Here is a 72,089-nt window from a genome sequence, read left to right as displayed (position 1 = left end):
GAGTGCAAAGCACTTTAATGCGTTTTGCACGCTCGTGAGAAAAATCTGCATGTTTGGTACCTAGATCCCAACCCTGACTTCTTCACAGAAGTTCGGATTTGGGATTGGTGTTGTGTAGATTTTATTATTTTCCCTTATAACATGGTTATAAGGGAAAATAATAGCATTTTTAATACAGTTCTTTAGTAAAATGTCCATTGAGGGATTAAAAATAAACAAATTTAACTCACCCCATCCACTTGCTCGTGTAGCGGACCTCCTCTTCTTTCTACTTTCTTCAGGACCTGGCTGAAGGACCTTTGATGACGTCAGAGCGCTCATCATATGGTCCATCACATGGTCCATCAGACTCTCAATGTCCAAAGACACAAGACTTAAACCCTCCTGAAAATGGAAATCTCCCAGAGCCAGGAGGAAGTCATTCATGTCACGTAACTAGGCAGGAGCACTACTCAGTAGTGGTCTCAATAACCAATCCACATACTTGGATAGTGGTTCAGTTACCAAGCCAATCCCCACCACAATAGGGCAGCCAGAGGGTTGGCTCAGCAACTTATGAATTTTTGGCACAAAAATACCAAGATGGCTTTGTGGGATACAAAGGTACAAGTTTTTCAAGCATATGAACGATCAAAAAAATCTAATATCACATATTTATGCAACAAAATCCTAAGACTGTGTTGGATATCAGACACGGGGTCGGTATGAAGCATCTCGTACGTTTGACCCCCCCTTCCCCCCAACTGTCTCAGGCATTCCATGACATAGTATTCGCTACTCATCAGCACCACATTTCCTCCCTTGTCTGCCGTTTTCACCACCACATCCTTTTTGGAACAAATCCACTCTAAACCAGCTTTTTCTTCAGTACTTACGTTATCTCTGACAGTTTATTAGACTAAAGAGGATCAACAGTATCGAGGAAGGCTATCAGATACAGGCCCTGGAATTGAAAAAACATCTCCTTGATAGGGGTTATCCTGAAAAGGTTCTCTTAACTGCTATGAAAAAAAGTTGATAACTTCTCTCAACGCGAATTGTTAAAAGGGAAAAGAAGTAGAAATAAAAAGAATGGAAAAACCAATTAGAAAAGATTCACATTTTCATTCAAGTATAGCCCCATGGCAGATAGCATATGGAAAGCAATACAAAATAAGGCTACTTTCACACTAGCGTTCGGGGCTCCGCTTGTGCGTTCCGTTTAAAGGTTCTCACAAGCGGCCCCGAACGGATCCGTACAGCCCCAATGCATTCTGAGTGGATAAGGATCCGCTCAGAATGCATCAGTATGGCACCGCTTGGCCTCCGTTCCGCTCAGCAGGCGGACACCCGAACGCAGCTTGCAGCGTTTTGGTGTCCGCCTGGTCGTGCGGAGCCAAACGGATCCGTCCAAACTTTCAATGGAAGTCAATGGGGACGGATCCGTTTGTCCTGGCTCCGCTTTGACACGGATCCATTAGAAACCGTTCACGTCTCTGCGCATGCCCAGTAACTTCCTGTCCCTCCCCCTCATCGTCGGCCATTTGGGATTTTCAACTTGGTGAGACTGGTAAGTATATGAAGTTTTGTCTGTTTGTCTATCTTTCTATTTTTGCTATCTATCTATTTCTAGGGTGGGGGGGTGCTGGCACTTGGGAAGGGGTGTGTGTGTCTGGAACAGTGGGGGCCGCTGGCACTGGTGGTGGGGGCTGCTTTTATGGGGGGCATCTGGCACTGGGGGGGGGCTGCTGGCACTGCGGGGGGGTTTGGCTGGAACTGGGGGGGGGCTGCTGGCACAGTGATGATGTTTGTGGCTGAAACTGTGGTTGCTGCTGGCACTGCGGGTGTGTTTGTGGCTGGAACTGTGCGGTGCTTCTGGCACTGCAGGGGTTTTTGTGGCTGGAACTGTGCGGTGCTTCTGGCACAGCAGGGGTTTTTGTGGCTGGAACTGTGCGGTGCTTCTGGAACTGCAGGTTTTTTTTGTGGCTGGACCTGTGCGGTGCTTCTGGCACTGCAGGGGTTTTCGTGGCTGGAACTGTGCGGTGCTTCTGGCACTGCAGGGGTTTTTGTGGCTGGAACTGTGCGGTGCTTCTGGCACTGCAGGGGTTTTTGTGGCTGGAACTGTGGGGGCTGCTGGCATTGGGGGGGCTGAGGGCACTGTGGGAAGGTTGTTTGGAACTGGGGGCCTGATGTCATTGTGGGGGGGCTGCTGGAACTATGCGGGGCTGCTGTCTCTGGGGGTGTTTATGGCACATGGGGGGGGGGGATTATGGCTCCTGTCGGATTAATTTTTTTAATCATTTTAGTAATAGGGTCGTTCCCAAAAAAATAAAACAAATTGAAAGAGACATCTGCGGTGGGCAAGCACAGATCTATTTTTTAAAAAGTAAGTATTAAAAAATAAATAAATGGTGATATATGAGGAAATAGTGCTCTACAAGTTCCTTTAACGTTATCTGCAATTTGTCTGGTATTCTGTTGTGTACAGATCTCATCAAAGAAGACAACCGTAGACTGGAAAAACCCACCCAGAAGGCGACGTCGTATTCAGTGGCAGGTAAGTATAAAATCAACACTTGGAGTTTTTACTGGTTGTTTCGTTGCATTAATCAGTATGTGCTCTTATTATAGATTTCGTCTTCATCATCTGCGGAGGGCTCTCCGGAAGTGGTCGGCATACCTGCCGCATCACCAGCGTCCAGGGGAGGTGGACCAAGCCCGGACCGGGGCTGTCAAGAAGTAAGTACACACATATATATATACATATATATAAATATAAGTAGATGAAGAAACGGACAGCACTCCAAGTAAAAATCAGTGATCTTTTATTCACCCATGTGGGTAGCAGCAACGTTTCGGCTCATGCAAGAGCCTTTTTCAAGCAATGAACACACTCAAACTGGGGTATAAATAGCCCAACCCCTGTGATGTCACAATATGGTCAATTATCAAACATTTTACAATAAAGTGCAAAAAGTGCTTATAATCACAGTCAAGTTATAAATATAACGGTGTATCGTATACCAATAAATCAATAGTAGATAAGAATGCATTATAAAGTAAATGCATTGTAGCATAAAAGTGCATATTGACATAACAATATAATGATCAATTAATAAAAACCAGGTGCCTAAGTGGTAAAAAAGACATGATGCTGTCAAGGGAAGGAGGAGCGAAGACATACCAGGAGCTGTTATCAATATCGCACATGTCAGGTATCACCATGTCCGGCGTTCCGATGACCGTAACGCGCAGGCGCCGAGTCACATCGCGCCTGCGCATACATAATGCGCCGAGTCGCATCGCGTACATAGTGCGGCTCACTCAGATGACATCACCGGAACCTGCACACAAGTCACATCCGGCGTTCGGCTCACTGCAGTGCGCAAGCGCCGAGTCGCATAATGTCCACGATACGGCTCAGTCAAATAATGTCACCGGATCATGTATCCATGTCCAATGAAGCTCTTACGGCCATCTTGGAAAAGGCACATAAGCCTCCCCATAGATAGAGCAAATGGGGCAAATACTGCACCGCATCCTTATCCCAATGTAATATAATGCCCCCACATATATAGAAAAGGGGCAATTATAAAGAACCATTAAAGGACCAAAGTAAATATACATACACATAAATAATAACAACTGTTATGTGTGCGCTCAACCAAGTAATAGACCGGATGGCGCAACACGGAAAAATTGCCGTGTACCTATTAGTGTCACCATGAGGGAAAAGGGGAGAGAATGCAACCAAAGGCGCAATACATCTCACAAAAAGGCCAATAGGGGCCATGACCAAAGTGAGACACTATGGACATGCCACTAAAGGTCAACAATTCCCACAGGGGGGCGAGACATCTTCAATCTAGGACATCAAACAGTTGGCATAATGTATTAAGTATAAAGATCTTTACCAAGAAAGAGCCATCATACATATTTAATAAGGGCATTTAACTAAATATAAAGTACAACAGGTACGCTCCACTTCTCCAACCCGCAGCATCATTCTTATCTGTGAAAATAAAAATAAAAATAAAAATGAAAAAATTAGAACTCGGCTTAATGGTGTTCATAGTCCTCCATATAACACCAAGAGAACAACATATATCGCACATAAGACATTAAGGGGCAAACTGCTCATCTAAACAAATAACCCCGGATTATAATCCACATTGAGCCCATAGGGTCTCAAACTGTTAAGAGTGTGGATCCAAAAAAGCTCCCTTTTTCTCAAAGTCATCACCCTGTTGCCCCCACGTCTTGGCATGGGTATGTGATCAATGGCCCAACACTTGAGGTCTTTTTCAGAGTGTTGAAGCTCTGTGAAATGTTTGGCAACAGGGAGGTCCTTTCTTTTCTTGCGTATGGACAATCTATGATTGTTCAACCGCGTTTTGAGGTCGGTAGACGTCTCACCCACGTATATTAATTTGCACGGACAAATCAAAACATAAACCACATAGTTCGAATTGCATGTGAGGTGGAATCGAATTGGATATGAAACTCCAGTGGTAGGATGAGTAAAGTTACTACCCCTATCCATATACCTGCAATCAACACAACATAGACAAGGAAAACTGCCTTTACCATGTGTAGTAAAGGAAGTTTGAACAGACTTGGATCTAGGTCCAATATCTGCTTTAACCAATTGGTCACGCAGATTTCTGGACCTACGAAAAGAAAAGAGGGGAGGAGCCCTGAACTCTACGATCTCACTGTGGCAACCACCCAAAATCCCCCAATGACGCTTAATAATCTGGTTGATGGCATCGCTTTGCTCCGTGTACTTGGAGATGAAGGGGATCCGACCAGTGGACTTTTTGGACACCCCCCTCTCCAAAGTACTGCTTCTATCCAAATTGCGGACCTTTTGTTTATGGAAATCAAGAAGCTGGATAGGATAACCCCTTTTTTGAAATTTATTGGCCATGTTGTCCAAAGCCAAGTCAACCTGTTCAGATTCAGATACTATGCGCTTAACCCTAAGGAACTGGGAGAAGGGCAAATATTTGAGCATACTACGTGGATGACCACTATTAAATATAAGTATATATAGTACAGTCTTCTTTTTATTTTTTATTTTTTTAGCAATCTGCACCTAGAGCCACCAGCGAGGATCCCTTAGTCGCCTCCAGAGTCCGCGGGAATGAGCGTGGCGGTCCTAGACGTGTAAGTCTTGAATTAAGTGGTTTTAATTTGCATTTTGTATTAGGATTTACATAAAATTTTGTATTTCCTTTTTTTCAGGGTTCCGTCGGCTCCACCAGGGAAGATGAGGAGTTTGGGGTTCCGACCATCGATAACCTGCTCCTCATCCAACTGGTGGAGGCGCATCCAGCATTATGGGACCACTCCGACCGCCACCACGCTGATTATTGTCGTACCCAGCGGCTCTGGAGGGACATCTGTGCTGAAATTTTTTCGAGACCTGGGGGGATCTAAATGCGGCGGCTCAGGAGAAATATGGTAAGTAAAACAATATGTATTTTAATACATTAAAATATTGTTTTTTCCTTTCATCATGCTGATTTTAGTTTACATAGTTTTTTTCTATAGTCAAACTGGTTACAACGCGTTGGCGATCTATCCGGGACCGGTTCAGGAGGGATTATAACAAGGAGGTTCAGGCCCCGAGTGGCTCCGGAGGAACCTCAGGGACCACCTACATCCATACGGCGGCCATGGGGTTCCTACGAAAGGCAATGGCACCAAGAAGGTAAATATTTTTAACAACTGTTAAAAAAATAAATGGTAAAGGGGTTGTCTGAGACAGTGGAGCGTTTGGCTCCGCTGTTTTGGCCAGCCCCCTACAGTCAGATGGACAACTGTTCTCTCCGTCTGTGTGTAAGGGGCTGTCTGAGACAGTGGAGCGTTTGGCTCCCCTTTTTTGGCCAGCCCCCTACAGTCAGATGGACAACTGTTCTCTCCGTCTGAGTGTAAGGGGCTGTCTGAGACAGTGGAGCGTTTGGCTCCGCTGTTTTGGCCAGCCCCCTACAGTCAGATGGACAACTGTTCTCTCCGTCTGAGTTTAAGGGGCTGTCTGAGACAGCGGACCATTTGGCTCCCCTGTTTTGGCCAGCCCCCTACAGTCAGATGGACAACTGTTCTCTCTGTCTGAGTGTAAGGGGCTGTCTGAGACAGCGGAGCTTTTGGCTCCCCTGTTTTGGCCAGCCCCCTACAGTCAGATGGACAACTGTTCTCTCCGTCTGAGTGTAAGGGGCTGTCTGAGACAGTGGAGCGTTTGGCTCCCCTGTTTTGGCCAGCCCCCTACAGTCAGATGGACAACTGTTCCCTCCGTCTGAGTGTAAGGGGCTGTCTGAGACAGCGGACCATTTGGCTCCGCTGTTTTGGCCAGCCCCCTACAGTCAGATGGACAACTGTTCTCTCCGTCTGAGTGTAAGGGGCTGTCTGAGACAGCGGAGCATTTGGCTCCCCTGTTTTGGCCAGCCCCCTACAGTCAGATGGACAACTGTTCTCTCCGTCTGAGTGTAAGGGGCTGTATGAGACAGCGGAGCGTTTGGCTCCCCTTTTTTGGCCAGCCCCCTACAGTCAGATGGTCAACTGTTCTCTCGTCTGAGTGTAAGGGGCTGTCTGAGACAGTGGAGCGTTTGGCTCCCCTGTTTTGGCCAGTCCCCTACAGTCAGATGGACAACTGTTCTCTCTGTCTGAGTGTAAGGGTCTGTCTGAGACAGTGGAGCGTTTGGCTCCCCTGTTTTGGCCAGTCCCCTACAGTCAGATGGACAACTGTTCTCTCCGTCTGAGTGTAAGGGGCTGTATGAGACAGCGGAGCGTTTGGCTCCCCTGTTTTGGCCAGCCCCCTACAGTCAGATGGTCAACTGTTCTCTCGTCTGAGTGTAAGGGGCTGTCTGAGACAGTGGAGCGTTTGGCTCCCCTGTTTTGGCCAGTCCCCTACAGTTAGATGGACAACTGTTCTCTCCGTCTGAGTTTAAGGGGCTGTCTGAGACAGCGGAGCATTTGGCTCCCCTGTTTTGACCAGCCCCCTATGGTATACGGTAGACATTGCATAGAACATGGATGTTTTATTTAAAGAACAATTCATAACTTTCCTTATTTTTTTCCAACAGAAGTGCCAGCAGCACTCGGGAGCCTGACCAACCTCCTGAGGCGGAACTGGAACAGATCGCCAGCGCCAGCCGTCCTGTCCCTCATGTATCGGCTCAGGATAATCCGGGTCCCCTACCGGGTCCCTCCGCTCAACAGAGGCTCTTAGGTTTTCATCAAAATTTGAGAGCCCTGGTGAGCGGGCAGAGATCTGGTAGGCCAAATCAAGCTGATTATGCGAACCTTGTAGAGGTCGTTTCCGACGCTCTAGAAGGTTTTGCCCAACATCAGATGGAGTTTGGTGCTGACTTGATTTGCCGCAGGAAGGGGGCGGAGTCGGCGTTTCAACACAGCCCAAACTACCATTATGGGCTAAGCCTTATCAGTTTGATGGACTCAATGACGCCCGAGCAGTTGCATGAGTTTAAGATCATGCTAGAGAACGGGTCATGGGTAATCATGCACCGCCCCCAACCCCCCCCCCCACCCCACACCTATCCCCCATCCCACACCTATCCCCCATCCCACAACAGTGGCCAGTGCCGCCAACCTTTCCCTTCCCACCCCCCCGAGCATGTGTTTCCTTCTGCTTCTTTTTCTTCTCCTGCCCAGTATTTTCCTCCTACTTCTTTTCAAACTCTCTCCACCTCTACACATGCTCGGGTCCCCTCCTCCTCAGACCCTTCCTTTCTCCACACCCCACAATTACGCCCTGCATCCTTTCCTGTGGCCCATAGTTTCACCTCAGTGGATCGCCAGGACAGGGGACTACCATTGCCAGCCCCAGTTCATTGAGTCCACGACAGTCCACCTCCCCTCACAGTTATGAACAGTTATGAGAAAAAAAATTATGTTTATATTTATTTTATTTATTTTCTGTATTAAAAAAAAAAAAAAAAATTATACTTTACTGCACTGTGGCTGTGTTTTTATTGTCCTGTACAGGATAACCTTGGCACTACAGCTGTGTTGAAATTAAAACTACCCTAGTCTCACTACTGTGCGTTTATTATAACACTATTATATAGTTTTTATATCAAAACAGCATTAGTGCCAATGTCGTAAGATCCATTAAAACATGACCATTAATAATGAGCTATATTTTGGCTCTTTATTGATCGTAGACCCTATGATTGGCGCATGAACAAGTAAATGCTTGTTCATTGTTCAATCTTGTGCCCTTTCATATAAGTCCTTGTGGGAGTCACGGTCCATCAGCATCATCAGGAAATCATTAATACATTTTGATTTTAACGTTTAATGATTTCCCGATGACGCTAATATAACTAGTGTGATTACCACAAGGGACACGCAAGGGACATACAGTTTTTAAAGGGGTATGCACATAGACAATGGGGATATTTCACTTGAATATGCCCCCATTGTCTGATAGGTGTGGGTAACATTGGTAGGACCCACCCCTATATCGAGAACGGAGCGGGGAGCACTGTTGCTGTAGGACAAGAAATTTCCCATGGTATGTCCACCACCAAGCGCTAATCCCTGCCTCCCCCATAGAAATGAATGGAGGGCGTCAGCGCAGTGCGACCTCATCTACTTTCTTGGCTTCGTTCTCAATATATGTGAGGGTACCAGCCGTGGGACCCGCACCTATAAGACAATATAGGCATATCTTAAAGTGGTATGCCCCCATTGTATGAGATGAGAAAACCCCTTTTGCACACGACTGTATGCCCCAAGAGACATGCGGGCCATATGTCCCGTAGTGGCATTGATCGTGCGCCTGAGAGTACACAGCATAATAGTGTACAATGATTCTGTGCAAGTTGAGCTGCCCGCGGGGATATAGTCTTGCCCTAATAGATCATATGTGTGCGGGACAATAGCCCAGTTTGCGGCACAACATGGTCAGCATCAATGACGATCAATGACGATCAGGGACATATGGCCCGCTAACGAACACTATACATCTTTAAGTGCATGTAGTCATGTACAAGAGTCCGAAAGGTGTGGTCAAAGTCGGACCAGCTTTGAACTTCAACAAGATAGCCCTAGAGAAATATAGGAGCATTACAACCCTATAGATCTGAATACATGAAGATGGAACCTAGAAATGCTTTTCATTTCAAAACGGCAAAACGGAAACTGTGACAAACGGATCTGTAATACAAACGGATCCGTACAAACGGATCCATCTGAATGGCTTCCGTTTGGCTCCGTTTAGTCAGTTTATTGACGGATCCGTTTGAAATGCCCTTCAAACGGATCCGTGAAACGCAAGTGGGAGAGTAGCCTAACTGGTATATCTTAAAAAGTGATAGTGGCATACCAGACGTTGTTGAGAATAAACCACTAATTACGTTTAAGAGCCATACCATCAGGGATAGATTATTGAGGAGCCGTCATATAGAATGTAGGAATAAGAACTGGCTTCAGGATAGGAGGCCCAAAGGTAATTGTTCAACTTCAATGATTACAGTGGTGAGTGCCGTCTGCTTTACTTCTATACTAGTGATGAGCGGGAGGTGCCATATTCGATTTTGCGATATTTCCCGAATATTCGATTGAATATTCGTGTTATATTCATCGAAATCGAATATTCGTAATTATTCCAATTACCGCGAATAATATGCGATTTAATTAATCGCGTATTGCGATTTTTTTCTTTTGATAGTACAAGGCAACGTTATGAATTGACTATGGCTAGGCTAATATGTGTATTTTACTAATATTCTAAATATTGCTCTAACTTCGTCTTTTAGAATATTCTTAATATTCTAAAAGACGAGGTTACAGCAATAGTACAAATTTTCGTAAAATACACATATAGATTGTAATTTAGCTAATATAGTGCTATAATCCTACAATCTATATGTGCATTTTACGAATATTCTTAATATTGCTCTAACTTCGTCTTTTAGACTATTCTTAATATTGCTCTAACGTCGTCTTTTAGAATATTCGTTATATTGCTCTAACTTCGTCTTTTAGAATATTCTTAATATTCTAAAAGATGAGGTTACAGCAATAGTACAAATTTTCGTAAAATACACATATAGATTGTAATTTAGCTAATATAGTGCTATAATCCTACAATCTATATGTGCATTTTACGAATATTCTTAATATTGCTCTAACTTCGTCTTTTAGACTATTCGTAATATTGCTCTAACTTCGTCTTTTAGAATATTTGTTATATTGCTCTAACTTAGTCTTTTAGAACATTACGAATATTTTTGAGTTAGAAAAGTTAGAGCAATATTAAGAATATACGTAAAAAGTTGAAATCGCAATTCGATTATTATAACTTGAATTAATCGAATTGCGATTTCAACTTAGCACTGCTATATTCCATAATATTAGGCTAGAATTAACGAATATGGAATATAGCAGTGTTAAGTTGCAATCGCAATTCGATTATTATAACTTGAATTCATCGAATTGCGATTTCAATTTAGCACTGCTATATTCCATATTTGACTACAATTAACGAATCAATATAGCAGTAAAATGAAATCGCAATTCGATTATTATAACCTGAATGAATCGAGTTGCGATTTCAACTTATACAGTCTACCATGTTTGGTTTGTTATCGCGATAATACGTCTTTTAAATAATCGTGTATGTGCGTCCGTATGTGCGTGCCTGTCTTTGGATCGCAAGGGGAGTGGAGAGAGACAGAGATAAGTTTATTCGAAAATGGCAAAGAGAAATTTCAAATCAAGAAGAGCGGGAAGCTTTGATCACTGTAAGTAATTCTACCGAAAAAAGTATGTCACTGTTAAAGGGGCGGTCACTATTTAAGTCACTGTTAAAGTGGCGGCCACAGTTTAAGTCACTGTTAAAGGGGCGGTCACTATTCAAGTCACTCAAAGGGGTGGCCACAGTTCTAGTCACTGTTAAAGTGGCGGTCACTATTCAAGTCACTATTAAAAGTGCGGCCACAGTTCTAGTCACTTTTTAAGGGGCGGTCACTATTCAAGTCACTGTTAAAGGGGCAGCCACAGTTCTAGTCACTTTTAAAGAGGCGGTCACTATTCAAGTCACTATTAAAGGGGTGGCCACAGTTCTAGTCACTTTTAAAAGGGCGGTCACTATTCAAGTCACTCTTAAAGGGGCAGCCACAGTTCTAGTCACTGTTAAAGGGGCGGTCACTATTCAAGTCACTCTTAAAGGGGCGGCCACAGTTCTAGTCACTGTTAAAGGGGCGGTCACTATTCAAGTCACTGTTAAAATGGCGGCCACAGTTTAAGTCACTGTTAAAAGGGCAGTCACTATTCAAGTCACTCTTAAAGGGGCGGCCACAGTTCTAGTCACTCTTAAAGGGGCGGTCACTATTCAAGTCACGGTTAAAGTGGAGGCCACAGTTTAAGTCACTGTTAAAGGGGCGGTCACTATTCAAGTCACTCTTAAATGGGCAGCAACAGTTCTAGTCACTGTTAAAGGGGAGGCCACTGTCAAAGTCACTGTTAAAGGGGCGGCCGCTGTGGAGTTTAGTTCTTATATTTGCCTTGAATATAAATGTTTTTGTTTTTTTTACTTTCATATAGTTCCATAGGGAGCTATATAAATATCTACTCTTTTACCGTTTTGATATTACATTATATTTCTGATGGTTGACATGACTATAATTACTAATAATGGTATTTTACAACTTTGGGACTACATCCTTTCATTGTTATCTTGCAGACTATGTTGGAGAAGGGGTACGATGACCTAAAATGACGTTTTGAGAAGCAGGCCATAGTACGGAAAGAAGCACGCCGGCTGTGGCACCTGCATGGAAAAATTCACTCCAAAAATGCCATGCTAAAAAAATGTTCAGTTATGCAAGTAAGTATTTCTATCCCTTTACAACTGATTACTTAGTTCAGTGGTGTTGAACCGATGGGACGGGTGCTAGAGGCAGCACTCAGAGCCCTCTCAGGCTGTTACAGCAAAATGATAATTGTGTGGAAGACAGACTATACTGGTATTCAGGTACAATGGGAACGTTAGAAATTTGCAATAAATAATTTAGTTGGGTTTCTCTTCTGCCTTAGTTAGGTATTTTTTTTTTGCTTTCCTTGTTTATCTTGTTATTTTGAAAAAAATTGTTCATTACAGGGGTGCCTAAGCGCTCGAATAAGAAGAAGGTGGTGGAAGAGAAGGCGATGACGGAGGATGAGGAGCAGGAAGAGGAGCAGGCAGGACCATCAGGGCATCAGGCCCATAGCCCACCTGAGGCAGTTGAGGTCCAGGAGGATGAGGAGGAGGAGGAGGAGGAGGAGGAAGAAGACGAGGTGGTGACCATCTTCCGCCAGGAGGGTAAATATATTCTGTTGATGTTTTAATTTAAAAATGTCCCCACACACATACAGGTGTCAGTTTAGTCTTCACCACAGGCAGATTTTATTCAAGAAAAGAATTATAAACAAGTTCAAGTTTAACCTCTAATTGTTATTCAGACTTCAGATATTGCATAACCTAAAGTCCCACACTTTGCGTTCGCTCCAAGCAGTGTAATAAAAATATTAGTATATCACAAATCTTTAGGGTCTGCCAGAGACCATCCTCATTTCTCTGCAGGTTCAGTTTTCACATCTCCTGTCCACACTTGAAAAGAACAGCATTTTTAATCCAAACTTTATTAAAAAGGCTTGATGGAGTACGGGAGTGACCTGTGCCACTATATCTGTCTGGGCACTCAGTCCAAAAACACGGACCCTAATTAATTCCACGTAAAGTTTTTTTTACAGCTAGCTGATGTTACTGGTGTACCGATTTCCGTAAAGTATCTGAATGAGGCATACTGCTTAATATTGGATGTAACGAGCATCCAAAATATAAAAATTTTCTTAGACTAAAAAATAAAGTACACAAAACCATATTAATATTTCTCTAAAAAATGGTGTAAAAACTATGAAACTGTCAACAAAGAACGTACAACACACAACAGTAATATAAAACATTAACACTATAAAGTAATTAATCTACATCAAAAGCATTAACTTAACTACTAAGTCCATAACCCTAAAGTCTAAAGAACTATTATTAATCCTAACTAAACCAATATATAATGGATTAACATAGTAACATAGTATAAAAGGCCGAAAAAAGACATATGTCCATCCAGTTCGGCCTGTTAACCTGCAGGTTGATCCAGAGAAAGGCAAAAAAAAAACCTGTGAGGTAGAAGCCAATTATAACCACTTAAGGGGAATAAAAAACTATTTCCCAACTCCAATCAGGCAATCAGAATAACTCCCTGGATTAACGACCCCTCTCTAGTAGCTATAGCCTGTAATATTATTACGCTCCAGAAATACATCCAGGCCCCTCTTGAATTCCTTTATTGTACTCACCATCACCACCTCCTCCGGCAGAGTTCCATAGTCTCACTGCTCTTACCGCAAATAATCCTCTTCTATGTTTGTGTACAAACCTTCTTTCCTCCAGACGCAGAGGATGTCCCCTCGTCACAGTCACAGTCCTGGGGATAAATAGATGATGGGAGAGATCTTTGTACTGACCCCTGATATATTTATACATAGTAATTAGATCTCCCCTCAGTCGTCTTTTTTCTAAAGTGAATAACCATAATTTTGATAATCTTTCAGGGTACTGTAGTTGCCCCATTCCAGTTATTACTTTACTTGCCCTCCTCTGGACCCTCTCCAGCCTATGCTATGTCTGCCTTGTTCACAGGAGCCCAGAACTGTACACAGTACTCCATGTGTGGTCTGACTAGTGATTTGTAAAGTGGTAGGGCCATGTTCTCATCACGGGCATTTATGCCCCTTTTGATGCAACCCATTATCTTATTGGCTTTGGCAGCAGCTGCCCAACACTGGTTTTTGCAGCTTAGTTTGCTGTTTATTAAAATTCCTAGATCCTTTTCCATGTTGGTGTTACCCAGTGTTTTACCATTTAGTATGTACGGGTGACTTGCATTATTCCTTCTCATGTGCATAACCTTACATTTGTCAGTGGCAAACCTCATCTGCCACTTATCTGCCCAAGCCTCCAGTCTATCCAGATCCCTCTGTAGTAGTATACTGTCCTCTGTAGTGTATATATATATATATACGTATGTATGTAGTGTATATATATATACACTGTATATATATATACAGTATATATATATATATATATATATATACAGTATACTGTCCTCTTCAATGTTAATTACTTTGCAGTTTAGTGTCATCTGCGAAAATTGATACTTTACTATGCAAGCCTTCTACAAGATCATTAATAAATATATTGAAGAGAATAGGGCCCAATACTGACCCCTGAGGTACCCCACTAGTGACAGTGACCCAATCTGAGTGTGTACCGTTAACAACCACCCTGTGTTTTCTATCTCTGAGCCAGTTACTTACCCACATACAGACATTTTCTCCCAGTCCGAGCATTCTCATTTTATATACTAACCGTTTATGTGGTACAGTGTCAAATGCTTTGGAGAAGTCCAGATATACGACATCCATTGATTCACTGCTGTCAAGTCTAGAACTTACCTCCTCATAGAAACTGATGAAATTAGTTTGGCATGACCATTCCTCACGAAGCCATGCTGATATGTCGTTATTTGCTTTATTTCCGTTGAGATGCTCTAACATAGCATCTCAGAAAACCTTCAAACAGTTTACCCACAACAGATGTTAAACTTACCAGGCCTATAGTTTCCGGGGTCTGTTTTTGCACCCTTTTTGAATATTGGCACCACATTTGCCATGCGCCAATCCTGTGGGACATTCCCTGTCAGTATAGAGTCTGCAAATATCAGAAATAAGGGTCTGGCTCAACACTACTTAATTCCTTTAGGATACGGGGGTGTATGCCATCCGGTCCTGGCGAATGTCTATTTTAATCTTTTTAAGTCGCTGATGTACTTCTTCCTGGGTCAGACAGGGCTTCATCTGCTTTATACACCAAACATTGATTGTCTTTTAAAGTAGATTTAAAATTTATATTTTCTTTACTTTTACAGCAATAAACAACTCAATTAAAGAAGTAAAAAATGTGCAGCAGGAGCAGTGCGACCGGATGAAAAAGTTGAGGGCACAGCTGCTGAAAAGGGTGAGGGATGAGCTGACCCTAGCAGAGGAGGCCAACAAAAAGACCATGGCTGGACTGCTCCAAAAGCTCCAAGAAATTAAAAAATTGCCTTCATTTTTTTTTTCATTAGTTTTTTGGGGCTTCTGTTATTCATATTCTTAATATTTTTTTATTTAAAGATTGTTTTATAAAACTTTATTGTTCTATAAAATTTGTTGTGTTTTGTTTTATTGTAACCAATGGGGTTACAGTACGGACAATTTAGTCTGGGCCAAAGTAATAATTCATTATCATTACATACAGCAGCCGCCGTTACATGGAAACAGGGTAATAGACATGGCGCCGCTTATGGTCGGAGCCCCGAACGCTAGTGTGAAAGTAGCTTTACCGTGTACCTAATGCTGTTTGTTCTGCTGTCTGTCCTCCTGACCCTGGAATAAAGGGGCCTTATAACAAATGTCTAAAATTGCACCGTAACATTACATAAAAATAAAAAACAACACACGTTATCAAACTGTAAAAAATGTATTTATTAAAACAAAAATAATAAAGAAAGCCTCTATGGCAACTTTTTCAGCTCCGATACTATTTTGTCCAGTTTTCGAAGCTGGTGGAGGTTTATTTCCTCCATTTGCTGCAGCTTCAGATTAAAACGGTGTTAAATTTTTTTTTTGCTCCGCTACATTTTTTATAAATTCTTGTTTGATGGCCTCCAATTCTCTTATAGCCATGTTCACAACTGGAAAAAATAAATAAAATTAGGGTTACTTATAAGACAAATAGTGCATTTTATTTTATTTTAATATAACACTAGTTTATGTTGTCCCCTCATTGTTACCACTTTTAACCACTTCACGACCGGCCATTAAGCGTAGGCCTCAGCGAAACTAGACTTGATGCAGAGGGACAATCTATTATGGATACGGACCAACAAAGACCCTGCCCCCAGGCATAATCGTTTATGAACCGGGGTGCAAATGCAACTCAGCTAAACAGGCAGCCATGTTAACTAAGGGCTGCTATTTGTCAGATTCATTACACATGTGCATTACAGCTCCGGAGATGCAGGGTGTTGTGGGGATCTTGGAATGCTTGTGAATATGTTATGTATATCAAATTATAGTAATGTGTGCACATATTTACCCTCCCGGTGGGGGATGTAGACCACCTCTTCCTCCTCTTCTGGAGCTGGGGGGGGCGGAATCAGGTAGCTGGGAAGGTCCGGCCTCCTCCTCAGTGGCCTCTGTCTTGGCAACATCTTGGGGGGAAGTGGCCTCTACATTTGCCCTCTCCTCCTCCATGGGCGCCTCCACATTTTCTCCCTGCTCCTCGTTCACCTTTTTTTTTTTTTTTTGTGGTGGTGGACCGAGGGAAGGGGTTGACCTGTAATAATGACACTAAACCATAAGCAAGGTAAAGATCAAGAAATTCCTACATGGTGGAATCTGCATGAGATTATGAATTATACCAATAGTGGATTTACCTTTTTAAAAAAATAAAATATAAAAATAGTCTAAGTTACAAGGTAGGATGAGGTACCATGGGATTTATTAGGAAGGTGCCCTATAGGGTATTGTGACTGGGTATTGAATGCTTAGGTAAAGCAAACAGTTCGGAAATTAGATGAGGGGTTATTGGATGGTGTTATGTTGGGTATATAATTTTTTGTGGCTGCCAGGGTTATACTGTCTGCTAAGCCGCATTTTGAAGATCTGTTGATTTAGTTGTCATGGTAACTTTATAATTAGAAGGAGGCTTAAAGTCTCCCCTTTAAGTGTCACTTTGACGGTGACCGCCCCTTTAACAGTGACTTTGATGGTGACCGGCCCTAATACACAGTGACGCCCCTTTAACTGTGAACTCCACAGCTCCCGTCATTTGGCAGTTAGGATTTAAGTGAAACGCTGGCACGCTTGTATTGGATAATACAGGTCGTTTTTGGGGAATCTCATGTACGTCATAGAGAGCCGAGACCCTGCAAGATTTATTTCCAGGTAGCATGGGATGTGTATACCAAGTTTCGTTTAAATCGATGGTTGCGTTTTATAGTTTTTGCGGAACATATATATATGTATATATATATATATATATATATATATATATATATAGAAATGAAATAACGAGGCAGCACTTCCAGCTTTTGGTGTACGGGTGAAGACCCCAAACTTTAATCCAAGCGACGTTTCGGCCTGCTCAATGAGGCCTTTATCAAGCTACATAACAGTGCAAATAACTGGGTATATATACCCACACTCCAATACAAATGAATGACAATCAGTGCTTACACCTGTTTTCAATCTAGTCACATGACCCAGGACTACATCGTCACATGGTATTCTTACATAATAAACTTTATAATTTTACTCATACTAGAGCACATCAATGTGTTCATATTACTATCACAACAAAAGCAATGTGCACAGCTATTCAAGTGCATATATAATATATAGAGGATCCATGCCCCTTATGTGCAGTGAAAAGTTATACAGTGCTGAGTGCATAAAGGGTTAAAATCATCTGCTGCCCTTGCAGCTGTACCTTATTAAAAATCGGACGGAGCTCACCACACAGACATTACATATCGACATCCCCATGCTGCCAGAGTTGGCGTCCCCCCGCCGGCGGTGCGCATGCGCCGGACCAGACGCCTCTGGCCACGCCCCCGACAGTGCCGCGCACCCACAGTCACGTTCCAATGGACCGCAGCGTCTTCCACCGGAACGCACGCAGGAGCCGCAGCTGCGAGGGGAGGGAGGCCAGACCATGTGGTTCAGCGCACGTCACACCACAGGCGGGACCAAGCTGTAACCATAGGGATGTAAATATGTTTGGACAAGCGGACGAGCCCAACGCGGCCAGAGCGAATACATGCGCACAAATCCAAAAAGAAGACCGTGTTTGGAAATAGCCAGGGGGGAGGAAAATCAAGCCTAGCCTATAGCCCAAGCGATTATATTATCCCCCCTGGCCATCACCATCCACCTCATGAAGTGTGGCTATAATGAGACACACTCCTCCCATCAACCTACACGTATTAAGATATCGTGTATGTCAAGTCACTGAACCTCAAGTGTGTGGTCAGTAATATGCATACACCATCAATACATTTGTACACTATAAGACAATATTGGACATAATGTGCAAACATGTAACAGTCCCAGGCCGTCCGACGTCGTCCCGCATGTCTCCACACGTCGTTCATTGTCATGTTCATATCCAAAATACTAGGGCGGCTCCATCCAATACATAGACAAAAGTTCATCAAGCTAATCAAAACATCCTGAAAAAGAGGAAATACAGTGTCAATATACAATGGTAGTAATTTCAAGAAAGCGTGCACTGTTATGTCTCTCCTACACCAGACCCAACGGTCGAGAACCCCCCACGTTGATGAGCACTACACATATCCCTTATCCATATAGTTCCCACCTACACTCAGCATTGAGGCCATCCGGCTTCAGTGCTGTAAAACGCTCAGGTGTGAACCCAGCCTTAATGTGTTAAGATATTTTAAAAATACCTTGTGTTTCAAGATTACGTGATAAGTTAAGAGGTTGTGTGTTAACCCTACTACATCTGTACGGATTAGCAGAATAACTGAATATATACATTACTGAGTGTTGTAGAGAGAAATACAAAAATCATGTAAGCATTGTACCTGGGCATAATCGCTGACTGTACTCATCGACCTTTTCTTTGTGTAGGCGCTTCAGGTCACAAAACTTTTTTTGAATGGCCTTGGGGTCGTGCCATATGCCGTTTTTTTATTTTAATTGGACCCGGACAGACTGTACGATGGCCTCTTTTTCGACCCTCTTGCTGGTCCATGGGTATCCCCGCTCCAGAAAGCACTAAAGGATAAAGATGAAAGCATATCATCACAATTTTTGTATTATACAAATATTCAAAGAAATATCCACAAAAAAAAAAAAAAAAGTAGTTACGCCTTTAACCCCTTCACACATTATGACGTAAAGGTATGTCATTGCGTGACAGGGGATGTATGGAGCGGGCATCTGCAGTGAGCCGCTCCATACGAACGATCTGCCGGCTATATGATACAGCCGGCATCCGGCCGCACTAACAGGAAGCGGTGATCGCGCCGCCCCTGCCATTCAACTTCTCAGGTTCTGTGATCAAGGCTCAGTGCGGCACCTGTGACGTGATGCGCCTCCATCTTCCTTCCAATCGGAGCCCCTGCAGTGAAATCGCAGGGCTCTGATCAGTTGCCATGGCAGCATGGACGCTGCTGAAGCTATTCAGGCCGGCCATGGCTTTCTCCATACTGAGCTATGCACGAGGCACAGCGCAGAATGGAGTGTGTAAGAATCCTATTCACCGTAATAGATCTCTATTATCGTGAATAGGAGACGGGATCAAAAGATCCCAACACCCAAGCTACATATCAATAATAGGTCAATGGGGACGGATCCGTTTGAAGTTGACACAATATGGTGCAATTTCAAACGGATCCGTCCCCCATTGTCTTTCAATGTAAAGTCTGGACGGATACGTCTGACTAACTTTCACACTTAGAATTTTTTCTGAAATATAATGCAGACAGATCCATTCTGAACGGATCCCATCGTCTGCATTATAGGAGCGGATCCGTCTGTGCAGACGTCAGACGTATCCGCTCCGAACGCAGCTTGCAGCGCTCGGGTGTCTGCCTGGCCGTGCGTTACATTGAGAGTCAATGGGGGACTACTAAATGAGATAGACAAGGCGGCAAATAACAAATAAAAATACAGCCACAAAATGGGATATCTTTAAAAGCATCCTAAAATCTCATTGTGAGAGGTACATACCGTATGGGAATAAAAGGTTAAGGAACAAAAAGAAACCAATGTGGATAAACAGAACTGTAGAGAAAGCAATAAATGACAAAAAGAAAGCATATAAAACACTAAAACAGGAGGGTAGCACGGAAGCACTGAAAAACTATAAGGAAAAAAATAGAACATGTAAAAAACAAATAAAAGTGGCCAAACTAGAGACTGAGAGATTAATTGCCAAAGAGAGTAAAACTAACCCTAAAATGTTCTTCAATTATATAAATGTTAAAAAGTATAAATCTGAAGGTGTCGGCCCGTTAATGAGTCATGAGGGGGGAGTCGCAGAGAGCGATGAGGAGAAAGCAAAGCTGTTAAATATTTTTTTCTCCAATGTATTCACTGAGGAAAATAAACTGTCAGATGACATGCCGAATGTTGAAATAAATTCCCCATTAAAAGTGTCCTGTCTGACCCAGGAAGAAGTGCAACAGCGACTTAAAAAGATTAAAATAGACAAATTGCCAGGACCGGATGGCACACACCCCCGTATCCTAAGGGAATTAAGTAATGTCATAGCCAAACCCTTATTTCTGATATTTGCAGATTCTATATTGACAGGGAATGTCCCACAGGATTGGCGCATGGCAAATGTGGTGCCAATATTCAAAAAGGGTCCAAAAACAGAGCCTGGAAACTATAGGCCGGTAAGTTTAACATCTGTTGTGGGTAAACTGTTTGAAGGTTTTCTGAGAGATGCTATGTTAGAGCATCTTAACGGAAATAAGCAAATAACGCCATATCAGCATGGCTTCGTGAGGGATCGGTCATGTCAGACTAATTTAATCAGTTTCTATGAGGAGGTAAGTTCTAGACTTGACAGCGGCGAATCAATGGATGTCGTGTATCTGGACTTCTCCAAAGCATTTGACACTGTACCACATAAAAGGTTATGAAAATCAGGGGTTTGAGCAGCTCTCACCTGCCAAGGATTCCACTAGTATAGCGCGGACCGGCTCCTTCACCCGAAGTAGGAGAAATATAGATATGAAGAAAAAAAGGATTGGTCGGTCCAGCTTGTATTCGTGGTAATCCAAAGCTTTATTCAATATTCAGTAAAATCCAGGTACAGGAATGCAGGTCTACATGTTTCAGGCACAATAAAATCCTAGCCCTTACTCATGACTCATGTAATGAGTAAGGGCTAGGATTTTATTGTGCCTGAAACATGTAGACCTGCATTCCTGTACCTGGATTTTACTGAATATTGAATAAAGCTTTGGATTACCACGAATACAAGCTGGACCAACCAATCCTTTTTTTCTTCACATAAAAGGTTAGTATATAAAATGAGAATGCTCGGACTGGGAGAAAACGTCTGTAAGTAAGTAACTGGCTCAATGATAGAAAACAGAGGGTGGTTATTAATGGTAAATACTCAGATTGGGTCACTGTCACTAGTGGGGTACCTCAGGGGTCAGTATTAGGCCCTATTCTCTTCAATATATTTATTAATGATCTTGTAGAAGGCTTGCATAGTAAAATATCATTTTTTGCAGATGACACTAAACTGTGTAAAGTAATTAACACTGAAGAGGACAGTATACTACTACAGAGGGATCTGGATAGATTGGAGGCTTGGGCAGATAAGTGGCAGATGAGGTTTAACATTGACAAATGTAAAGTTATGCACATGGGAAGGAATAATGCAAGTCACCCGTACTTATTAAATGGTAAAACACTCGGTAACACCGACATGGAAAAAGATCTAGGAATTTTAAAAAACAGCAAACTAAGCTGCAAAAAACAGTGTCAGGCAGCTGCTGCCAAGGCCAATAAGATAATGGGTTGCATCAAAAGGGGCATAGATGCCCATGATGAGAACATAGTCCTACCACTTTACAAATCATTAGTCAGACCACACATGGAGTACTGTGTACAGTTCTGGGCTCCAGTGAACAAAGCAGACAAAGCAGAGCTGGAGAGGGTCCAGAGGAGGGCAACTAAAGTAATAACTGGAATGGGGCAACTACAGTACCCTGAAAGATTATCAAAATTAGGGTTATTCACTTTAGAAAAAAGACGACTGAGAGGAGATCTAATTAATATGTATAAATATATCAGGGGACAGTACAGAGATCTATCCCATCATCTATTCATTCCCAGGACTAGGACTGTGACTGTGACGAGGGGACATCCTCTGCGTCTGGAGGAAAGAAGGTTTGTACACAAACATAGAAAAGGATTCTTTACGGTAAGAGCAGAGAGACTATGGAACTCTCTGCCTGAGGAGGTGGTGATGGTGAGTACAATAAAGGAATTCAAGAGGGGCCTGGATGTATTTCTGGAGTGTAATAATATTACAGGCTATAGCTACTAGAGAGGGGTCATTGATCCAGGGATTTATTCTGATTGCCTGACTGGAGTCGGGAAGGAATTTTTATTCCCCTAAAGTGAGGAAAATTGGCTTCTACCTCACAGGTTTTTTTTGCCTTCCTCTGGATCAACTTGCAGGATGACAGGCCGAACTGGATGGACAAATGTCTTTTTTCGGCCTTATGTACTATGTTACTATGTTACTATGTTAAATTGAGCCATATTGTGTCAACTTCAAACGGATCAGTCCCCATCTGGATGGATCCGTTTGACTCCGCACGGCCAGACGGACACCCGAACGCTGCAAGCAGCGTTCGGGTGTCCGCCTGCTGAGCGGATCGGAGGACAGACGGTGCCAGACTGATGCATTCTGAGCATATCCGCATCCACTCAGAATGCATTGGGGCCGTATGAATCAGTTCGGGGCCGCTTGTGAGAGCCTTCAAACGGAACTCACAAGCGGAGCCCCGTACGCAAGTGTGAAAGTAGCCTTACAATGTAAGTCGATGGGGACTGATCCGTTTGACGTTGACACAATATGGCTCAATTTCAAACGGATCCGTCCCCCATTGACTTTCAATGTAAAGTCAGGACGGATCCGTCTGACTAACAATTAGACTTAGATTTTTTTTCTGAAATATAATGCAGACGGATCCGTTCTTAACGCAAGTGTGAAAGTAGTCTAAGCTGTAGGTCGAGTGTTGCTAATGCTAAATATTGTTCTGACATGCATGCAATATGAAATAAAATACAGTGCTGTAATACAATATTACTTACAGTGAGAATAATTTCTTCTTCATCCTTTTGAAATTGAATTTTCGCCAATTTTAAGACAGAAAACTCCACAGGAAGCAATGCAAAACCGAAACCAAAACCAGGGCACATGTCACGTGACACAATTACGTCACTCATAAGATCGATTCCTCATGCGATCATTCATAACGTTCCCGCTTTTCGGGTACAAATCGGGAATTTGAATAATAGTGAGAGCAATATTAAGAATATACGTAAAAAGTAGAAATCGCAATTCGATTATTATAACTTGAATTAATCGGATTGCGATTACAACTTAGCACTGCTATATTCCATATTAGGCTAGAATTAACGAATATGGAATATAGCAGTGCTAAGTTGAAATCAAATTCGATTATTATAACTTGAATTAATCGAATTGCGATTTCAACGTAATTCTCAAATCCAATAGTACATTCTAGTATATGGAGATGTTCCCATGGTGATGGGGACGCTCCATGAGCACGGAAGTCAGCAGAAGCGGCAACGGGCACTGACTGGAGCAGCCAGGAAGCCAGGAAGACAGGTCAGAACTACTTTAGGGAAGTGGGAAAGTAAAAAATGTAACAATAATAAAAAAAAAAAAAATATTCGATTTCGCGAATATATAGAACTATATTCTAAATATTTGTGAAATCTTGAAGTTACGATATTCGAGAAAAAAATCGCAATTTGAATATTCGCGCTCAACACTGTTCTTTACATATACAAGAATGATCTCCATTATTTTGGAGGCTTGAACACTGCAACACTGTGTGACAAGTATATTCAGTAAAGCCAAGGAACCTGGCCTATTTGGGATACGAGCTGCACCGCCCATCTTTTCGCTTATTTTGTATACAGTTACCCTATGAATTGTGCCCGCTACTTTTTATATAGTGTGTCATCCTTCCCCATGGACTGTGCCTGCCCCTGCTTCACTTCCTTACCAATGCTGACTTACTGTTTGTGCTGCCTGGGGCAGATGTTCATGGAGCTGGACTGGAGTCCGGACTGGTGACACTGCTAGATCAGGTCAGGTCTGGACTGGTCAGTCAGATCACAGTGCGACACATGCTGGCAGAGGAACAGTACAGGGGCATTTTACAAGAATTTAATCCAATCATAACTGATGTTTCTCTGACTGCTGAAGAACCTCCTAATACATACCTCAGCTGCTGCAGTGCCTCCTAATACACACCTCAGCTGTGGCAGAACATCACAACACACCTCAGCTGTTGCAGAACCTCCTAATACACTCCTCAGCTGCTGCAGGTCCTCCTAATACACACCTCAGCTGCAGCAGAACCGCATAACACACACCTCATCTGCTGTAGAACCTCCTAACACACACCTCAGCTTCTGCAGAACCTCCTAATACACACCTCAGCTGCTGAAGAACCTCCTAATTACACACCTCAGCTGTGGTAGTGTGGTGAAACCAACCTTGCCACTGGGTTTTGGAGGGGCCTGGCTACTAGACTCTTGTCCCAGGATTATGGGCCCTCTCATGAGCCAGGCCTCCTTTGTTCACAAAGGACTTGGACTAACTTGAACCCCTGGTCTAATTCGTGCCATTTTGGGATGTTAAATGTCTATGTGTATTGAAAAGGGTGGGACTTTTTATACGTTGAGTAGGGAGGTCTGTTCCATTGTCTCTCTGTGTGTATTGGCAATGTCCTTTGTCCTGAGAGATAATTGAATTACTTCTCGGTTGTCTCCAGGACAGAGGATATTGTGTATTCGCCTGCCTGTGATGATTGCATCAACCCAGTGTGAGGTAATTCTATCACGGGCAGAGGGGAGGATTTTGTGTGGGAGTGTCTGAGTGTATTGTACGTGGTTATTGGCTGTTTTTACAAAACCCTGTGGGTGGTAACCTTGTTGGAAGATAAAATGCTTGTGTGTTAAAATAAAGAGGCTGCTTTATACCTTCATGAAGTTTTGGCTCATGTTTGGGAAATGGGATAACTACACTCTTGGGGATTGCTATATCACAATACTCCCCTGAGTATAATCTCTTGTAAGAGCTTGTTCATGGTTTCTTCTTTCTGGATGTAGGAGAGGTTCACCCACTAGAAGCTGAAGCCCGGTCTTCGGTCCAGCGTGGGTGGAGGACGGTGAGACCCCAACCAAGCTGCGTACGGTGTCAAGTGGAGTGCTTGGAGTGCTTGGAGTCCTCGGAAAGCACTAGGAGCATCTATTGACGGAGGCACCCCGGTCGGGGTGCCAGGAGATCCGTTACAGTTAGATCATAACACACACTTCATCTGGTGCAGAACCTCCTAATACACTCCTCAGCTGCTGCAGAAACTCCTAATGCACACCTCAGCTGCTAACACCTCAACTGCTATAGAACCTCATAATCTGAGATCATATATGGATTTGTTCACATCTGTGTTAGGACTATTGTGTGTGGTGGCAGCAATTTAAATTTGAAAAGTAGGCTTCGATTTTTACCCTCCATACTTTAGAGGGTGTCTGCAGTGACTTGCAACATCTGTTCAGCAATGCCTTCTGTGTGTCAAGGGCAGAGATAAGAACAATATTATTGAAAACAATTATATTTTTTCCATAAGTTATCCACATTTTTCCTGCAGTGAATTGTCACATCTATGCTATAGTGTCTGTGTCAGGGTCAGATATTGGGAAAAATATTAGCGAAAACAATTATATTTTTTCCATAATTTATCCTCATTTTTCCTATAAACAGTCCATGCAGTGAATTCTTACGTCTGTGCTGCAATAGCGTGTGTGTGTGTCAGGCCCAGATATTGGGAAAAATATTAGCAAAAACAATTATATTTTTCCATAATGTATCCACATTTTTCCTATAAATGGTCCCTGCAGTGAATTGTCACATCTGTGCTGCAATAGCGTCTGTGTGTCAGGGCCAAATATTGGGAAAAATATTAGCAAAAAGAATTATATTTTTTACATAATGTATCCACACTTTGCCTATAAACGGTGTCTGCAGTGAATTGTCACATCTGCGCTGCAAAAGTGTGCGCGTGTCAGGACAAGAGAAAAATATAAGTGAAATCTATTTTCCTTTTTCCATACTTTTTCAAAATACTGTGCTTGCTGTGAACTGTGCATATAGCATTTAATATGAAGAAGGCAATCATTAAGGGACAGGGAAGTGGCAGTTATGCTGATGGTGCACGCAGAGGCCGTGGACATGGGCGCATTGAAACTGTGCCTGCTGCCAGAGCACAAGAAAACCAATCATCCAAGATACCAAGATTCATGTCCCAGTTTGCAGGGCGGCACAGGAGACCACTCTTGAAGTCAGCCCAGTGTGAGAAGGCGATCGGTTGGATTGCAGCAAATAATGCTTCCAGTCAGTAAAGCACCACCCTGTCTTCCACCAAGTCCAGTCTCAGTAACCAGGAGTCTGGTCCACACAATCCTCACCTTGATCCTCCTTCTTCCCACCTTTTACAGTCTGGCCAAACACTTGATCCCACACTCGGATATTCCAAGGACCTTTTTGCATCGCCATTAATTGAAGAGGGACCTGAGATCTTATGCCCTGATTCCCAAACTCTTGAGCATCCAGAGTCACAAAAGGAATGGCAATTAGTGTTTAATGAGGTGGATGATGATGAGACACAGTTGCCAATGACTCTACCGCAATTACTGTCTCAAGAGGTTGAGGAAGAGGATGACACACAGTTGTCAATCACTGAGGTTGTGGTTAGGTCAGCAAATCAGGAGGATGATCAGAGTGAGGAAGTGGAAGAGGAGGTGCTGGACGATGAGGCCACTGACCCAACCTGGGAAGGTGGCAACAAGCCGAGTGAGGAGAGCAGTACAGAGGAGGAGGGATCTGCAGCACTGCAACAGGCGGAAAGAGGCAGTGGGGTGGCAAATGATAGAAGGTGGGCACCACCAAACAGGCCCGCAACTGTTCCACGGAGCACCCGCTTGCATAAATCTCCCTTGCTAAGGGGTAGGTGTTTGGCAGTATGGTGCTTTTTAGAGGAAAGTGCGGACGACAAAAGAATAGTGGTTTGCAACCTGTGCCACACCAAAAATGAGCCGGGGTGTGAACACTAGCAACCTCACCACAACCAGCATGATCCGCCACATGCCATCAAAGCACCCTAATAGGTGGGCCGAACACCTGGCTCCACAATCTGTGTCTGTGGGTCACACCACTACCTCCTCTTCCCCTGTGTTACATGCTGGGCAATTGCCTGCGCAAGACGCAGGCCCAGATGCCTCCTGCCCTGCACCTGGACCTTCGCAAGCACCATCAGCGACCACATCCACTTCACTGTCCCAGCGCAGCGTCCTAATGTCATCACCCGAGGCATTTGAACGCAAGCGCAAATAACCAGCCACCCACCCACAGGCCATAGCACTAAATGCACATTTTTCCAAATGTTGTCATTTAGGCTTGTGGACACTGAGGCCTTCCGCAGCCTGATGTCGGCGACCGTCCCTCGTTACGTAGTCCCCAGCCGCCACTATTTTTCAAGGTGCGAAGTGTCAGCCTTACACCAACATGTGTCCCTTAACATTACATGTGCCCTGACCAATGCAGTTACTGGGAAGGTCCACTTAACCACGGACACATGGACAAGTGCTTTCGGCCAGAGATACTATATTTCCCCGACGACACACTGGGTGAATGTTGTGGAGGCCAGGAGCGACTCGTACCCTGGTATGGCACAGATGCTACTGGCGCCAAGGATTGCGGGCCCCAATTCCATCAGGGTTTCCGCCACCACTTACGTTAGTGGCTCCAACCCCCACTTCTTCTTCCTCTGCCTCCTTCTCCACTTACACCTCAGAATTATCCTCTTACAGCACCTGTCAGCCATCAGTCACTAGCTGGAAGCAGTGTAGCACTGCAGTGGGGAAGCTAAAGCTGATCTTCCTAGGTGACAAACAGAACACTGCCGCAGAGCTGCTGCAGGGGATAAGAGATCAGACTGAGCTGTGGCTCTCGCCACTCAACCTAGAACCAGACATGGTTGTGTCTGATAATGGCCGTAACTTGGTGGCGACTTTGGAGCTGGGCAACCTTAGACACATGCCATGCCTTGCCCACGTTTTCAACCTTGTGTTTCAGCAGCTTCTAAAAGCATACCCCAATTTTTCTGAGCTACTGGTGAAGGTGCGCCATATGTGTGCACATTTCCGCAAGTCACAGACAGCTTCAGCCGGTCTCTCAACACTGCAGCAGCACTTGAAATTGCCAGCTCACCGGCTGTTGTGCAACGTGAACACACGCTGGAACTCCACGTTCCACATGTTGTCCAGGATTTGTGAGCAGCAGAGGGCAGTTGTGGAATACCAGCTGCAACATGGTCGTTGCCTTTCCAGTCAGCTTCCGCTATTCACAAGTAGAGTTGAGCGGACACCTGGATTTTCGGGTTTGCCGAGTTCGGGACCGCATAGGCACCGACACGTGCCATTTTTAGAAGGAAGCAGGCAGTATACACCCAGCTGCACTTTAACTAGGGTGACACAGGTACTTTTAAATACGTAAACATTTTCTGCCAATGTGTATCAACGTATGTCAGTCCTACCAACATAATACGTCTCCTCACATTGAATTATGTATACGTTAGTTATGTGTATAATGAATTATGTATACACTATTATTATATATATCTACTGATGAATTTATGTTATTGAGGTATTTACTCACTCAATCAAGTATTTCAATTTTTATTTTTTTTATTTTAGCTTTTACTTATTCATCTATTTATATACATAAGGATATACTTACAGATCTCTTTTTATATATATTTTCTTATATTCATTGATGTACTTGCCCACTTAATTAAGTGTTCTTTTTTACCTATATATTTATTTATTCATGCAAATATGTACGCATGGATCTCTATATATCAAATTCTATATATTACTTTTATACATACACATACATCTATTTTTTACTATTTATTTTCTACTTTATTTTTACTATGTTCCCTGTAGACTTGATAAAGGGGTCTTTAAGACCCCGAAACGCGTTGTTTCGTAATAAACTTTGTTGTATCCTTCATCGGGTTGTGGTAATGTGCCTTATGATCGTCTATTCGCTGGATCACTCCATCGTGACAAGCTGAGATACGTTTTTTCAAGGGTTCCCTGACGCATCTGGCAGCACCAACCTGTGACCAACAAATCTCACAGCCTACGTTCAATACGGTTGCACCTGATCTCGGTGCAACCAAAACAGATGAGTTTATCGTATCAACCTGCTTTTGAAGGAAGCTGTTGCATCTTGACTTATTTACCCTATGAGCACCTCTCTCCCCCTGTGGCCGTAACCTTACTATAGTTTCATTCTGGCAGGCTCTCGCCGTGCGCTGCCGTGGCTCGCCGGGAACTCCACCCCTGCCCCCATTATAGTCAATGGGGAGGGAGTGGCATTCCGGGGGCACATATTCACTAGCGGCAGGACGGATCCGACAGGCTGTTCATCCGATGGAACAGCCTGACGGAGGTCCGTGCCGCTAGTTGTGCCACTAGATGTAAGCCATGAAAAGAATGAATAGAAGGGGAGATTTATCATTTGCTTTGTTTCTGAAAGTTGCAAACTATGGGTCAGATTTATCATAACACTTACATCTAACTCCACTTTTAAATATGTCCAAGGTCACTTTTGGCTTAGTCAGATTTATTAATGGTCCTTTAATACTGTGATAAATGTGGTTTGACAGTAGCAGTTTATCCTTCAGTAAGTGGCTTTACAAAAGTCGCACGTATTTATGAAAAAGTTGCATGTTCTATTAAAAACTCGCTTACGATAAGCATGGTTCTCACTTGAGTGAAATTGCGCAATTTTTGTGCCTTTTTAAATTGTCACAATAGTAACTCTGTCTAGAGATTTATTTACATAATAAAACACGCCCACTTTCAGAAAACTGGCAAACATAGCGCAGAGCCAATAAAAGGCGCAAATTTTTGTGCAGTTTTAGCGATTGCAAAAAAATTTGCGATTTTTTCACTTCATTATTTTGACTTGAGCTAATGATAAATCTGGCCCTATGTGTTTTCAACTTTTTAACTGTGCCTTTAACAAAAAAAGGGGAGTGACAATGGGGAGGAGGGGGGCGTGACCAGTCGCCCCAACATATTTATGTTCATTTTCGCCAGTTTTCTGACTCAAATGAAGCCAGAAGTACAAATTGATCCGCTCACATAGCGGGGAGCCTCCTGTCTATCATCAAACGGCCTACTCCCAGCTGACAGCGTACAAATCATCTATGAATTTATGACTGGCCTTCACCTGGGGAAAAATGAAATGACGTGTAGTCAGACATCTCTGCATACAGTGTACAGGGGGTCATATAGCTGTATATACAATGTACAGGGGTTCATACATCTGCATATACAGTATAAAGGGGGTCACACATCAGTGTATATAGTGTAGAGAGGGTCACGGATCTCTATATACAGTGGTGGGGGTCACTATTCTCTATATACAGTATACAGTGGTGGGGGTCACACATCAGTATATACAGTATACAGAGGTTACACATTACCAGTGTACACGGGTACTTTATACCTACCTGTACACTGTATATAGAGACACCCCCTTCCCTGTACACTGTGTAGAATGATAATAATGAGATCCTCCGATGCAGGAGGTCACATATTTCTATATACAGTGTACAATGGTGGTGGTGGTGGTGTCACCTATCACTGCATACAGTATACAGAGGGTCACACATCTCTATATATAGTATACAGTGGTGGAGATCACACATCAGTATATACAGTATACAGAGGTTACACATTACCAGTGTACACGGGTACCTTATAAACAGTATACAGTTGTATGTGTCCTACCTGTACACTGTATATAGAGACACCCCCTTCCCTGTACACTGTGTAGAATGATAATAATGAGATTCTCCGATGCAGGAGGTCACATATTTCTATATACAGTGTACAATGGTGGTGGTGGTGTCACATATCACTGCATACAGTATACAGAGGGTCACACATCTCTATATATAGTATACAGTGGTGATCACACATCAGCATATACAGTATACAGGGGTTACACATTATCAGTGTACACGGGTACCTTATAAACAGTATATCGTTTTATGTGCCCTACCTGTACACTGTATATAGAGACACCCCCTTCCCTGTAAACTGTGTAGAATGATAATAATGAGATCATCCGATGCAGGATGTAACATATCTCTATATATAGTATACAGTGGTGGGGATCACACATCAGCATATACAGTATACAGGGGTCACACATTATCAGTGTATATGGGTACCCTATAAACTGTATATAGTTGTATGTGTCCTACCTTTACACTGTATATCTTCCTGTAAAGCCCCTCCAGCCCTGCACAGCCAGGAATGTCAGTCACATAAGGAAAGGAGGGTGCTTTAGGACCCAGGAAGCAGCACACTCCTTCAGGCATGGACGAGTTTTCCCCTCCATGGCACCTGCAGCTATGGACAAGACAGGCAGCTGTGAGAGCAGGACAGGAGGGGGCGTAGCTGCCAATAGCAGGAAAACCAGGCAGATCTGCTTAAAGGATAACTGTCCCACTTAGACCCTAATTTCAATTTTCATATACAGTACAGACCAAAAGTTTGGACACACCTTCTCATTCAAAGAGTTTTCTTTATTTTCATGACTATGAAAATTGTAGTTTCAGATTGAAGGCATCAAAACTATGAATTAAGGGGAGCGGAGCCAGCGTCAGAAGAAGATGGTGGTGTGTGTCTGAGCTCCTGCTAACCAGCATTCTATACCTCAGCCTACGCTAGCTCCATCGACCTGAGAATGGTGAAAATAGGCAACCCGAGACAAGGGGAACCCTCACATCACCCGAAGTCAACTGTTGCAACGGGCGACATGGACAAATTCATTAAAAAAGCGGCGGCGATACACGTCGCTAAAGAATCTAAGATGGCGCTGACAGCTAATCCGGATGATGAAATCCAGGACACCGCTGATAGAGACAGCGACTCTGACGATACGGGAAGTCGCTCAAGTCTCCCTATATCCAGAAAATACCTTAAGTCGTCCTGACTAAAGCCCTGGAACCGCTGGTAAGCGAAGTTTCCTCCTTACGGCAAGACATTAAGCACATTGGGGGAAGGGTGGAAGATTTGGAAACTGCACAATCCACAATGCTCGACTTTCAAACCGCTGCTTCCAATAACTTACATGCGGTACAGTCCCACCTGAACTCCATTTATGCGGCCCTAGAAGATCAAGAGAACCGAGGCAGGAGAAATAATTTGAGATTTCGGGGCCTGCCTGAATCGATTATTAATTCAGAAGTTCCGGAAGCGATAAAGGCCCTTTGTGAACAGCTCCTGGGTCTGGATCACCCCAGCCCGATTATAGAAAGAGCTCATAGGGCTCTCCGCCCGAAACCGAAACCTACTGAACCACCTAGGGACATAATATGTCGCCTACTAAATTTCCAAGACAAAGAAGCTATTTTAGAATGTGCAAGGAAAAAATCAGAAGTTATGTTTGGAGATCATCGCATCCATGTATATCAGGACTTGGCACCGATAACTCTGAAAAAAACGCAAGTCACTTAAACCCCTGACTGAGTGGCTTATTCAGCGGAAAATCATCTACCGGTGGACTTTCCCATTCGGCATCTCATTCCTTTACAAGGGGAGCAGGATTACAATTAGATCATACGCCGAACTTAAAGAGGACCTTTCACCTGGAAAAACAATGTGAACTAAGTATGCTGACATGTAGAGCGGCGCCCAGGGATCTCACTGCACTTACTATTATCCCTGGGCGCCGCTCCGTTCTCCCGTTATGCCCTCCAGTATCTTCGCTCTGTAAGTTATAGTAGGCGGTGTCTGCCCTTGTCCTGTGGGCGTCTCCTTCTCCTAGGCTGCAGGGCTGGCCAATCGCAGCGCACAGCTCACAGCCTGGGAGGGTTTTTTCTCCCAGGCTGTGAGCTCTGCGCTGCGATTGGCCAGCGCTGCAGCCTAGGAGAAGGAGACGCCCACAGGACAAGGGCAGACTCCGCCTACTATAACTTACAGAGCGAAGATACCGGAGGGCATAACGGGAGAACGGAGCTGCGCCCGGGGATAATAGTAAGTGCAGTGAGATCCCGGGCGCCGCTCTCCATGTCAACATACTTAGTTCACATTGTTTTTCCAGGTGAAAGGTCCTCTTTAAACAAGCATTACAGCATCTGGAGATCCCTAACATGGAGGTTGAAAATTGGGACTATATACAAGATGTCGCCTCCTTACCTGAAGTCCCTAAACTGCAACCCTTCGAACCCAGGAGGACCCCCAAGGCCCATCGTCAGAGAAAGAAGACCAGCTTGAACTCTCCTAGACGTCTCTCCACAGAATCTTTTTGACCATCTCTCCTGGTGCTTTACTGATTCGCCAAAGAATGGGCCTCATGAGGATGAGGTTGAAACAATTGGGATTTCACTCCCTTTCGCTCATATGTATCTACTGATATGTAATTAAGGTTATGGTTTTTGTTTCACCCTTGGACCTCTCCTTCCCTCTTCCCTCTCCTCCCTCTCCCTATCCCCCCCCCCCTCCTCTCTTACCCTCCCCTCCTCCATAGCTATTTGATTTTGATATCTTTCCTCTGGTATTATCTCCTATATCTCACTACTCCCCTGCTGGTTCTGCCCGTTAATCCAGAGCTAGAGGGGATTTATTAGCCCACCCCCAGGTTCAGGAAACTTATCATATGCTTTCTTGGTATTAGAATGCTAGTATAAGGGTCATTACCCATAATTCCCCCTATTTACATGTTACTGCAGATATACTGCTTATGTTTCTCGTTTTCTTTTAATTATTTTAGTTATTTGGTTCGTTTTGTTACCTCGTCACCAGAAAATTCCAGAAGGAGGGCAATGGTATGGGATGCACAAGTAAGATCAGACCTGTATGTACTGCTGGATGTTACACCTTTCCCCCTAGAGCGTGTGGATCACTACAGCCTCACACCACTCAGGGTGGTTCTCTCTTCTCCTCACGTCCCAGATGGCTGACCTAAAAATAGCCTCTTATAACGTTAGGGGATTTAACTCCCCTTCCAAAAGAAGGCAGGTGTTTGGGATGTTGAGGAAGGAGCGGGCCACAGTGGTGTTCCTTCAGGAAACACACCTAAAAATAGGCCATTTCCCTAACTTCACTTACTCCTACTTTTCTCATTGGTTCCATACAGGTTCCAATTCTTCCAATTCTAGAGGTGTGAGCATAGGGATGCACAAGGGAGTTCAGTTTCAACTTCTGGACCAAAGCCTGGATCCAGACGGCAGATTCATAATGCTGAAAGGAACAATCCTTCAACACCTATATACATTTGTTAATGTATACGTCCCTAATAAGAAGCAAATCCCCTGGTTAAAAACTATCCTGGACAAGATCAACATTTTTAGAGAGGGTACATTAGTACTAGGGGGGGACTTCAACTTAGTTTTGAATCATCTTCTAGACTCTTCATCTGGAAAATCCCCTCACTCTCAGTCAGCAATTCGCTCCCTAACTTCTAAATTATGGAAGGCCGAACTCATTGATGTATGGCGTACCTTCTAGCCTGATACTAAAGATTATTCCTACTATTCAAATGTCCACGGCTCCTACCAGCGTTTAGATTACTTCTTTATTTCTAAAAACCACCTCCAGTTTTGTAAAGAGCCATCTATAGGAAACATTCTACTCTCTGACCACTCCCCTATCTACATATCTATTAACTTGCCAAAGAAAAATAGAACCTATACATCTTGGAGACTGAACGAACAACTACTAGGAAATGCAGAGTCCAATGCAAAAATACAAAAAACCTTAACAGAGTATTTCCTCCTGAACTCTTCCTCAGAAATATTTCCCCAGACATTATGGGATGCTCATAAGGCTGTGGTGAGAGGAGAGTGCATCAATATTGGTGCCCATCTAAAAAAAACTAGAAATCAAAAAATAAACGATCTCCATGAAAAAATTTCTACCTTAGAAAAATCCCATAAAGTGTCTCTACTAAAAGCCCACTTGGAGGAGCTAAATAGCTGTAGACGTTCCCTTAGGGACCTTTTAAACACTATCTCGGCAAAATATTTCCTTAACTCGCAACATAAGATATACGCTCATAAACTAACTAATGCCTCAGGTTCACAAATTTTTGATTCAGACCAAATTGCGTTGCAATTTAGGAACTATTATGAGTCCCTATATAACCTAGAGGGGCTTGCTCCTACTCCTCCTTCTCTTGAGCTACTATCATCCTTTTCCGAGTATTTGGGAAATCTACATCTTCCCTCTTTATCGGATGATAATAAATCAATGTTGGCCTCCCCCTTCTCTCCATCCGAACTTCTAGAAGTTATCCGTAATTCCCCTAAAGGAAAAAGTCCAGGCTCAGATGGCCTTCCCATCTCCTATTACTCTACATTCCATGATATTCTTATTCCCCACCTCATTTCGCTTTATAACCTGACCCTATCCAATATTCCCTTATCTAATGATATGACCAAAGCCCATATTGTCCTAATTCCCAAGGAGGGTAAGGACCCCTCTCTATGCCCTAGTTACAGGCCCATCTCTCTCCTTAAAGGGAACCTGTCACCGGGATTTTGTGTATAGAGCTGAGGACATGGGTTGCTAGATGGCCGCTAGCACATCCGAAATACCCAGTCGCCATAGCTCTGTGTGCTTTTATTGTGTAAAAAAAACTATTTGATACATATGCAAATTAACCTGAGATGAGTCCTGTCCCTGAGATGAGTCAAGGACAGGACTCATCTCAGGTTCATTTGCATATGTATCAAATAGTTTTTTTTACACAATAAAAGCACACAGAGCTATGGCGACTGGGTATTTGGGATGTGCTACGGGCCATCTAGCAACCCATGTCCTCAGTTCTATACACAAAATGCCGGTGACAGGTTCCCTTTAACATCGACCTTAAATTACTAGCTAAAATGCTGGCGAATCATTTAGCCCCTATGCTACCTTCTTTGATCCATAGAGATCAAACTGGCTTTGTTAGGGGGAGAGAGGGTAAGGACAACACCGCTAGGGTCCTTAATATCCTCTTTCACGCGAAAAAAAAAGCTATTCCCTTGGTCCTTCTCAGCACTGATGCTGAGAATGCATTTGATAGGGTTAAGTGGTCCTTTATGAACTTTGTCCTTAACTCTCAAAATTTCCTATTACCTTTCCTATCAGCCATAGAAGCCATGTACTCAAAGGCCTCCGCCTCAATCTCCATTAATAACACTTTATCTTCCCCTTTCATGATATCTAACGGTACCCGTCAAGGTTGCCCCCTCTCCCCTCTCCTGTTTGTATTAATCATGGAACCCCTTCTGCAGACCATCAGAATTGACAGAGACATCAAGGGAGTATGCCTTGGGGACCAGGAACATAAGACGGCGGCCTTTGCCGACGATCTGTTGATCATGATTAGCAACCCGAGTATCGCTCTTCCTAGAGTTTATCATCACTTAGAAAATTTTAGTAAGCTTTCTAACTTTAAGATTAATCACAGCAAATCCTTAATCATTCATTCCGGCCTCTCTAACTCCATGAAAAATAGCCTGATATTAAATTCACCCTTCAACTGGACAGCCCCGCATTTAACCTACCTTGGCATTAAAATAAGTAATGACCCCTCCCAACTCTTTGCCTTAAATTACACCCCTCTTTTGAGCTACATAACCAGCACTTTGAAAAACCTAAACCTGCCAATATTTTCATGGTTTGGCAGAAAAAACCTTCTCATGTCATTAATATTACCCAAACTATCCTACTTACTCCAAGTCCTCCCTATCCCTGTTCCATCCTCCTATTATGCTTCGCTTAGATCACTTTTTAGCTCATTTATCTGGAATGGGAGGAAAGCCCGACTATCATATAAATCCCTAAACAGACCCAAGGCTCTTGGTGGTATTGCGCTTCCAGATCCGGAGCTATATGGAAGGGCTATTCTTCTTTCCAGAATCGTAGACTGGTTGAGATCTCCTCCCCATAAATCCTGGGTCCAGATTGAACAATCTTTAGCCAAAACATCCTTTAAAGCTCTTCTAATGGGCCATAAATGCCCTCCCCCTATCTCACTGGACGCCACCCCATTAATTAAAGCTACTTACAATACCTGGAAGTGGCTCCAGGCCACTCATCTCCATGTCCCCTTCCCTTCTCCACTTCTCCAAATAAGAGATATTTTACAAATCGCTCCCAAGGTTTTCCAAGATAGTCTACCCAACAACCTGAGATATTCTGCAGTTATGTTGAGAGATCTCTACCAAGATAACACACCCATATCTCTGAACAGCCTAAAGGAAAGCCTTTTAATTCCACCTTCTCTTTCCTTATGAATCCCATCTATTTTATTAAGGCCTACTTGTCTGAACACATTTCTTATGGCGACCTTACAAGACCTTTGAATTGGTTTGAGAGCTTGATAGAGAACCCGCAAGATCCTATAAAAATGATATCCCAATTGTACAGCAGAATAAGAACCCATACATCTTCTATTTTACTTCCCTTCATTTGTTTGTGGGAGAAAGATTTGAAACGCACTTTTTCAGCTAAAGAAATTCATATTATTTTGAATTCTCCTCACAAAGCGTCTAGATGTGTACGCATTCAAGAGAATGGGTACAAGATAATCACTAGATGGTATAAAACCCCTGACGTGGTATCTCGTTACTCATCATCTGGCTGTGACAAATGTTGGAGATGCCTAGCGGATAGAGGTTCCTACATGCACATTTGGTGGGAATGCCCGAAAATACTATCTTGGTGGAACAAAGTATTCCAAATCAGCAACAACATCTGTGGTGGGGATCTCCCCCCCCCCCCCTCCCCTGAGATAGCTCTTCTGAATATTTTCCCTTTTAATCATAAAACCCCTAACCTAGGTCTTTTTAAACATTTGATTGCAGCAGCCAAACTGCTTATCCCCAGACTTTGGCTCTCCACAGAAACCCCTCCTATAAAGCAATGGCTCTCGAAGGTTGACCAGATCCATAGATTTGAAGAAATCTCCTCCTGGGAACTGAGAAATTTCCAAAAGTTTTCGAAAACGTGGGAAGCGTGGATAGCATATAGGAACTCCAATGATATTCCAGCCAGTTTTAGCTGATTTGGTGGGAACTATTACACATTCTAAAACAGGTCTTTCCCTGTAGGTTTGCACCTCCCTTTAACACATTTCACTATCACACTCCATTATTAATATGCTTTCGCACCCATACCTTACCTTCTCTCTCTGGCGTGCAGGCCCCCTGTAGGGGGTGGCTTCTTTAGACGATTATATCCTTGCATTTTTATATGTCTCAGTTATGTGACGTTAATGTTGTTTATCACTGGACGCTACTGACAGGAGGTTTTATCCTCCGTAACTGTATGGAATGCTGTATTTTCTCAATAAAGAATTTATAAAAAAAAAAAAAAAACTATGAATTAACACATGTGGAATTATATACATAACAAAAAAGTGTGAAACAACTGAAAATATGTCCTATTCTAGGTTCTTCAAAGTAGCCACCTTTTGCTTTGATTACTGCTTTGCACACTCTTGGCATTCTCTTAATGAGCTTCAAGAGGTAGTCACTTGAAATGGTTTTCACTTCACAGGTGTGTCCTGTCAGGTTTAATAAGGGGGATTTCTTGCCTTATAAATGGGGTTGGGGCCATCAGTTGCGTTGTGGAGAAGTCAGGTGGATACACAGCTGATAGTCCTACTGAATAGACTGTTAGAATTTGTATTATGGCAAGAAAAAAGCAGCTAAGTAAAGAAAAATGAGTGGCCATCATTACTTTAAGGAATCAAGGTCAGTCAGTCCGAAAAATTGGGAAAACTTTGAAAGTGTCCCCAAGTGCAGTCGCAAAAACCATCAAGCGCTACAAAGAAACTGGCTCACATGCGGACCGCTCCAGGAAAGGAAGACCAAGAGTCACCTCTGCTGACGAGGATAAGTTCATCCGAGTCACCAGCCTCAGAAATCGCAGGTTAACAGCAGCTCAGATTAGAGACCAGGTCAATGCCACACAGAGTTCTAGCAGCAGACACATCTCTAGAACAACTGTTAAGAGGAGACTGTGTAAATCAGGCCTTCATGGTAGAATATCTGCTAGGAAACCACTGCTAAGGACAGGCAACAAGCAGAAGAGACTTGTTTGCCCTAAAGAACACAAGGAATGGACATTAGACCAGTGGAAATCTCTTGGTCTTGCTTTGGTCTGATGAGTCCAAATTGGAGATCTTGTGCGACGCAGAAAAGGTGAACGGATGGACTCTACATGCCTGGTTCCCACCGTGAAGCATGGAGGAGGAGGTGTGATGGTGTGGGGGTGCTTTGCTGGTGACACTGTTGGGGATTTATTCAAAATTGAAGGCATACTGAACCAGCATGGCTACCACAGCATCTTGCAGCAGCATGCTATTCCATCCGGTTTGTGTTTAGTTGGACCATCATTTATTTTTTAACAGGACAATGACCCCAAACACACCTCCAGGCTGTGTAAGGGCTATTTGACCATGAAGGAGAGTGATGGGGTGCTGCGCCAGATGACCTGGCCTCCACAGTCACCGGACCTGAACCCAATCGAGATGGTTTGGGGTGAGCTGGACTGCAGAGTGAAGGCAAAAGGGTCAACAAGTGCTAAGAATCTCTGGGAACTCCTTCAAGACTGATGGAAGACCATTTCAGGTGACTACCTCTTGAAGCTCATCAAGAGAATGCCAAGAGTGTGCAAAGCAGTAATCAAAGCAAAAGGTGGCTACTTTGAAGAACCTAGAATATGACATATTTTCAGTTGTTTCACACGTTTTCGTTATGTATATAATTCCACTTGTGTTAATTCATAGTTTTGATGCCTTCAGTGTGAATCTTCAATTTTCATAGTCATAAAAATAAAGAAAACTCTTTGAATGAGAAGGTGTGTCCAAACTTTTGGTCTGTACTGTATGTAGTTACTAATAATGTGATATTCCAGAATCAGTTACTATTAGACTGACTTACCCCATATGTAATAAGATTCAGCCCTTAGCAACCAGTCTGCATGAAACTTCAATCTCATTATTCAGTTAAGATGGCCGCCACTGCCCTCACCCTTAGGCTAATCCCGCCAGCCCTCACTAGCCAGTAACAATAGCCCCCCAAAAGTGTCAGTAACCAGAGCCCTCCCCCCTAAAGGGTTAATCTCCTGCAGCACAAAGGGGTCCTCTTACCACATGTTGCTTTCATTTATACACTGAGCAGATGGCAGATCTCTTCCCTGCTCTGCGCTGGTTCAAATCTGCATTGTCCCAGTCTGCTGAGTGAGGGAGCGTCTGTCAAGTGCAGGGACAGGGAGAAGTGCACACAGCCCAGGCACTGTTATCAGCTGCTGGAGAGGACCTGGCTCTAATAATTTACTTACAGTCCCTGGCTGTCAGTAATGTGACCTTGCACGCAGCCTGCTTCTGCGTCCTCCGTCCTTCAACAGATAGACGGACCATGCCTAGCAACCCTATTTTAAGCACAGGTAAATATAGGCAGTACAGGGAACAAAAATGTGGAATTAAGGGGGGATTGAATATACTGTGAAAAGTTGAAATAGGGCCACCAAGGAGAAATTAATCACCACAATCCAATACTCAAAAAAAAAAAATATGACAGTTATACTTTAAGAAGATCTATCAGTAAGTGTAATATCTCCCTACTTTCTTTACACTTGTAAGAAGTGCTAACAAAGTGGCCAACCCCTTTAAGTAATAAAGCAGTAGCACCAGTAGGTACAGAGCTTTTGTCTACCCAATCACAATTTTAAAGAGGTTGTCCAGCTTTTTTTTTTTTTTACTTTTACCCTAGCCTGGAATACTTGTGGGGAAAAAAAACATACTTACATGCATCCCAACGCTCTGTTCCAGGGCCCCTAGCTCTCTTCACTGGTCTTCTAGGGCTCAGCTTTCAAGTTTTGTTCATTAATGACTAGCTTTAACAGTATCCTAAAACGGGATATGATCCAGTCGTCTGAGGGTGGGTAGCAGGAGTTGAAATTCTATAATTTCAGTGTTTTTTATCGATGCAAAAAAACTATTACAAGCATGTTAATTTACAAGGTCATGTATTAAAAATCACTCCCAACTTGAAGAAAGTATTAAAGATCTAGGAGACCTTACTTTAATCAGTGCTTACATTTCTTCAAACTGCCTTGGAAGGAGTTCATTCATTTTAAGCTTAACTATAGTGTAGTCTACTGTGATATGACAGCAATGACTGGGTCGAGTTTATGTTTGTGTACATGAGCATTGGTTTCAAATATGGCTTAGGAAAAATTTTGATTACCATATATAAATTAAAAGCAAGTCCTAGCATGGGACAATACTTTACACCCCATTTACAAGCCTACAAATAGTCTCCATCAGGAAGTGGTAGCCAAATGGAATTTCACACAATGGAACAGCTATATGTGAATTTAGGGCTCTCTCACACTTGCGTTGTTCTTTTCTTCCGGCATAGAGTTCCGTCGTCGGGGCTCTATGCCGGAAGAATCCTGATCAGGATTATCCTAATGCATTCTGAAAGGAGAGAAATCTGTTCAGGATGCATCAGGATGTCTTCAGTTCAGGACTGGAACGTTTTTTGGCCGGAGAAAATACCGCAGCATGCTGCGCTTTTTGCTCCGGCCAAAAATCCTGAAGACTTGCCGCAAGGTCGGATCCGGAATTAATGCCCATTGAAAGGCATTGATCCGGATCCGGCCTTAAGCTAAACGTCGTTTCGGCGCATTGCCGGATACAACGTTTAGCTTTTCTAGAGTGTTTACCAGGCGCATGGATGACGTAATCGTATGGCACATCATCCATGCGCATGGGGCGCTCTGACATCATTCTGGAGTGCCCCGGGAGCCGCATGGACTGTAAGTATACCGCTCCCCCGCTCCCCGCTCCCCGCTCCTACTATGGCAACCAGGACTTTAATAGCGTCCTGGCTGCCATAGTAACACTGAAAGCATTTTGAAGACGGATCCGTCTTCAAATGCTTTCAGTACACTTGCGTTTTTCCGGATCTGGGTGTAATTCCGGCATGTGGAGTACACGCCGGATCCGGAAAACGCAAGTGTGAAAGAGCCCTAAGAAGAAAATTTGTGGCCTTTCAGAAACAATTGAGGGAAGATACAGTATACGTGCAGCATTCTGGCCTTCTACAGTCTGATCTTGTTAAAGTCAAGACTGATTTGGGAAGGCAAAATCAGCAAATATTATTATTATTAAAGGGACACCGACAGGCCCTATAAACATATTTAGTTATTCCTATGCAGTCATAGATCTATTAAAGTGTATTCCAATGATATAGGAGTACCCCCTGTCCGAATTTTAAACCATGTAAAAACAACTATATATTTATCTGTCAATTACCCTTCTTTGTGCCCAGGGGGCGATTTTTCTCCTACCTTTGTGCCCAGCCGCGCCCCAACTGTCGTTTCCTACCGTCGCCCAGCTCATTATTATTAACTGCGCTGGGCGGCTCTTACAATCCCCGATCCTGTCAGATCCCACGCATGCCCGATAGAAACTTATGGTCATCGGCCTCAATCGGACCTTCTGCGCATGCCTCGGATACCTGTATCCGGCACCCTCATAAGCCGGAAATGTAATGTGGGGAAATATCCTTTTCTAAAATTTAACTTTTATAAGATATACAATAAAATACAGTCCACCATAGTGGCTGGTATTGGCTGAGGAACCCCCTAAATCCGAGGGACATTACCTTGAGAGAGGACCACCATATCCTTACACACCTAAGAGCAGAGGGTTATCACTCCCTCCGCAACATGGCAGTCCTGCACCATGGATGTCATATAGTTTAGGCTGAGATCTACACCATCTGAGCCCCCTTCTCTTTTTTCTCCTTAGTACCACTTGACCGCAGAGTCTGCATCTTTTTACCTGCGGATACAATCGGTATCTAGTGAGTCTTTTTCTACATGTACTTGCTTTCCCCTGAGGAGTCGACACGACAGAAACATGCCACGTCGGGAGGTCTGTAGTTAATTAGTAATTTTAGTGTCAGCGATCAGGTCCATAACTAGGGACAGGTATCCTGACGGGGTCGCCCTTTCTAGGGCGAGTGCTCTGTGTAGACAGGCAGTATGGGAGCAGACCCCTTCCCCCAAGTTTAGGGTGAGATAGGGCACAGAACCCCTCTCCCTGACTGCACGCCTACACAGGACTCCGTCTGACCCAGGCAATACGTCTGCTGATTTGAGCTACTTGGTTGGTCAGGTAAGACTGCTGGCGTCCATCCAGGCGCAGCAGTTCAATTCATTACCTTCTGCCTCACCAGCACTGGGGTATCTATCGTTATATGTATGTATGTCTGTCAATTTGTTACATCCTGTGGTGTATTGTATTTTATTGTATATCTTATAAAAGTTAAATTTTAGAAAAGGATATTTCCCCACAAATCTTCAGTGGGTCCCTGGTAAATTTTGTTTCTTGAAATATCGGTGATACTTCTATAACCACTAGTTTCACTCACTAACTCGGAAATGTAATGTGCCTGCGTCTCTTATTCTTCTATGCGGCTGTTTTCTGTGTCTCCTGCTGTGCCTGCGCCGGATCTCTCCTCCCGGGCACTCCTATCCGGCGCTTCAGAGCACTGATGTCAACAGAAATACTGTCTGTTAATGCGCCTGCGCAGGACAAGAAACTCTTCTCTCCGTAATCACTGTCTGCACATTGTACTCACAGACAAAGAAGAGAGGCCGAGGAAGAGATTGGCATTTGAGATCCAGAAGGGGCCATTTTAATTATCGAATAAAACAAAAATAAGGTAAATATATAAATTTCACTAATCTAAAAATGGGAAATATTTTATAAACATAACTAATTAAATTAGCCAAAGAAGGAATAATAGAAAAAAAATGAATATTTCAGATAGAATTGCGGTACATTGTTTCTATGCTGCAATAAATCATAGTGCACACCACACACCCTATTAATATCAGATCACTAACTACATATTACGCCAACAATATTTTTATACATTGATAAGTGATACTTCGTTATTGATGTTTGAACTTACACTAGACTCAATGTTCACTATCAATGTAACATGGGATATGGCGTGGTACTTACACCAGACTCAATTTTCACTATCAATGTAACATGGGATATGGCGGTGGTACTTACACCAGACTCAATGTTCACTATCAATGTAACATGGGATATGGCGGTGGTACTTATACCAGACTCAATGTTCACTAGCAATGTAACATGGGATATGGTGGTGGTACTTACTCCAGACTCAATGTTCACTAGCAATTGTACATGGGATATGACGGCGGTGAAGCGCTGGATAGGAGTGCCTGGGAGGAGAGATCCGGCGCAGGCGCAGCAGGAGACACAGAGAGTAGCGGCATAGAAGAATAAGGGACGCAGGCGCATTAAATTTCTGGCTTGTGAGGGTGCCGGATACAGGTATCCGGCGCATGCGCAGAAGGTCCGATTGAGGCCGATGACCATAAGTTTCTATCGGGCATGCGCAGGATCTAACAGGATCGGGGACTGTAAGGGCTGTTTTACACGTTACTGCTCCGTGCTTCTGCTGTCCGCATCGGGTCTTGGCTGTCATTCACGCAGCGGATGTCACGCACGGCATCCGCTCGTGTGAAACAGCCCTAAAATCCGCCCAGCGCAGTGAATAATAATGAGCTGGGCGGCGGTAGGAAACGACAGTTGGGGAGCGGCTGGGCACAATGGTAGGAGAAAAACCTCCCCTTGGGCACAAAGGAAGGTGATTGACAGATGAATATAAAGTTGTTTTTACATGGTTTACAATGCGGACAGGGGGTACTCCTATATCATTGGAATACACTTTAATAGATCTATGACTGCATAGGAATAACTAAATATGTTTATAGGGCCTGTCAGTGTCCCTTTAAATTAATGATTGCAATAGATAATAAGCACCTGAACACTTAGAGAGAAAATGGTCATTATGAGCATCTTTATGCAAGAATATTTTTATTATATGTATTACTAATCTCTTTGCTTTCAGCTTCTTCTACAAGTTTAGGAGAAGTGGAAAGCTCTAAATGGATAGGTAAAGCGAGAAGATGCAGGAGGTCATAATCGATAACCTATTTCTGTGTTGTCTTCTGATTTTCTCCTAGTTTTTTGGGTTTGTATAAATGTTTATTTCATTGTATAATACCAAGGTATGAAACTTTCTAATATTATTAATTTCACATCATAGTCCACAGCTCTGTTTGCTGTCAATGAACTAGTACATTTTTTGCTTTCATTTAGAAGCAAAAAACCTGTCCGGATCATGTCTGGTACATGATCAGTTCATACCATTGACACAGTTGCAGATTATGATAATATGTGCAATGAAGCTGTGGCCCCTAGAAATTATTTCAAGATTTTGACAAGTTTTCAGTAATGTTGATCGAGCATGCTTGGCCGAACACCGGTTCAGCTGCTACGCAGCTAATACATGTGCAGGTAAGTACTGCCCTCACAGTGTAGGGAGTGATATAGGAATAATTTTATTAGAAAAACTTTTCAGAGATGCAAAAGTAATTTTAAGGACTATTGTTGTGTGTGGCAGCAGCAATATATATTTTTAGCGCAACCTGCAGTAAATTGCTAAAACTTAACAGACTCAAAAGTCGTTTTTAAGGACTGTTGTGTGTGGCAGCAATATCTATTTTTAGCGCTTCTGTGCTAAATAGCGTGCAATAGTTAGGCCGCTGCAGACAGCGACATTAGATTTCATGCGTAACGTGTAACGTAGACGGTGTCCGCTTCTGACATTGACATTACCAGTGCCACATCTCCAGTGTAACGTGTGCGCTGAAAAAATTCATCTGTGACATAGTGTACTTTTTTAATAGACGGTGTCCACTGCGGACAGTGACATTAGCTGCACCACATCTTCTGTGTAAATTGTGCGCATCCCAGAAATATTTGTGACATCCAGTGTACTTTTTCAATAGACGGTGTCCACTTCTGACAATAACACAGTGTTTCTCAAATAGTGGGGCGCGCCCCCCAGGGGGGGCGCCAGGCTCCATAAAGGGGGGCGCGTAATGTAATATGCGGCAGGGAGATGAGCGCTTCTATTGTGGAAGCGCTCATCTCCCTTCCTCTGATCAGAGGCCGGCGCAGGCGCTGAGGGACTGGGAGGAGGAGCTGGGGGCCGGGAATAGCGGCGGGGCGGTGCAGTCAGTGTACTATAGCCCTGCCCCGCTGCTCCGGTATAGCAATATAAAATATCTTATTCAATTAAAATGTATTAGATATGCCCCCTCACTCCTAAATTCTTAGTACCTTACATCCTATTCCTAGGTTCTGTAATGCCGGCAGGTCGGGCGGGCGGCAGCGTAACTCCCTGGTGTCACGTGCCTGCGCCGCCTACTTTATGAATGAAGCAGGCGGCGCAGGCAAGTGACGTCAGTGAGTGACGCGTTGGCCGCCCGCCCGCCCGGCCTGCTGCAATTGTACAGAACCTAGGAATAGGATGTAAGGTACTATTAGGAATTTAGGAGTGAGGGGGCATATCTAATACATTTTAATTGAATAAGACATTTTATATTTGAATACTGGGGGGGGGGGGGTTTAGGCTGATCCGTGGATGGCACAGTTAAGGGGGGGGGGCTGTGGATGCCACTGTTATGGGGTGGGGGGTCTGTGGATGGCACTGTTATGGGGTGGGGGGTCTGTGGATGGCACATATATAACAATGCCAGCCACAGATCCCCCACCCCATAACAGTGCCAGCCACAGATCCCCCCTGTAACAGTGCCTTCCACAGATCCCCCCTGTAACAGTGCCATCCACAGATCCCCCCTGTAACAGTGCCATCCACAGATCCCCCTTGTAACAGTGCCATCCACAGATCCCCCCTGTAACAGTGTCCGTCATCCACAGATCCCCCCATAACAGTGTCCGTCATCCACAGATCCCCCCATAACAGTGTCCGTCATCCACAGATCCCCCCATAACAGTGTCCGTCATCCACAGATCCCCCATAACAGTGTCCGTCATCCACAGATCCCCCCATAACAGTGTCCGTCATCCACAGATCCCCCCCATAACAGTGTCCGTCATCCACAGATCCCCCATAACAGTGTCCGTCATCCACAGATCCCCCCATAACAGTGTCCATCATCCACAGATCCCCCCATAACAGTGTCCATCATCCACAGATCCCCAGTAATAGTGCCACCCACAGACCACCATTAGTTCCAAACCCACCAAAAGCACACCTTTTGGTTAAAAATATTTTTGTTGTAAATTGATCCACATTTCTTTCTTTATTCTCTTATACGTTAATAAGGATACAGTGTTATGCAGAGGTGTACTTATTAATTATAACAATTTTATAGACAAATGATACTATTTACAGTCGCGCGGGGGGCTCGAAATGTTTTCTTCTTCCTATGGGGGGCATGGCAGAAAATAATTGAGAAGCACTGCAATATCATAACCAGTGCCACATCTGCAGTGTAACGTGTACGCTGAAAAAATTTATCTGTGACATACAGTGTACTTTTTCCATAGATTGTGTCCAATTCTAACAGTGACATTACCAGCGCCACATCTCCTATGTAAATTGTGCGCATCCAAAAAATATCTGTGACATCCAGTATACTTTTTTAATAGATGGTGTCCGCTTCTGACATTGACATTACCAGTGCCACATCTGCAGTGTAACGTGTGTGCCGAAAAAATATAGCTGTGAAATACTGTGTACTTTTTTAGTAGATGCTGCGGACAGTTTCATTACCGGTGGCACCTCTCTTATGTAAAGTTTCCTCATCCCAAATACCTGTGATATTCCCTGTTATTTTAATTAGCCGCTGGGGACAGCATTGACATTTATCTGCGGGATATCTCCTGTGTGAAGTTTCCATATCCCAAATACCTTTTTAAATGTGTTTGCGCATACACTTCCAAATCCTACTCTACTGTACGTGTGTCAGACTTTCAAGCATATCTAACATTTAATATGAAGAGCAATACGGGACGGGGCAGTGTCCTTGATGCTGATGGTGCTCGCAGAGGCCATGGCCCTGGGTGCGGTGAAACTGTGCCTGCTGCCAGAGCACAAGAAAAACAATCCTCTACGATACCTAGCTTCATGTCCCAGTTTGCAGGGCAGTGCAGGACTCTTGAAATCAGAACAGTGCAACCAGGTGGTAGGTTGGATTGCAGCAGATAATGCTTCAAGTCACTTAAGCACCACCCTGTCTTCCACCAAGTCCAGTCTCAGTAGCCAAGAGTCTGCTCAACACAATCCTCACCCTGATCCTTCTTCCTCCCAATATGGAGAGTCTGGGCAAACAAGTGATCCCACACTCGGATATTCCGAGGAGCTCTTTTCAGCCCCATTCCTTGATTTGGCCCTCTAGCCAAGCAAAGCACGCTTGAAGATGAACAGATCTTGTGCCCTGCTTCCCAAACGTTTGAGCATCAACAGTTAAAAGAGGATGACGGTGGGGAACGGCAATTACTATTTAATGTGGTGGAGGATGATGAGACACAGATGCCAATAAGTCAACGGCAATTACTGTCTCAAGAGCTTGATGAAGAGGATGAGACACAGTTGTCAATCACTGAGATTGTGGTTAGGTCAACAAGGAGGATAAGCAGAGTGAGGAAGTGGAAGAGGAGGTGGTGGAGGATGAAGTCACTGACCCAACCTGGGAAGGTGGATGCCAAGCAAGGATAGCAGTACAGAGGGGGAGGGATCTGCAGCACCGCAACAGGCTGGAAGAGTCAGGGAGAAGGCGGGCCACACCAAGCAGGCCCGCAACTGTTCCACGGTGTACCCCCTTGCGGAAATCTCTCTTGCCAAGGGGTAGGTGTTCCACAGTATGGCGCTTTTTTTAGGAAAGTGCCGACGACAAAAGAATAGTAGTTTGCAACCTGTGCCGTACCAAAATAAGCCAGGGGGTGAACACTAGCAACCTCACCACCACCAGCAAATTCTGCCACATGGCATCCAAACACTATAATAATTGGGCCGAACACCTGGGTCCACAATCTGTGTCTGTGGGTCACACCACTGCCTCCTCTTCCCCTGTGTTAAATGCTGGCCAATCCCCTGTTGAAGGCGCAGACCCGGATGCCTCCCGCCCTGCACCTGGACCTTTGCAAGCAACATCAGCGACCACATCCACTTCCGTGTCCTAGCGCAGCGTCCAAATGTCCTTACCCCAGGCATTTGAACGCAAGCGCAAATTCCCAGCCATCCACCCACAGGCCATAGCGCTAAATGCACAACTTTACAAATTACTGGCCCTGGAAATGTTGCGATTTAGGCTTGTGGACACTGAGGCCTTCCGCAGCCTGATGTCAGCGGCCGTCCCATGTTACGGAGTCCCCAGGCGCCACTATTTTTCAAGGTGTGCCGTGCCCACCTTACACCAACATGTGTCTGATAACATCACACGTGCCCTGACCAACGCAGTTACTAGGAAGATCCACTTAACCACAAACACATAGAAAAGTGCATTCGGCCACGGACGCCATTTCCCTGACAGAACACTAGGTGAACGTTGTGGAGGACAGGAATGAGTCATACCCTGGGATGTCACAGTTGCTACTGACGCCAAGAATTGCGGGCCCTATGTCGATCAGGGTTTCCACCAGCACCTACGGTAGTGGCTCCAACCCCCACTTCTCCTCCTCTGCCTCTACCTCCACTTACACCTCTGAATTATCCTCTTGCAGCACCAGTCAGCCATTAGTCGGTAGCTGGAAGCAGTGTAGCACTGCAGTGGGGAAGCGGCAACAGGCCGTGCTGAAGCTAATATGCTTAGGAGACAAACAGCACACCACCAAAGAGCCTGTGGCAGGGCATAAGAGACCAGACTGAGCTGTGGCACTCGCCACTCAACCTAGAGACAGGCATGGTTGTGTCTGATAATGGCCGTAATTTGGTGGCGGCTTTGGAGCTCAGCAAGCTCACACACATCCCATGCCTAGCCCACGACTTAAACTTAGTGGTTCAGCTATTTTTCGAAACCTACCCTAATTTGCCAGAGCTTCTGCAGCTCATCAACAGCTTCAGCCGGTCTGTCAACGCTACAACACTGTTGTGCGACGTGAGCACGAGCTGGAACGTTCCACATGTTGGCCAGACTTTGTGAGCAGCAGAGGGCAGTAGTAGAATACCAGCTGCAACATGGTCGTCGCCTTTACAGTCAGCCTCCGCTATTGACATACAAGGAGTGGGCATGGTTGTCTGACCTCTCTGAGGTTTTAAGAAACTTTGCGGAATCAACACACATGATGAGAGGCGATAACGCTATTATCAGCGTCATTATCCCACTTCTGTGTCTTCTCAAATGCTCACTGCTCACAATTAAGGATGACCCATTGCATGTGGAAGAGGTGGAAATGAGGGAAGACATTACACAGGGTGATAGCCAGACCACCCTCGGTTCATGTTCTCAGCGCGAATTGGACGATGAAGAGGAGGAGGAGCAGTACACTGTTGCTTCCGCTACAGAGGGTAGTACCCATGGAAGGAGGAAGAGAATGAGGAGATTGAAAGTCATCCTCCTAATGACTACAGTGAAGTCTTGTCTGTTGGTACTCTGGCACACATGGCTGACTTCATGTTAGGCTGCCTTTCCTGCGACCCACGCGTTGTACGCATTTTAGACAACACGGATTACTGGTTGTTCACTCTTCTCGACCCCCGCCACAAAGATAACTTCTCATCTCTCATTCCTCTGGTGGAGAGAATGAGCAAAATGGTGCAATACCAGAAGATCCTTGTTGAAAAATTCGCATCTGACAACGCTGGCGGCAGAGTCCGTAGTTCCTTGGTCAAACAAGGATGTGAGACAAAGGAAACACACGGCAGTTCCAAATGAGGTGGGGCAACACTCTCCAAAGCCTGGGACAGTTTCATGACACCTCACCAGCACCCTCACCCTGATGCGCGGCCTAGTGTCACAAGGAGGGAAAAATTTTGGAAGATGGTGAAGGAGTACATAGCAGACCACATCAGCATCCTCAATGATCCCTCAGTGCCTTACAACTACTGGGTGTCCAAGCTGGACACGTGGCACAAACTGCCTTGGAGGTGCTGGCCTCCCCTGCCGTCAGCGTTTTGTCTGATCGGGTATTTAGTGCTGCTGTTGGCATTATAACAGGTAAGTGTATCCACCTGTCAACTGAAAATGCTGACAGGTTGAATCTTACAAAAATGAACAGGGCCTGGATTGACCATGACTTCTCGACTTCACCAGAGGAAAGCGGCTGAACATAAAGGCACTTTAAATGTGTTGTTTATAATGTACTAAATACACTGTTATTCCATGCACCCCTTCCACCACAAACAAGGGTATATCATTGAATCTTCTTTTTCTCATCCTCCTCCTCCTCTTCCATCATATCAACATGCTTATTTGTCGCATTTAATGCCCTCGCATATATTGTTTTACAGGATCAGCTCACCTATAGGCCCTAGCAAATAATTTTTTGCAGTGTCAGCTAACCTGCAGACCCTTACATATAATGTTTTACAGGGACAGCTTACCAGCAGGCCCTCACCTACAATCTTTTACAGGGTCAGCTCACCAGCAGGCCATCAATCATAATTTTTCAATCATGATGCCCTCCTTTATGTGTAACAAAGGGTGTATTGGAGTGCTGGTTCCTTGTAATTTTTTGGCAGCACTTTCACTTATTGCATATGCTTTATGCGTGTAGAAGTCCCACTACCTGAACAATTGCACCACAATGTGAATATACAGGTTGTATCGGAGTGGCTCTTCCTTGTAATTTTTGGCAGCACATGCACTATATATACAAGTAAATATACAGGAAAGAACGTTACCTAACAATCTTTCCTCTAAAATGGATTTTATATTCAGTTTGGTAGTATTATTGTCAGTCTGTAAAAGCGGAGTACTACTCGGACAACATCGTTCCCAGCAGCATCTACCTGGGAGTTCAAGATGCATCCAGACATCCTCCCCATGCTGTTTCTGAACAATTTCAGTGGTGATTCCATCAACTTCTGACCTTTTCGTATGAACCAGACACCCTCCCCTCTTCAGAGCGGGGGATGCCTGGTTTAATGCTCAGGTTCTCCCATTGACATCCATTGTGCTCGGCAGAGCACCCGAGCATCCCAAGGTGTTCGGCCCGAGCACTTTGGTGCTCGATCAACACTAGTTTTAAGCCTATAGATTTAGCAACAAAAAAAAAAGATTAGAAATTGAAGCACACAGTATACTTATTTTGCAATGATTAAGCTTGATTTTCATGAATTCTGGCGATAAATTTGATTATATAGTACAGCCTTGTAGTATCTGCATACAGATCAGTCAGCTAATTGTACGGGGTGTTCATGTCATGGAAACACAAATATATACAGTGTTTGAAGTACTACATTTCTAATATTTTCTGCTATGTGATGCATATCTATACAACATTCACCAGGTTCTCATCCTGTCAATCAATGCTGACAGTGGATTTTTAAAGCCAAAAGGTGGAATAATAAAGGTGTTTGTTGTGCCCTGTATTGTAAGAGCCACTTGACTTGATTCTATAGTGTAAGAATGTCTAGAAGTGAAAGGGTATTTCTGCACACAGTAAATAGGGCAGGAGCCAGGCATGCTTCTTATGTTTACTACAAACAGAAGGAAGCAGGCTGGGCTAGCTCAAACTAGATCTGTGTGATGACAGAAACAGCTTGGAGGCTCTCCATAAAGCTGAGCACGCACCTTGTGAACACCTCAAGACACAAGCCTGAATAGACACACACATCTTTGTTAGATTCTATTTTACATATCAGCCACTCATTATAAGAAAGAGAAGGTCAGCTGACAAAAGGAGCATTTCATCTGTATTACTGAATATGACTTCTACAGTATGTCACTTGGCTTTAAAACAATGTTAAGTATGTTGTCCCCATTTGTCATCTTGTCACATACACACACGCACTAGTCCTAATTTTAGAAATGTTTATTTTATTTGTTTCTAAAGTTGCTTACCTATTCCACCACACTGTACCATACTAGATGCAATGACACGGTACAATTGGCGTGAACCACTGTCTTACCGTATATTCTTGTTGCTGTACGCATAGATGCTGTGGATATAATGTAATACTCTAGAAACCAGTCTTTAATATTGTACTTCTAGTATCAATCTAATCAAAGGGGTAATCCAAGTTATTTTTATTAATGACCTATCCTCAGGATAGCTCATCAATATCAGATTAGCAGAGGTCCAACATCTGGGACCCTCGCCGATCAGCTGGCCAGCGCAGCCTTCTCTTCATTCACTTCAATGGATGGCTCGCTCTTATACACTTGAATAGGAATTGAAGTGAATTGGATGGCTTAGGTGTAATTACTGAGAATTCCCAAGGATAGGTCACCAATAAAAATAACTTTAAGGTGAATTTAAACATGCAGATAATCGGGCAATTCAAATGTTCGTTCCCGACAATGCTCGTTCTCAACAATCTGCCCATGTAATAGTGCCACTGATCACCCGATGAACGAGCGAAATGCTTGTTCAAGTGGTGAAATTATCGCTCGTGTAGGTACCTAAATTAGCATTGCTGGGCAGCAGATTGTGCTGTCTAAACAGTGTTCTGATGCCCAGTAACAATGCAGCTCTATGAGAACAAGTGATTGCAATAGTGATCCCTCAGCTTTCTCCTCCACGGAACGGAGAGCTGACTGTCGGGAAGGAACGTTTCCTTCCTCACAATCTGCTGTGGCTCGGTGCATGTAAATCCACCTTTAGGCCCCTTTCACACAAGCGAGTTTTCCATGTGGGTGCAATGCCTGACGTGAATACATAGCATCCGCACTGAATCCCGACCCATTCATTTTTTCACGCATCAGTTTTGCTTTGCATGAAAAACGCAGCCCTGGCCCCATAGAAGTGAATAGGGCTTCAGTGAAAAATGCATCGCATCTGGAAGCAAGTCCTAATGCAATGCGTTTTTCACTGATAGTCACTGAGAGATGTTGTTTGTAAACCTTCAGTGTTTCATCACGCACATAAAAAAAAGTATCAAAACACACTGAACAACTGAACGCAATCCCAAAGAAAACAAACTGAACTTGCTTGCAAAATGGTATGAGTTTCACTGAATGCATCCGGAGCCAACCATATTGTTCTTGTGAAAGAGGCCTTCAGCTTATATTACACCTGCAGATAATACTGAAGATCATTATTAATGAGTGTTCACAGGGACACTCTTTAGTGATGATCTGGCAGTGTAATACTGCTGCCAATTACCTGAAGAATGAGCAAATGCAACGTCATCAGATAATTGGAATCTTTTAGCAGGTTTAAAAATTGTTTGCCGGTGGCAGATCATTATTTGTAATCACGACCTGCTGCTGGCAAACAGTAATTCAGTATGAGGACGAGCAATAGCATTAATGATCATGCCCCCCCATATTGTAGAAGAGATAGCTTCATGTTATAGCAGCAATCTCATACATTGACAAGCGAGCAATTGCCAGCAAGGAACGCTTCTCTCCCAACAAAATCTGCAGGTCTAATATACGCTTTAGACTCATTTTATTGTTCATTCATACCATTGGTCAACCTGTGCAGTTACACTGGGACCCAGTGTCATGTCAAAAGCTGTTTGCTACTGTTTATTAGGCTGCATGTAAGGGACTAAAACAATGAATTTTATAGCTGATGTTTACTAGTGGATTATGAAAAAGACTAAGGTGGGTCGGGGAAGGGGGGGAATGGATTGCTCTATGCTGTGGTATTAGACGGCAGGGGCTTATACTGTCCTATTCTTGCCTGGAAGCCCTGTGCTCTCTGTATCTATCCCTGATTCTCTTAAAATGCTGCACTAGATATTGATACTATGCCTAGTTTCTTGTTTGTAAGGGCAGTCATTGTGTTTGACTGTTTGAGAATTTTTAATTAATCTGAAATTTCCGTCTGTGATGGACTGAAACGTCACTGGGGATGCTGGAGAAGCCTTGACGCCTGATATTTTATTTTCCCTACCATGAAAATAAGTTATGATGGATATTTATGGATCTGAAAATCAATATACATAATTATATTGAACTGATAAACCATTAATTCTTATTCAGTGTTATGCTGGCTTCACATATAGGGGCAGATTTATTACAACCCTGAGGCATACACTGTAGGATAACCAGGAGCACTGCTTGATTTACGACAAGGCATATACGCAAATGCCACTGAAGAAGTTGCAAATGTGCAGTTTGGAACTTTCTCATACCACAAAATTAACTTATCTTTATTGTAAATCCGCTCGATAGTTTTTATGGACTGTGGTTTTTAACATGCCTTTTCAACATGTTTTTATGTCCTACTACATCCTACTACAAACCCCTGGCCCCTCTCATACCTGCTCCCAGCTCCTCCTCTGACACAGTTCACCAATAAATAAATACAAATTACCATAAATAACCTAATCAAACCATTATTCCCCCCCAATGTAACGGCTACCCTTTGAATGTGAGGGTATCAGCCGTTGGGGACGTCCTCTTTCCTGGCAAGCTGCTGGGTACAAGTACAGCTGGTATAATCCCATCCACGAGTTCCAGAGGTAGAGTCAGGTTCAGCGGTAAAAAGAGCGGCGTAACGATCCCTTAGATTTCCCTTTCCAAGAACGAGACAAGGCTCCGTTTAAAGGGTCAAGCAAAACTGCCTGTACTTTACGTACAGCCTCTTTTATTCACAAACAAGAAAACATAGTACTGCCCACAGGGTTTTGAAATACAGCCAATCAGTATATTACAACACATACACAGCAACCAATCGTTCACGCCCCTAGGGGCCCAGAAGGGAGACTGCGAAACACGAGACAGATACAACACATCCCCACAATGCATCATGGTTTCCTCCTCTCTGCCCTAGAGACAACCGAGAAGTAATCTAATTATCTCTCAGGACAAAGGGAAATCACCAATACACATGTGGAGACAACAGTACAGACATCACCATTTAAACACACAATAGAACAATGGGACAATAGAAACCCACCCAGCATATTCCAACTGCGTTCGGTCATATTAATAGTCCAGACCTGCAGCATAGTTCTGTTACACCCCCCTCCCCATGAAATGTGCCCTCTGCTGCTTACTATATAGTGTGCCACTCCCCCATGAACTGTGCCTGCTGCTGCTCATTGTATGGTGTGCCATGTCTCCCAATACCTTTTCCTGCTGCTGCCATATCCCCATGAGGTGTGCATGTTATTTTGAAACTTGAGAGCTGCTGTACTGCTGAAAACAAACTCGGCGACACTTCCCTCTCCTTCTCAGTTTGCATGCTGCTGTAGCCTGAAACTTTGGCCAAACCTAGAACACCCATCAGATCCAGTCATCGGGAGAGGACACAGTGAGTGCTGGCAAACGAGGCATGTGACTATTTGCAGATCATCCAATGCAGCTCAGTAAAGCTAGGCTAGCTAATCAGCAGCAAGCTCTACTGGCCAAGATCCAACAGAGAGCTAAAATGCCTGTTAGGACCAGGCTGAGGCTGTTCTGGAGGCACCGTCACTGATGGGCTCAGTAAGGATGGGAAGCCCTGAGCACAAGGGTAGTAGGGAGCTGGAATGCAGGTCCTGACTGGGAACCGCAATATTACGTGTAATTAATGGGCAGAGCAATTCAACCAACAAAAATTGGATGCTAGAAAAGTCAATATGACTAAAAAGATCGACAGATGAATGAATGAAAATTATTTACAACAGGTTTAGAGGAATATTAATAATTGCACAATTGACAATTTGTGGCAAATGTTATGCCCTAAATGTGGTGTATGCCCTCAAAAGGACAAAATGGTACATCCAATTGATGGCACTGGCAGATAAGTGCTTTTTGTACCATCAGCAGCAGTATCTCAAAATGGTACCAATAAAAAATACAATTCTGCAAAAATTAAATGATACAGCTTTGTCAGGGGAAAGAAATTATGCCTCTTACAATGCCTTCATGAAAAAGTTGCATGGGCATAAAGGCCAAAGCCCTTAAAGGGAATCTGTCACCTGGTTTGAGCATATTAAAGTGTTACTACTGCCATGCACAATAAAATACCTAATTTCTTGCTGTAGTCTTCATTTTTTGTTTCGTGGTTTCATTAGCGATAAAATCCATTTTTTATGTCATGCAAATGAGTGTCCAAGGTGCCTAGAGGGGCGTTATTATCCTAATCTGGTGCCCAGGAATTCCCCCTACAATGCCCAGCCCGTCTTCCTTTAGAGCCCAAGCACGCCTCTTTCAGCATAAGTAACTGCCCACGCCAGAACTCTTTGCCGCCACCCCCCTCCACTATGTGATTATTTGGATGTAACCACGCCCACAGATTCCTTTCATCCGCTCAGTGAAATCTCATGCAGGCGCAGTACCGTGGACTGCTTGCGCGATGTAGAAGCTCCTGAGGGCAATAGCTTTAAATTTGTCACTGGGCTTGGCGCATGCCCAGTTACAAATTTTAAGCTGTTGCCCTCAGGAGCTTCTACATCGCGCAGGCAGTCCACGGTACTGCGCCGGTGTGAGATTTCACATAGCGGAGGGGGCGGCGGCAAAGAGTTTGGGTGTGGGCAGTTATTTATGCTGGAAGAGGCGTGCTTGAGCTCTAAAGGAAGGCAGGCTGGGCACTGTACTGAGGAGTTCCTGGGCTCCAGAGAAGGATAATAACGCCCATCTGGGCACCTTGGACGCTCATTTGCATAACATAAAAAGTGGATTTTATCGCTAATGAAACCATGAAACAAAAAAATGAAGACTACAGCAAGAAATCAGGTATTTTATTGTACATGGCAGTAGTAACACTTTAATATGCTCAAACCAGGGGACAGATTCCCTTTAAAGAGGTTGGACCATCAGAGACAAAACCTTTCGGAATGTGAGACCTGGGATGATTTGATGATGTACTGTATAATTTTTCCAGGGAAAGCTGCAGCCAGCCAGAATGGTGGAATCATGTAATATATTGTTTAATCAAGTCCGCCAGAACCATAGAGATTCCTACAGATCAGTTATTCATTTTGACTCATAGAAAGAAGTTCAGAAAGTGGAATCCCCTTCTATGACATCCACATGCCCCAATATCCCATTACATGCTGTTCTTTCTACTATACTATGAATGAAAATTCCCTCTTAAAGGGAATCTGTGACCAGAGACCGTACTATCCAACTGTTTGCATAGACACATAACTGTGGTTCACCTGATTAAAACACTTTATTTTGTTGATCAGATGTGCCTTCCTAAGTCATGATAATGTTTTAATTATGCAAATTAGGCCATCGGTGCAATGACAGCATCACCCTTGCTCTTGTTACACCCAAACTCCACTCCTATCTATGTCAAGCCTCTTCCTCACTGGTTTGCCCCTGCCTGGCCATATCAAACTGGGTGTCCACTGAAATGAGTCCAGCTTGGGTCCAACAAGCGCAATGGTACTCATTGCACCAAAAGGACTCATTTTCATACTAAGAAAATGTATTATAACTGGGGAACACAGCCATAAATCAAAACAGCATTTGTGGCTATGCAAACAGTTGGATAAGGAGGTCACTTGTGATGGAATCCTTTTAAGAGATCACAGAAATTGGTGACACATGGCTAGGCTATACCATCAATTTCCAATCAGTGGGTGTCTGCTGTGTTGTCCTCTGATCATTAGAACAATCAAGGTTAGAAAAACACCTATTTTGTCTCCTGTTGCAATCTGAGCAATAATGCTACAAATGTCTTTATGAGGTAGCCCCATTCAAGTCCTTAGCAAGTTAATCATATCAGTAATACACAAAAACTAATCATCAACTGTCACCATGTGCAATTCTGCAACAATGATTTGAGTCAATGAAGATCAGATTGGACAACAAAAATGCAGTAGATGAAGTAGATAGAACCTACTGACTATCCCTACTTTTTGAACAGAGGTGATACAGTTTTCAGACTATTAACTATCTCTGTTCTAGTGATAGTAAGAGTGTACCAGAAAGAACCGGACACAGCAAGGAACCACTTATTCTTATCCCCTCCCTGGAGCCTTTGAAAAGAACACAGGTTAGTAGTGTCTGTGTTAGAGGTTACTTCTGCCTTTCTGTTCCAGGCGCTGATTACAGAGATCATAGAAACAAAGCAAATATGCTTGCCTTTTTATTGTTACATGTGGGGGTAGTGATGCCTTCTCTTTTGTTTACCAAGCCATTCATTTAAAGCTTTTAATACTTAAAATAGTTATACAACCCCAGCAGTATGTCCAAAAATCTATATTCTGTTTTAGAGAAAAATTTTAGTTTGTTTTGATTTTTTTTGTTGGGCATTTTTGGCCCTTGCCCCTTTTAGCTTATTGTCCACTATAAACCTCAATTTCAGCAAAAAACTGGACCAACAAGTACATCGGCCTGTGTGGACTCTGATGCATTGTACTGCAGCTTTTACTGTATTTATTAAGTCTTGATTCGCATGCAGCTTTGGATGCAGTATAAACAATAGACTAATAATGAGCAGATCGAAGCTGACAAAGTGGAATTTGATCCGAATTTCAGGAATTATTCGATTTGCACCAAATGCAAATTTCCTCACGCTTCGTGGTTACGAATTACATTTTATCCTAAAATGGCTGCTGCACATGTTAGGACATGGCGCAAGGAACTCTGGGAACGAGGGATCAACCACAATGCCATGCATACAGCCAATCAGCAGCCAGACAGCATTGTGATGTCACAGCCCTTTAAATAGCCTCAGCCATCTTGGATTCAGCCATTTTCCAGTGTACTTAGTGCAGGGAGAGATGTCAGCAGGGGCTAGGGACAGTGTTAGGAAATATGTTTTGCTCAATAGAAATTCAGGGAAAGAGCATTAGAAGTGTAGGGAAAGGATAGGGAGGAATTATTCCACAGTATTGAAGCAGAACAGGGTTCAATAGGGGTGTTTACACCTTGCTGCACTTACAGCGGATCCAAATTGCCATTTTACTGCTGCTCATTTCAAGTTTGAAATACGTCTGCAATTCCAGCAATCCGTTCTTGTTATTGGGGTCTTATTAGCCCTTGTGCGGTGCAGTTATATATACAGTGCTACCCATAATTATTCATATCCCTGGCAAATTTTGACTTAAAATTACTTTTATTCAACCAGCAAGTAATTTTTTGACGGGAAATGACATAGGTGATGTACAATAGGCATTATTATGGGGGGAAAAAACATTTCTCAGCTTTTATTTACATTTGAGCAAAAAATACAAGATGTTCCGCACTGTGGAAAATCTCAGAGGACGTGGTCGGAAGCCAAAAGTGACACCTGTGCTGGAGAGGAGGATAGTTAGAGAGGTGAAACAAATTCCAAGGATCACCACCAAGGCCATCCTGGTGAATCTGGGCTCTGCTGGTGGCAATGTCTCAAGGCAGACAATCCAACGGACACTGCACGCTGCTGGGTTCCACTTCTCCAGGTAAGGCACACAAAAGCTCACTTGGCCTTTGCAAAAGCTCATCTGGACAAAGAAGAAGACTTCTGGTCTTCTGTGTTATGGTCAGATGAAACAATAATTTAATTGTTTGGTCAAATGATGTTTCCTTCATTTGGAGTAAAAAAGGAGAATCCTTCAACCCAAAGAACACCATCTTCACTGTCAAACATGGTAGTGGGAACCTAATGCTTTGGGGGTGTTTTTCAGCCAATGAACCAGGGAACCTAATCACAGTAAACTGCACCATGAAAAAAGAGCAATACATGAGGATTCTCAATGACAATATCAGGCAGTCTGCAGAGAAACTTGGCCTTGGGCACCAATGGACATTTCAGCATGGGCACCAATGGACATTTACTTTTTGCTCAAATGTAAATAAAAGCTGAGAAATGTCCCCCCCCCCCCCCCACAATAATGCCTCTTGTACATCGTCTTATTATCTTTTGGGATACACCTATGTCATTTCCCATCAAAAAATTACTTGCTGGTTATTTAAAAGTAACTTTAAGTCAAAATTTGCCAGGGGTATGAATAATTATGGGCAGCACTGTATATGCTCTAAAGCCTTTTTTGTTGTGTATTAGTGAGGAAAGAAAAAGGGCTTATTAGCCGTTGTGTGCTGAAGTGAGAAAATTACAGCCCTCTTTGGCGTGCATTAGTGGCAAAAAATATTTGCCATTCACAGCCGCAGACTGGGTGAAAGATGATGTGGAGGACAATGAGGTCCTCGACCTCACATGGAATCAAGGTCATGCAAGTGACCTGTGTAGTTCGGAGGAAGAGGTGGTGGTCGCACAGAGCCACCAAAACAGCAGAAGAGGGAGCAGGGTGCAAAAGAGTAGCGGCCGTCCCCTAGATAGTACGCCTGCTACTGTCCAACTCAGCAAGGGACCAAGCACACCAAAGCTAGCTCCAATGAGTTCACTGGCGTGACAGTTCTTCAGACAATGTGATGACGACAAGACACAAGTGGTTTACACACTGTGCAATCAGAGCCTGAAGTGAAGCATAAACGTTCTCAACCTGAGCACAACCTGCTTGGCCAGGCATCTAAGTACAAAGAACGAGCTGCAGTGGAGTAGGCACCTCAAAAACAAAGAAAGGTCTCTGGCGCCTCTTGCTTCCTCTTCTGCTGCAGTCTCGGCCTCTTCATCCACCTCTGGAGTGACACTGGCACCTGCCACCCCACAAACAGAGGATCTGCCAGCAACACCACCACCTGGGTCACCAAGCATCTCCACAATGTCCCACGGAAGTGTTCAGCTCTCCATCTCCCAAACACTGGAGCAGAAGAGGATATACCCCCCCCTACCCACCTGCGATCCATGGCCCTGAATGCCAGCATTTCAAAATTGGTCTTGCGAAATGCTGTCATTCCGTCTGCTGAAGACAGAGAGTTTTAAAAGCTTTATGGCGGTAGCTGTCCCACAGTACGCCATGCCCAGCCGCCACTACTTTTCCAGGCGAGCCATCCCTTCCCTGCACAACCAAGTGGGGGGCAAAATCAGGTGTGCACTGCGCAACGCCATCTGTGGCAAGGTCCACCTATCTACGGATACGTGGATCAGTAATCACGGTCAGGGACATTATATCTCCCTAACAGCACACTGGGTAAATGCAGTGGCGGCTGGGCCTGAGGCAGATAGCAGTTTGGCGCATATCCTTCCACCACCGAGGATTGCAGGGCGCTTCTCTTTGCCTCCTGTTAATTTGTTCTCCTACTCCGCTTCCTCATCCTCTACCGCCTCCTCATCCGGTCAGCGTAACACCTTCACCAGCAACATTAGCACAGCCAGGGGTAAACAACAGCAGGCAGTTTTAAAACGTATCTGTTTGTGAGCCTCAAGCCCAGCCTGGTGGTGTGCGATAATGGGCGAAATCTCGTAGCAGCTCTGGGACTAGCCGGTTTGACGCACATCCCTTGCCTGGCGCATGTGCTGAATTTGGTGGTGCAGAAGTACCTGCTGCTGCATAAAGTGCGGGCCGTCTGTGCGCGCTTTTGGCGTTCTCACCCTGCTTCTGCATGCCTGTCAGCGCTGCAGGGTAACTTCGGCCTTCCCGCTCACCACCTTATATGCGACGTGCCCACAAGGTGGAACTCCACCTTGCACAGGCTGGCCAGACTACCTCCGTAATTCAGTTGCATCAGAATTTTCTGCTACATGGCTCCGCTGATGGGAGTCAGTCCAGCCTTAACCTAAGGTCGCTCTCACTGATCGGCTTTCTGAGGGAAGTGATAACTTTGTCCGGTTCAGGGAGTCCTGTAAATTATATTTTCGTCTGCGTCAGTCCTGGGCTTTTTCTCTGCCGACTGATTTTCAGTCCCTATGGTTGGTGAATGAATTTTTTGGAGCCCTGGGCCTGATTTATGATGACCCTGACCGGGTCTCCATGTGCTGAATTTAGAAGATGGCCGACTGACTTGGAGTGGAATGATCCTGCACTCCGTAGTCAATTCTGTCAGGGGCTATCTGAGAGATTAAAAGATGCCCTTGCATTTCATTAAAAACCTGATTCCTTGGAGGCGGCCATGTCTTTGGCAGTAAGGATTGATAGATGTCTTAGGGAGAGATGCAAGGGCAGGGGGTGCTGTCTGGTGGAGAATCAGTCCCTCCTGTCCCACAGGGTACTCTGACACCTGAATTAGGGGCTGGAGAGGAGTCTATGCAATTGGGTCAGGTTACTTCTTGCTCTGGTAATAGGAATTTTAGGAAGCTGAATAGACTGTTACTTCTGTGGTAAAGAAGGTAATTTCGTTAATGTGTGCCCTTTTATTAAATCTCAAAGTGGCAATGAAAAACAAATAGGGGATCCTTTCAAAGGAAAAAAAAACTCCCTTATTCTTGGTAGTGTGAATGGGGAGTCAGAGTAGGCATATTTGTATCCTACCTGCAGTACCTGATTCCTCCTGCCAGCCACAGTGGCGTTAGACTCTGGAAATTTTGAGTTAAAGGTATGTGTTGACAGTGGTGCAGGGGTTAATCTTATTGATTTTCAGTTTGTTCAAAGTCATGGTTTTAAAACTACCTCATTAAGCAAAGAAATACCTGTGTTCTCGCCCCCTCTCACAAAGATGTCTAGCTCATATTGTTCAGGATATTCATTTGAGGATGGGTGAGTCTCATGTGGAGTTCATTTCTTGTTTTGTTATGAAAGGTTTGCCTGCTCCGATGGTCTGTGTTTACCATGGTTGATAAAACATAACCCTACCATTGACTGGCAAACAAGACAAATCAGGAATTGGAGTGAATTTTGTTTGGACAACTGTCTTAGTGCCTCTATTTCGGAGGTATTCACTAAGGTGTTGCCTCAGTTTCTTTCCGATTTTTCGGACGTATTCTCGAAGGGTGGACTTCAGGAGTTGCCCCCTCACAGGAAGTACGGTCAATCTTATCCTGGAGCAAAATTGCCAAAATCTTATATAATCTTTCTCAACCCAAAAGAGTAGCTATGCGGGAGTACATTGCCGAGAGTCTGGCAAAGGGACATATTAGACCTTTAAGTCGCCTATGTCCGCTGGCTTCTTTTTCATAAAGAAGAAGGATGGATCCCTAAGACCGTGCCTAGATTTCCGGGAACTGAATCTCATTACAGTCCGTGATCCTTATCCCCTTCCTTTGATTCCAGATCTTTTTGATCAGATTGTTGGTGCTAATGTGTTTTCTAAGTTGGATTTAAGAGGAGCTTATAATCTGATCAGAATCAGGGAAGGAGATGAGTGGAAAACGGCCTTCAATACCCCCGAGGGTCACTTCGAGAACCTAGTCATGCCCTTTGGTTTAACTAATGCAGTCTTTCAGCACTTTATCAATGACATTTTTCATCATTTGGTGGGGAGGTTCATGGTTATTTACCTCGATGACATACTAATTTACTCTCCCGATATGAAGACTCATCAGGATCATTTGAGACAAGTGTTATTGATCCTTCGGGAAAATAAATTGTATGCCAAGTTGGAAAGATGTGTGTTTGCTGTTCAGGAGCTGCCGTTTTTGGGTTACTTGCTTTCTGCCTCCGGTTTTCGTATGGATCCCGAAAAGGTCCATGCAGTACTGGAATGGGATCGGCCGGAGAATCGGAAAGCTCTGATGCGATTTTTAGGATTTACTAATTACAACAGAAAATTTATCCTGAATTATTCCACCATTGTTAAACCTTTGACAGATATGACTAGGAAGGGCGCTGACTTCTCTGTCTGGTCGGATTAGGCATTACAGGCTTTTTCTGCTATTAAGAAATGTTTTACTTCTGTGCCAATTCTGATGCAACCTGATGTGTCTCAACCCTTCATTGTGGAGGTTGATGCGTCAGAAGTGGGAGTCGGAGCAGTCTTGTTGCAGGGTCCCTCTCCTAGCAAATGGCGACTGTGTGCTTTTTTCTCCAAGAAACTCTCAGATGCCGAGAGAAATTATTATGTTGGGAATAGAGAGTTGTTGACCATCAAACTGGCCTTTGAAGAGTGGTGCCATTGGCTAGAAGGGGCTACCCATCCGATTACGGTATTTACTGACCATAAGAATCTGGCCTACCTGCAATCTGCAAAGCTTTTAAATTCTAGGCAGGCTAGATGGTCATTGTTTTTTACCAGGTTCAATTTTGTGGTCACCCATCGCCCTGGGATTAAAAATGTCAAAGCGGATGAGTTGTCACGTAGCTTTCCGGGGGGGGGGGGGGGGGGGGATTCGGAGGATCCAGCTTCAATTTTGGCTGATGGGGTGGTGGTTTCCGCTCTTTACCCTGAGCTGGAGATGGAAGTGTTTGTTGGGAGCTCAAGAGTAGGCACCTGATTCTTGTCCACCAGGCAAGTTGTTTGTTCCTTCTGAACTGCGATACAAAGTGTTCAAGGAACATATGATAATTATACTGTCCTTTGTGGGACATCCTGGAAGTAGATCCACTGTATATCTTATTTCCCGGAGATTCTGTTTGCCTGGGTTGCGTAAAAGTGTTGAGAGTTATGTAGCAGCTTGTGAGACCTGTGCACGCACAAAGGTGGCACACACTCGGCCATCAGGATCTCTTCTTCCTTTGTCCATCCCATCTCGTCCGTGGACATATTTGTCCACGGGCTTCATTACTGATTTGCCGAGTTCCTCTGGGAAAACTGTGATTTTGGTGGTAGTGGACAGCTTTAGCAAGATGGCTCACTTTGTACCATTATCAGGTTTGCCCAATGCGAAAACTCTTGCTTAGGTTTTTATTGACAACATTGTGAAATTAAATGGCATTCCCTCTGATGTGGTGTCTGACAGGGGGACGCAATTTGTTTGCAGGTTTTGGAGGGCGTTTTGTTCTTGTCTGGGTATTCAGTCTTTCTCTTCGGTATTCCATCATCAGTCGAATGGTCAAACTGATTGCACTAACCAAAACCTGGAGACCTATTTGAGGTGTTTTGTCGCTGAGAATCAGGATAAGTGGTCCTCGTTCTTGTCTTTAGCTGAGTTTGCCTTGAATAACCGTAGGCAGGAGTCAACTGATAAGTCACCATTTTTTGGCGCATATGTTTTTCACCCTCAGTTTGGTACTTTCTCTGGGACTGAATCTTCTGGGATACCAGAAGAGGAGAGATTCTCTTCCTCTTTGTCAGAAGATTCAAGTTAATTTGAAAAAAATGGGTGAAAGATATAAACGGATGGCTGACAAGAGACGTATGACTGCTCCGGACCTGTATGTGGGTGATTTGGTGTGATTGTCCACTAAAAACATTAAGCTAAAGGTACCCTCTTGGAAATTGGGTCAAGATTTATTGGCCCTTACAAAATCTCAGCCATTGTCAATCCGGTGGCGTTTTGTCTGGAACTTCCGCAGGCCTGGAAGATCCATAATGTGTTTCACAGGTCCTTGTTGAAGAAATATGTGGAACCTGCGGAACCATCTCCTTTCCCCCCTCCTCCTGTTTTGGTTGATGGTAATCTGGAGTTTGAGATCTCTAGAATTCTCAATTAATGTGTTCTTCGGGGTTCCCTTCAGTAACTGATGAATTCAAGGGGATACTGTCCCGAGGAAAAAATGTTTGTCCCGGCTACTGATGCTAACGCTAGCCGCCTTGTTAATGCCTTTCACAGGGTACACCCGGATAACGTTGGGCCTGGGTGTCTGGAGGTCACCCGTAGAGGGGGGGTGGGGTACTGTCACGCCCTGCCCTGTGGGTGTTCTGAGACGATCTGTCAAAGTTGCTGTACGTGACACGATCAGATAGTTTGTTTTGTTGTGGTTTTGGTGTGGTTCGTTTGGTCATTGGGGAAGCTATTTATTCCTCCCTCTCCCTATAGCCTTTGCAGGTTATAGTTCTGCCTTATGTGAGTTGTGGATGCTTGGTGGATCGTCTGCTCCTTCTCGTATCAGATAAGTATTTTCCCGTTTTGGTTTCTGTTTGGTCTAGGCCTCTAGTGGGGACGCTAGCGCTTTCGGTGGTAGAAGGTGCTGCGTGTCTCTTACCCTTTTTTCCTATTGCCCAGTATGTTATAGTCTTAGGCATGGGGACATGTGTATATCTACCATTGAGGTATGCACATGGGCTTAGCAGCCTAGGGAAAGTGTGTCAGGGATTGCTAGGTGGTGACTTTGTTTTTCCCTAGCTTGTGGGGCCTAGTCCATTGTTTAGTTTGTCTTTCAGTTTGCTGTTCCCTTCCCTACCTATCGTGACACTGTGTTCCTTGTTGCGCTGTTTCGAGTACTCCACCAACATGGCCAGTGCCGATAATGCCGTTCTCAGCATTACTATGCCACTTCTATGCCTCCGTGAAAAAACGCTTCTGGCGATGATGGAAGGGGATGTGGCACAGGAGGAGGAGGAAGAGGGATCATTTCATAGGGTTTCCGGCCAGTCATTCACAAGTGGCTCTGAGGGTTGGTTCCTGCACCCACAAACGCCAGGTACACAATTGTCCAGCCAGGGCACAGTTGTGGAGGATGAGGAGGTGGAGGTTGAGGAGATGAAGGAGGAGAAGGGGGAACCGTGTTCACAGCTGGGTGGCACCCAAACCAGCTCATGGCCATCACTGGTGCGTGGCTGGGGGGATACAGAGGACACAAACAATACACCTCCCACAGAGGACAGCTTTTAGTTGCCTCTGGGCAGCCTGGCACACATGAGCAATTACATGCTGCAGTGTCTCCGCAATGACCGCAGAGTTGCCCACATTCTAACTTGTGCTGATTACTGGGTGGCCACGCTGCTGGATCCCCGTTACAAGGACAACGTACCATCCTTAATTTTCTCATTGGAGCGTGAGCGTAAGATGCGCGAGTACAAGCGAACGCTGGTAGACGCGCTGCTGGTGGCATTTCCACCTGACAGCGGGGCCACAGTGGAAGCACAAGGCGAAGGCAGAGGAGGAGAAAGAGGTTGCCAACGCAGCTGGGGCACCACCAGAACCTCAGAAGGCAGGGTTAGAATGGCCAAAATGTGGAAAAGCTTTGTCAGCACGCCACAACAACCAGCACCACCAGCTGATATGGAACGTCATAGCAGGAGGCAGCATTTCACCACTTGTTTATTTTATTGTATTTCACTAATTTGTCTGTTACATTTTCGGGTGACATTCACCAATGTTTGGCTGTGATATACCCCTGCTCTACCTAGTAGAAAGGTTAATAAAGTTCACATATTTTTCTGTTACATTCTTGGGTGACATTTTACAATTTTTGCTGTGAATAAACCCCGGCTCTGCATAACAGACCGGGACCGAAATTAAAAAAAAATCATCTGTTCCATTGGTGGGTGACATTAACCCATTTCTGGAGATGAAAACCCCCTGCTCTGCATAGGTGACAGGGACTTAAATTTGTGAAATTCATCTTTAATTGGCCCTTTCATTCGATCCTTCTGCTTTAATAACTTGTCCCACATTTCAGCTGGATCATATTGCAGCTATTGACCTTCCTTTGGATGTGGTCTCCCTTTCTCACACTCCCTCTCTGGCGTGGAACCCTGATTCGCCGCTAACCATGATATGGTAGGGACAGAAAAGAACATCAAAAGTTGATAGAGCAGATATCCAATTGGATCGTGGACATCACTGGGACATGCAACATGGTGGAGCAGTATGTGTGCACACGCCTACATGTACTGACTGATGGGTCTGCCCCCTTCAACTTCTGGGTCTCCAAATTGGGCATATGGCCTGAGCTTGCCCTTTATGCCTTGGAGGTGCTGTCCTGCCCTGCAGCCAGTGTATTGTCTGAACATTTGTTTAGCACGGCTGGAGGGGGTTATGACTAGATTATATTTCCCAATGTTTTGGGGTGTACCTCAATTTAAACAATAAAAAAGAAAACCAAAAAAGCAGTGTACCTCCTCATTCTCCACCGCCGCTTCCACCACCTCCTCCACCTCCTACACCATGTAGACCTCGTCCTCCAAGATCAAGATTATATATTTTTATTTTTACATATTTGATGTTATTTTAATTCATTTCCCTATCCACATTTGTTTGCAGAGCACTTGTCATGCTCTTAACCACATTTTGATGCCATTTGCAGCCCTCTAGCCCTTTCCATGACTTTTTTACAGCCATTTTAGTGCTCAGAACTTTTTTGTGAAGTTCGGTCAAACTCGAACACCCAGGCGTCCGAGGTGTCCCAGTGTGGGGGACAAAAAGGGGGCTTATTAGCTGTTGTGTGATTAAATGAGAAAATCACAGCTCTTTTTGGCATGTATTAGTGGCAAAAAAAACTTAATTAGACTTACCTGTAATTCCGTTTCCTTGAATCCACCATGACGGCCACAATGAGAGATAACCCTTGACCTCGGGTGACATTCCTCCCCCTCAGTATCCCCGTAGGTGAGCAAAAGTATGTATGTCTCCTTTCAGTATTTCTTCATACCAAAATTGAGACTGTATTAGATATATATGTATATATTTTTATATTTTATTTTTTATTTTTTGGTGTGGAAGGGAATATATGGGCCGTCATCGTTGATTCAAGGAAACGGAATTACCGGTAAGTCTAATTACAGTTTTCCATTCCATCCACCATGATGGCCACAATGAAAACTAACAAATACTTTAAATAGGGTGGGAAGCTGCCTGCAGAATTTTCTGTCCAAAACTAAATCTGTGGAGGTGGTAATTAAGGCAATAATGTTTTACAAAGGTGCTGAGACTTGACCAGGTAGCTGCTTTGCAAATATGGTCCAGTGAAACACCAGCTTTCTCTGCCCAGGAAGAGGCAGTAGCTCTTGTATAATGGGCTTTTATACCTTCTGGACAGGGTTTGTTCTGAAGCTAGTAGCTACATTTCATAGTGGATCTGATCCACTAGCTATCGAGGCTTTAGAAAGTTTTTTCCCTTTATTTCGACCAGCAAACTGGATTAGGAGTTTCTCATCTATTCTGAAAACTTTTGTTGCGTCTAGTTACAGCATTTAGGTGTTTCTAACTAGTGTTGAGCGCGAATATTTGAATTGCAAATTTTTTTATCGAATATCGCAACTTCGAGATTTCGCGAATATTTAGAATACTGTTCTATATATTCGTGAAATCGAATATTCATTTTTTTCTTTTTTTTTATTGTTATATTTTTTTCTTTCCCACTTCCCTAAAGTTGTTCTTACCTGTCCTATGGATTCCTGGCTTCCTGGCTGCTCCAGTCAGTGCCCGTTGCCGCTTCTGCCGACTTCCTTGCTCATGGAGCGTCCCCATCACCATGGGAACGACTCCATATACTAGAATGTACTGTCGGATTTGAGAATGACGTTGAAATTGCAATCCGATTAATTCAAGTTATAATAATCGAATTGCGATTTCAACTTAACACTGCTATATTCCATATTTGTTAATTCTAGCCTAATATGGAATATAGCAGTGCTAACTTAGCTAAGTTGAAATCGCAATCCGATTAATTCAAGTTATAATAATCGAATTGCGATTTCAACTTTTTACGTATATTCTTAATATTGCTCTAACTTCGTCTTTTAGAATATTCGTAATATTCTAAAAGACGAAGTTAGAGCAATATTACGAATATTCTAAAAGACAAAGTTGGAGCAATATTAAGAATATTCTAAAAGACGAAGTTAGAGCAATAATACGAATATTCTAAAAGACGAAGTTAGAGCAATATTAAGAATATTCGTAAAATACACATATAGATTGTAATTTAGCTAATATACTGCTATAGTAATTTTTTTAATAGTGTACATATTTTACAAAACTTAAGTTCAGAAGAGGCAAAAAAAATTAGAGAAAAAAAATTGATTATAGCACTATATTAGCTAAATTACAATCTATATGTGTATTTTACGAAATTTCGTAATATTGCTCTAACTTCGTCTTTTAGAATATTTCGAATATTCTAAAAGATGAAGTTAGAGCAATATTACGAAATTTCGTAAAATACACATATTAGCCTAGCCATAGTCAATTAGTCATAGGAACGTTGCCTTATACTATTAAAAGAAAAAAATCGCAATGCGCGATTAATTAAATCGCATATTATTCGCGATAATTTGAATAATTACAAATATTCGATTTAGACGAATATAACACGAATATTCGCAAAATAGAATATGGCACCTCCCGCTCATCACTATTTCTAACATCCAGGAGTTGCATCTTCTCTTCTATCTCTTCTCCAGGGTAGCTGGCGACAGATGGTAATACTATATCTTGTTTCCGATGAAAATTTTAGACCACCTTGGGGAGAAAACCCGGATCTAGCCTTAGCACAATTCGATCTTCGAACATTGATATGGTTCTTTACAGGAAAGTGCTTATATTTCACTTATCCGTCGGGCCCAAGTGATGGCTATCAGGAAAGCTGTTTTAAATGACAGATGTTTTATAGAGGTTTCAGATACGGGAGAAAAAGGGGGGTCAGTAAGTCCCTCTAATACAATATTAAGGTCCCATTGAGGAATTCTAGATCTTAAGGTTGGCCTTAACCTGGAAGCTGCTCTAATAAATCTCCTTATCCATCTGTGCTCTGCGAGACTAGTATCATAAAAGGTGCTTAAGGCCGATATTTGGACTTTGAGGGTACTTGGCCTCAGGCCTATTTCTAGCCCATTTTGCAGAAAGTCCAGTATTTTATTAATCGGAGGAGAGGATGTTTTCGGATGCTCCTCCCCTAGCCAACTGCAAAATCTTCTCCAGACATTGAGATAAATGGCCGATGTAACTTTCTTCCTACTAGCCTTGAGGGTATGGATTACTTTGTCCGACAAGCCCTGTCTTCTTAATGATTTGCTCTCAGGATCCAGACTGCTAAATTGTAGATCTGGGGGTTGGGGTCTATTATCGGGCCCTGTTTTCCCTCTAGGGTATTTTCCACAGTTCTTCTAATGCCCACTGTCTCAGGATTGAGAACCAGCTCCTTTTGGGCCAGTGGGGAGCTACCAAGATCATTGTTGTTTCTTTCTGTCATTTCTGCAGTAAGCGAGGAATCAGCGGAAAGAGTGGAAACGCATAGACTAGGTCCCACTCCCATCTTATTGATAAGGCATATATTGCCCATGGTCTGTCTCTTGGATTTATTGAACAGAAGTGTTGAATCTGTGCATTTTTTCCTGGAGGCAAGCAGATCCATCTTTAGTAGTCCCCACCTGACAGTGATCTCGTAAAATATGTAGTTGTTTAAAGTCCATTCTCCTGATCTATTTTTATCCGACTTAGGAAGTCCGCCTCTAGGTTCTCTGTCCCTTTTAGATGGACCGCTGTTAAGAAGAGAATATTTGTTTCCGCCCAGGAAAATATTATTTTTGCT

The sequence above is a fragment of the Bufo gargarizans genome, chromosome 2 (assembly GCF_014858855.1).
Source record: "Bufo gargarizans isolate SCDJY-AF-19 chromosome 2, ASM1485885v1, whole genome shotgun sequence".
Classification (NCBI taxonomy): domain Eukaryota; kingdom Metazoa; phylum Chordata; class Amphibia; order Anura; family Bufonidae; genus Bufo; species Bufo gargarizans.
Note: the sequence above shows the minus strand (reverse complement) of the source record.